The 57,562-nt window shown below is 45.4% G+C and overlaps 2 protein-coding genes across 5 annotated transcripts in view; one reads left to right on the top strand and one right to left on the bottom strand.

Moving 5' to 3' along the window:
• Positions 1-10,336: 10,336 nt before the first annotated feature.
• On the top strand, positions 10,337-39,708 carry LOC122557058 (serine/threonine-protein kinase NIM1-like). Of its 2 annotated transcripts, none has more exons than XM_043704321.1 (4): positions 10,337-10,424; positions 26,524-28,233; positions 31,286-31,554; positions 37,081-39,708. In XM_043704321.1, exons 2-4 carry the CDS (start codon positions 27,945-27,947, stop codon positions 37,822-37,824), a joined length of 1,302 nt encoding a protein of 433 aa, XP_043560256.1. In that variant the 5' UTR covers positions 10,337-10,424; positions 26,524-27,944; the 3' UTR covers positions 37,825-39,708. The 2 variants fall into 2 exon arrangements, with proteins under 2 accessions (XP_043560256.1, XP_043560249.1); XM_043704314.1 differs by lacking the exon at positions 10,337-10,424 and adding an exon at positions 21,249-21,601.
• Positions 39,709-42,972: 3,264 nt separating this feature from the next.
• hmgcs1 (3-hydroxy-3-methylglutaryl-CoA synthase 1 (soluble)) overlaps positions 42,973-57,562 on the bottom strand; it is a 23,615-nt gene continuing 9,025 nt past the window's right edge. The window contains exons 1-9 of one of the 3 annotated variants that reach the window (XM_043704345.1): positions 57,117-57,197; positions 54,889-55,346; positions 53,985-54,110; positions 50,649-50,813; positions 48,586-48,754; positions 48,126-48,296; positions 47,782-48,014; positions 45,229-45,395; positions 42,973-43,682 (exon numbers count right to left, since the gene is read on the bottom strand). In XM_043704345.1, coding sequence (XP_043560280.1) covers positions 43,593-43,682; positions 45,229-45,395; positions 47,782-48,014; positions 48,126-48,296; positions 48,586-48,754; positions 50,649-50,813; positions 53,985-54,110; positions 54,889-55,336 — 1,569 coding nt within the window. In that variant the 5' untranslated portion in view covers positions 55,337-55,346; positions 57,117-57,197 and the 3' untranslated portion in view covers positions 42,973-43,592. Of the gene's footprint in view, positions 43,683-45,228; positions 45,396-47,781; positions 48,015-48,125; positions 48,297-48,585; positions 48,755-50,648; positions 50,814-53,984; positions 54,111-54,888; positions 55,347-57,116; positions 57,198-57,562 lie in introns of those variants that run through there. The other 2 variants (XM_043704353.1, XM_043704336.1) reach the window with 2 other exon arrangements.

The following is a 57,562-nucleotide window of genomic DNA, read 5'->3' on the forward strand; positions in this document are numbered from 1 at the left end:
TCTGAACAGGATGAGATGTTGGAGCAGGAGTAGGCCTTTGACCCTTCAAGCCAGGCCATCGGGTTGTGTAAGATCGTGACTGAACTGATTATGGACTCCAGTTCACTTTATTCCATCTATCCCCTCCACAAGCCCCGACTACCTCATCAATCAAAAATGTGTCTAACTTAGTCTTGAATACATTCAAAGCCCCGTCCTGTACTATTCTGTATGGAAGAGAACTCTCAAAACTAACAACCCTCTGAGAGATAACAGTGGTTAGCACTGCTGCCTCCCAGCACCAGGGTCTCAGGTTCAATTCCAGCCTCGGGTGACTGTCTGTGTGGAGTTTGCACATTCTCCCCGTGTCTGCGTGGATTTGCCCCGGTTTCCTCCCACAGTCCAAAGATGTGCAGGTCAGGTGAATTGGCCATGCTAAATTGCCCATAGTGTTAGGTGCATTAGTCAGAGGGAAACGGATCTGGGTGGGTTACTCTTCGGAGAGTCAGTGTGGACTTGTTGGGCCGAAGGGCCTTGTTTCCGCACTGTAGGGAATTTAATCTAAATGGGAGCCCCCTTTGATTTTAAACCATGCTCCCTAGTTCTCATCTCCTCCTTGAGGTGAAACATTGTCATAACCTCTGCTCTGTCGAGCCTCCTGAGGAGCTTAATGGTTTCAGTAAGATCACCTCTCATTCTCCAGACCTCCAGTGGTAAAGTCCAATCTGCTCACCCTAGCCCCAGAAGACAACTGTTTTATCCCAAGACTCAAGTCGAGCGAACCTTCACGCAGATTCCAAAGTGTTATGGCTCTGAAGGAGAGGAAAGTGAGGACCAAGCTCATTCCTGATGAAGGGCTTATGCCCGAAACATCGGTTCTCCTGCTCCTCGGATGCTGCCTGACCTGCTGTGCTTTTCCAGCACCACACTCTCTTGCTCTGAAGGAGGCCATTCGGCCTATCAACTAGAAGTTGGTAAACGAAAAGCTGAATACATTAATGCCATTTTCCAGCTTTATGTTTGTTTATTGCTTCATGGGATGTGGGCACCTCTGGCATTTATTGCCGTCCCTAGTTGCCCCCTTGAGAGGGTGATGGTGAGCTGCTTACTTGAACCACTGCAGTCCGTGTGCTGTAGGTAGAACCACAAGGAGACCAGTTAGAGAGGGAATTCCAGGATTTTGACGTTGAAGGAATGGTGACATATTTCGAAGTCAGGATGGTGAGTGACTTGGAGGCGAACTGGCAGGGTGTGATGTTCCCATGTATCTGCTGCCCTTGTCCTTCTAGATGTAAGTGGTTGTGGGTTTGGAAGGTGCTGTCATAGAGTCATAGAGTTGTACAGCGTGGAAACAGACCCTTCGGTTCAACATGTCCATGCCGACCAGATATCCCAACCCAATCTAGTCCCACCAGCCAGCACCCAGCCCATATCCCTCCAAACCCTTCCCATTCATATATCCATCCAGATGCCTTTTGAATGTTGCAATTGTACCAGCCTCCACCACTTCCTCTGGCAGCTCATTCCATACACATGGACTGGTGGGACCCTGGACAGTGCTGAAGGTCAGAGGGACCTTGGTCTTCACATCCACGGATGGGGCAGCACGGTGGCTCAGTGGTTAGCACTGCTGCCTCACAGCAAAAGGGACCCGGGTTCAATTCCTGCCTCAGATGAATATCTGTGTGAAGTTTGCACATTCTCCCCGTGTCTGCGTGGGTTTCCTCCGGGTGCTCTGGTTGCCTCCCACAGTCCAAAGATGTGCAGGTTAGGTGAATTGGCCATGTTAAATTGCCCATAGTGTTAGGGCTCTGCGTGAAAAAGTTGCCCCTTAGGTCCCTTTGATATCTTTCCCCTCGCACCCTAAACCTATGCCCTCTAGTTCTGAACTCCACCCCTCCACCACCCCCAGAAAAAGGATCTATGGTGAACTGCTGCAGTCCATCTTGTAGATAGTACAGACTGCTGCTACTGAGCATCGGTGGTGGAGGGAATGGATGCTTGTGGATGTGGTGCCAATCAAGCGGTCTGCTTTGTCCTGGACAGTGTCAAACCTCTTGAATGTCGTTGGATCTGCACCCAAGTGGGAAGTATTCCATCAGATCCCTGACCTGTGCCTTGTAGATGGTGGACAGGCTCTGGGGAGTCAGATGAGTTACTTGCTGCAGTGTTCCTAGCCTCTGATCTGCTCTTGTCACCACTGAATTTATGTGGTGAATCCAGTTCAGTTTCTGGTCACTGATAGTATCACACTCCAGGATGTGATACTGGGGGATCCAGTGATGGTGATGCCATTGAATGTCAAGGAGTGGTGATTAGATTATCTCATATTAGTGATAGACATTGTCTGGCATTTGTGTGGCGCACAATCTGGATATTATCCAGATCTTGTTGCATTTGAACATGGACTGTTCCAGTGTCTGAGAGCCAACAGTGGTACTGAACATTGTGCAATCATCGGTGAACATCCCCACTTCAGACCTTATGATGGAGGGAAGGTCACTGATGAAGCAGCTGAAGATACTTGGACATAGGACACCACCCTGAGGAACTCCTGCAGTGATGTCCTGGAGCTGAGATTACTGACCTAAAGTGACCATAACCATCTTCCTATGCCTCCTTGATACCAATTGATTTCAGTTTTGCCAGGGCTCCTTGATTCCACACTCGGTTGAATGTGGCCTTGATGTCAAAGGCTCTTCCCTCCCCTCTAGAATTCAGCTCTTTTGTCCAGGTTTGAACCAAGGCTGTAATGAGGTCAGGAGCTGAGTGGCCCTGGTGGAACTCAAACTGGGCATCACTGAGCAGGTTATTACTGAGCAGGTGCTGCTTGACAGCACTGTTGGTGACACCTTCCAGCACTTTACTAATGATTGAGAGTAGACTGATGGGACAGGAATTGGCGGGGCTGGATTTGTCTTGCATTTTGTGTATAGGATGTACCTGGGTAATTTTCCACATTGTCGGATAGATGTCAGTGTTGTCGCATCAAGATCCCTTATAATCTTATCCATGCCTATCAGGTCCCCTCTGAACGTTCACTGCTCCAAGGAAAGCGTTCTCAGCCTATCCAAGCCTTGCTCCGATGTCAGACAGTCAGCCCAGGCAGCATCCTGGTAAATTACCCTGCAACCTCCCTAACCTGAACTCTATCTCAGCCAGGACCCTCCAGCACTGCACACAATACTTACGTCATGGCCTAACCAGCATTTTGTACAGTTCCAGCAGAACCTGTCTCTTGGATAACCTGCTCTTGTATTCTATAGCAGTTTAGCTTAGCTCAGTTGGCTGGATTGTTGGCTTACGGAGCAGTGTGATACCAACAGCGTGGGTTCAATTCACATCACTGGTTTGAGGTTACCATGAAGGACTCTCCTTCTCAACCTCTTCCTTCACCCGAGGTCGTGTGGCCTCCCCAGGTTAAATCACCACCAGTCCCTTCTCTCTAATGAGAGAGCAGCCCCTGTGGTCTGGTGAGACTATGGCGATACAAAAACAACCTCAAGCTAACAATGACAAGTATCCCATATGCTTTCTTAAGCACAGTATTGAACTGCCCTGCTCCCTTCAGGGATTAGATTAGATTTGATTCCCTCCAGTATGGAAACAGACCCTTTGGCCCAACAAGTCCACACTGACCCTCCGAACAGTAACCCACCCAGACCCATTCCCTTACATTTATCCCTGACTAATGCACCTAACACTATGGGCAATTTAACATGGCCAATTCACCTAACCTGCACATCTTTGGACTGTGGGAGGCAACCAGAGCACCCGGAGGAAACCCACGCAGACACGGGGAGAATGTGCAAACTTCACACAGATATTCATCTGAGGCAGGAATTGAACCCGGGTCCCTTTTGCTGTGAGGCAGCAGTGCTAACCACTGAGCCACCGTGCTGCCCCATCCGTGGATGTGAAGACCAAGGTCCCTCTGACCTTCAGCACTGTCCAGGGTCCCACCAGTCACAGTGTTATCCCTTCCCTTGTTAACTCTCCCCAAGTGCATTCCCTCACACTTTTCCATTTGTCCCTGCTCAGCCCAGTGGACCAGCCCATTGCCATCCTCCTGCAGTTTACAGCTATCCTCCTCACTGTTCACCATCCTACCAAGTTTCGCACCATCCGTGTATTCCTGATTGTACCCCCTACATTTAAATCCGAATCATTAACCACCGCAAACAGCAAGGGCCCCAGCACTGAGCCCTGTGGACCCCGTCCCCACCTCACAAACAGACTGCCCCTGAGGAGAGGCAGTGGCCAGGTTGGTATTATCACTGAGCTGTTAATCCAGAGACCCAGTGGGTGGTGCTGGAAAAGCTCAGCAGGCCGAGGAGCAGGAGAATCGACGTTCCGGTCATGATCCCTTCATCAGGAATCCAGAGACCCTGGTAATGTTCGGGGGACCCGGATTCACATCTTGCCATGGCAGATGGTGGAATTTGAATTCAATATAAAAACAAATTCTGGAGTTAAGGGTCTAATAATGACCATCAATCCTCTTGGTTCACTAATGTCCTTTTGGGAAGGAAGCTGCCATCCTTACCTGTTCTGGTCTACATGTGACTCCAGGCCCACAGCAATGTGGTTGACTAGTAACTGCCCGCTGGGCAATTAAGGATGGATAATAAATGCTGCCTTGCCAGCGACACACATCCAGCCCAAATCCTATGAATGAATTTTTTTAAAAATCCTGTATTCATAGAATATGGAAGACTATATTCCTAGATTCCGTACAGTGTGGAAATAGGCCCTTCAGCCCAACAAGTCCACACCAACCCTCTGAAGAGTATCCCACCCACACCCATTCCCTATTACTCTACATCTACCCCTGACTAATGCACCTAACCTACACATTCCTGAACACTATGGGCAAGTTAGCATGGCCAATTCACCTAACCTGCATCTTTGGAGTGTGGGAGGAAACTGGAGCACCCAGATGAAACCCATGCAGATAACGGGAAAAGGTGCAAACTCCACACAGGCTGGAATTGATCTGGGGTCCCTGACGCTGTGAGGCAGCAGTGCTAACCACTGAGCCACCGTGGACCATCACTCTCCGTATTTCAGACAATTTTGGATGCAAAATGTCTATTTACCCTGGATCTCATGAGCTCATACTATCGTGGTCAGTCTGCCACGGGGGATCTTATCAAAATAATCCCAGTGCCCTTCCTCACCCCCACCCCACTGCACTGGGGGCTTGAATGTGCTCCGTATTCCCTGGTACCAATCACTTGTTGTTTCCTGTCTCTGGGTTTGTAGAGTTTGTGTTGTTCTATTTTCAGCTGATCAGCAGCTGAAATCAATCATTTTTGCATTTGTGACCTCTCATTTGAAGGCACTCCAGAGATGACGTCTTCAGTGAACACAGTGAGGTTACTCTGAAGAGGGATTGTGTGTGCAGTTGAGATGCTGCTCCAGACAATACATTACTACAGCTGGCTGTCCAGTTTAAATTGATCAATCTAATCAGGAAAGCATCTTCGATTAGGTCTTTAAATGCTTGTCTCTGATGTTTAACTATGTTTCCGTGTAAAAAAAAGAAAGGCTGTTGGCTTTCTCAGTAACGTTGGACTCCATTGTTAGGATTCATGAGGTCCCTCTTTTGATCTTATTCAACTGGCACATCTCTTTTCAAAGGAATTAACAAGAAGAGGGAGAATTTGCATTTGTTTAGTTGTCCCCTTTCACAACCTCGGCACTTCTCAAAGTGATTTTCACTCAGGAGCAAATGACTACATGATGCTGGAAGTTGTACAGAAAACAAAAAGTGCTGGAGATCACAGCTGTTAGAGACAAAAAAATTGCAGATGCTAGAATCGAAAATAGACAGGCCGGATGCTCAGGCACGGTGACTCAGTGGTTAGCACTGCTTCCTCACAGTGCCAGGGACCCAGCTTCAATTCCAGCCTCGGGCGACTGTCTGTGGGGAGTTTGCATATTCTCCCCGTGTCTGTGTGGGTTTCCTCCAGGTGCTCCAGTTCCCCCCCACAATCCAAAGGTGTGCAGCTTAGGTAAATTGGCCATGTTAAATTGCCTGTAGTGTTCAGGGACGTGTAGATTAGGTGCAGTAGTCAGAGGTAAATATAGGATAATAGGATAGGGCAATGGGTCTAGGTGGATTACCCTTCAGCGGGTTGGTTTGGACTTGTTGGGCTGAAGGGCCTGTTTCCACACTGTAGGGATTCTGTGGTTTAAGCCAGGCAACATCAGGAGGTGATGTTGACATTTCGGGTGTAACCGTCCTTCAGGACAGGTCAGGCAGCATCCACGGTGATAGAGCAAGCTAACATTTCGTGCATCTAGACTGGAAATGTTAGCTTGCTCTCTCTCTAGATGCTGCCTGACCCGCTGTGATCTTGAGCATTTTTTTTGATTGACGATCAGTATTTTTTACAGTCGAGTCTTAGCAGCCAATTTGCACACAGCAACATAGTACAAGCACTCAATGTGTATTTCGTTTGAGGGGTAAACATCTTCTTTAAAATGTGCCGTGTAATCTTCAGTTGCAGTTTGAGACAATCTGACACTGCTGCACTCCCTCAGGACTGCACTGAGGTCAGATGATAGATTTTAGTTTGTGACCATTCAATTCAGATGTGAATTTCTGGACCAAGCTTACACATTCAGTCACAATTAGGAATGACAAGCTAGTTGCATTTACATAGTGCCTACAATGCAATAATACAAGGTGCTTCACAGGACCATGGTCATCCAAAAGCAGATGTAAAGTTAAAGAAGAGGAAGTTAGAGTGGGAGGTTAAAAGTTGGTCAAAAATTGAATTTTGAACAGTGCCTAAAAGGAGGCGAGTGAGGTGGAGAGTTTTAAGGAGGAAATTATGGAGTCTGGGGCCTAGGAACATGACCACCAACAACAGAGTGATTAAAGTTGGGGACGGTCAAGAGGCCAGAATTGGAGGAGTACAGAGATCTGAGAAGGTTATTAGGTTGAACGAGGCAAAGAAGGGCAAAAAACAAGGAGGAGAATTTAAAATTCGAGGAGCTGATGGACCAGGAGGCAGTGTAGCTCAGTGAGCTCAGGATTGGTGGGTACCATTTCAAAAATCATTGCCTAACCATTTCCTCTGCCACTGTGACCAAGAATTGTTTAGATGTTTATGTAATTTAAGCTCCAGTGTGAAGGATCCCCAGGAACAGAAGGAACCTCAGGCCTGTAAGGAAGCGTGGAGTGGAACTTGAGCAGTGTTTCTGGCTCTAGAACAGTGATATTATCCACCACATCACATGACCATCCCCAAGAGGAATCAGAGATTGTCAATAAGGATGAAAGCCTTGCTAGTGAAGGAGCCAGATGTTTTGGAAATCAGGAGAAACACCGATATGTCCTAAGGTAGTTACTGAACCATTTGGGAACGATTAATTGTGAACTCCACTCTCTTTTCATTCACTGAGGGGTTACAGGTGTCACTGGCTGGTTGCAAAGTTGAGTAACTTGCTGATCCAGCTCAGAGGGAAGAGTCAACTACATTTCTGTGGTCTGGAGTCACATGTATCATTGAATCCTGACATTGTGGAAGCTGGCTCAGGGACCCTCCGGAGAGCATTACACCCAGACCCAGTCCCTCAACCTATCCCTGTAACCCTGCATTCCTCATGGCCAATCTACCTAACCTGCACATCTTTGGACTGTGGGAGGAAACCGGAGCACCCGGAGGAAACCCACGCAGACACGGGAAGAATATGCAAACTCCACACAGTCACAGTTGCCCGAGGGTGGAATCGAACATGGGGTCCTTGCACTATGAGGCAGAAGTGCTAACCACTGAATCATAGGTCAGACCAATATAAAATTCATATTTTTAAACATTTTTCTGTGTATTTGAAATGGGGAAAGGACTGTTTTATAAACAAGGCTTGTTTAGATTAGATTCCCTACAGTGTGGAAACAGGCTCTTCAGCCCGACAGTCCACACTGACCCTTTAAAGAGTAACCCACCCAGGCCCATTTCCCTCTATCTAATGCACCTAACACTATGGGCAATTCAGCATGGCCAATTCACCTGACCTGCACATCTTTTGGATTGTGGGAAGAAACCCACGCAGACACTGGGAGAATGTGCAAACTCCACACAGACAGTTGCCTGAGGCTGGAATTGAACCTGGGTCCCTGGTGCTGTGAGGCAGCAGTGAGCCACCATGTCACCCCAAACTTTTTGAAATTAAGTTATCTGACCCTGATTATAGGTACTGTTTACGTTGCTGCTCATTTAAGCAGTGGAGGAGGTTACTGGAGACAAGCTGGGGCCAATGGGAGTTGGTAAATGAAGGGAGATTTGACCAGCGACAAGTAGCTGATTGACCTGTGAAATGGTGACCAATTGTCAGTGACAGAGACCTTCTGCTTGTCAACAATGAAGTGATTGGCTCGCAGGGAGCTGAACTGCTTGTGGATGTGCAATTTTGGTCAGAAAAGCCTCCCAAAGCCCTGGAAAGGAATGTGTTGTCCTTTCCTCTGCAGGAAAAGAAACACATGCCTCGAGCCTGAAGAATGCCCCCATTCATCAATGTAAGCTTATGGCTTTCATCCAATAAGTCGGAGCTTGATAAGTTGTGAAGCAATTGCCACGTGCTTCCTGTAAGTGAGAGGTACCTGGAGAAGGAAGATGGAGGAGTAGCAAGTCCTGACAAGCTAAAAGGATCATCAACAGAGCACCCTGTGGACAGAGTCCAATTCCCATCTTTCCCTCTGCCCATAACACCAAATTTTTTTTTTCTGTGTCTGTCTTCAGACATGCTTAATGTGTGGCAACACTCTTTGGGAAATCCTGAGATCAAGAAAGCACCAAAGAAACGTTCACTCATGTTGGCACCCCAAATCTAGTACCTTCATTCCAACGCCTTCACCTCCTTCTCTTCTTCCCAACTCCCTTCCTCCCAAAAAACCAAAACAAACCTGAGAAATATAAAGGAATATGAAGGTAGACAACCAAGAGCTTCATCACAAAGGATGTCTTAAAGGTAGAGAGAGAGGTGGAGAGGTTTAGGGAGGGAATTCCAGAGCTTGGGGCCCAGCAACTGAACATGCAGCCAGCAGTGAAACTTGACAGAGGCCAAATTGAGAGGTAGACAGAGATCTCAGAGGGTGGTGGGGCTGGAATAAGTTACAGAGATAGAAAGCGTTGGTTGAGTACATGAAGGGATTTGAAAATGAAGATGAAATTTTTAAACTAGCCCTGACTTTTTTGGGAGCCAGTGTGGGTTAGTGAGCATGGGTTGGTGAATGGGACTTGCTCTGATTTAGGATGAGGGGACCAGTTGTACGGATTAGCCTAGGCTTTGTTTCCCTTTGAGGCCCAGCAACTGCTAAAACAATCTCAGTTCAGTTTATTTGCTTCTCTCAACCAACCCACTAAATCCTTCTGCCTCATTATATCTCTCTCGTTTTCTTGGCTCTCTCACCGTATCTCATTCACCTTCGCGCTGTCTCTCTGTCCCTTGCTCTCGGTCACTCTCACTCTTTCATTTTCTCTTTCTAGGTATCTCTTTCTCATTCTCTATCAAGGGCATGGATAGGGTAAATAGACAAGGGGGGAGTGCAAAACTAGTGGGCATAGGTTTAGGGTGAGAGGGGAAAGATTCAAAAGGGACCTAAGCAGCAACTATTTCACGCAGAGGATGGTACATGTATGGAATGAGCTGCCAGAGGAACTGGTGGAGGCTGGTACAGTTACATCATTTAAAAAGCATCTGAATGGTTTATGAATAGGAAGGGTTTAAGAGGGATATGGGCCAAGTGCTAGCAAATGGGACTAGATTTATCTAGGATATCTGGTCAGCACGGATGATTTGGACCAAAGTTTCTGCTTTTACGCTGTACATTTGTACGACTGTATCTCTCATTCTCTCTCTCGCTATCTCCTTTGCTTGTGGTCTCTCATGTCTCTCTCTCTCACTCTCTTTCTCTCTAGCTATTGCTCTCTTGTTCTTGCTCATTTTCTCTGTCTCGTTTTCTCTCTTTCTCTTCTCACCCCCGCTCCCTCTCTCTCATTTTCTCTCTGTCTCGTTTTCGCTGTCTCATTTTTCTCTCTCATATTCTCTATCTTTCATTCTCTCTCTAGTGCTCTCTCTCATTTTCTCTCTCATTCTATCTGTCTGTCTCTCTCTGTCTCATGCATTCTCTACCTATATACCTCTTGCTCTCTCTTGTTCTGTCCCTGACTCAGTCTTATTTTGTTTCTTTCTCATCTCTATCACTCTGATATTTCTTTCTCACACACTTATTCTTTCTCTCTCTCTGCTCGTTTTTATTGTGTGCTGTGTTTTGGTGTCAGGCACAACATGGTTGGAGCGGATTAATAGCGACACTTCCTGATGGTTGTCTAGGTGACGATGATTCTTGTGCTGTGTGCAGTGTGCGCATTAATCCACTGCAGTTTAATCTGTGTAGAGAGCAGATTAGTAAGAGGAATCGGTCAACAAAGGTAAATATTAAGCTTAATTTCTTAAACAAAATCTTTCTAATCCTTTCAATCTCCTCATTCGGTGTGTAAAATGTGAGGGTATTGAGAGTGTTATGTGTTTGTTGACTGAATTTTGGTGCAGGGTGGGAGAATGCATTTCTGTTCATGGTAACCATGTCCCCATCAAATACTCCCATGGCAGGGACAGCACGGGGTTAGATACAGAGTAAAGCTGCCTCTACACTGTTCCCCATCAAACACTCCCAGGACAGGGACAGCACGGGGTTAGACACAGAGTAAAGCTGCCTCTACACTGTTCCCCATCAAACACTCCCAGGACAGGGACAGCACGGGGTTAGATACAGAATAAAGCTCCCTCTACACTATCCCCATCAAACACTCATAGGGACAGGGGAGGAAAGGGGTTAGATACAGAGTAAGGCACTCTCTACACTGTCCCCATCAAAGACTCAGAGACAGGGACAGAATGGGGTTAGATACAGAGTAAAGCTCCCTCTGCACTGTCCCCATTAAACACTCATAGGACAGGGATAGAATAGGGTTAGATACAGAGTAAAGCTCCCTCTACACTGTCTCCATCAAACATTTAACCAGTTTCCTGAGGAAGTAATGATGTAGCAGCATATTCCAAAGGCTGGAGATTATATTCTGGGAAGACTGATTCAAACCTCACCAGAGCTGCTGGTGGTATTTCTGTCCAGTTAATACTACATCAGGAATTGGGGCTCATCTCCATAATGGTGCGATGAAACTTAGAAACTAGGAGCAGAATCAGCCATTTGACCCTTCAAATCTGTCCTGTTTTCATGGCTGATCCTCGATCTCAATAACACATTCCCACTTTCCCTTGATGCCTTTAAAATCTAAAAACATATCTATCTCTTTTTTGAATATATTCAGTGTCTTGGCCTCCACAGTCTTCTGTGGTAAATAATTCCACAGATTCACCAATCCTTTCAGTGAAGAAATCTTTACTAATCTCTGTCCAAAATGGTCTGTCCCATAACATGAGCCTATATTCTCTACATCTAGTCTGTTCAGCTCTGTTTGGATTTTGTATGCTTCAATCAGATTCCCTTTCATCCTTCTAAACTCTAATGAATGCAGACCCAGGTGAACTATCTCTCCTCACACAACAGTCCTGCCATCCCTGGTAATTAGCCGAGCAAACCTCCCCTACACTCCTTCAACGGTAAGTATATCCTTTCTTAGGTAGAAAGAGCAAAACTATACACAATTCTCCAGCTGTGGTCTCACCCATTCCCTGTATTCATGATGAAGGGCTTATGCCCGAAACGTCGATTCTCCTGCTCCTCGGATGCTGCCTGACCTGCTGTGCTTTTCCAGCACCACACTCTCGACTCTGATCTCCAGCATCTGCAGTCCTCATTTTCTCCTCCCTGTATAAATGCAGTAAGACATCCCTGTTTTTGAACTCAAACCCTCTTGCAATAAAGACCAATGTACTATTTGCCTTCCTAATTGCTTGTTGCATCTGCCTGTTTGCTATCATTGACTGGTGTACAACGACACCCAAATCCCTTAATATGAAGTGTATAACTTCACATTTAGCCATGTACTGTATCTCTCGGGAGTTGGTTAGCTCAACTAGCTAGATGGCTGGTGTGTGATGCAGAGTGATACTAACAGCATGGGTTTAATTCTTGCATAGAGGTTACCATAGAGGATTCTTCTTCTCAAAGTGGTGACTCTCAGGTTAACCCACCACCAGATCATCTCTTTCCAATGAGAGCATCCCCATGGCATGATAAGAATATGGTGACTTTACCTTTACTTCTACTGCATCTGTCATATGTTTGCTCACTCACTCAACTTGTCTAGTTTACCTTGAAGCCTTCTTGCATCCACTTTACAATACACAATCCCACCCCAGTTTAGCCTCATCAGTAAACTTAGAAATATTACATTTGGTTCCCTTATCCAGGTCATTCATTATATATTATGAATAGCTGGGGTCCAAGCACTGATTCCTGTAGTACCCTAGTTGGAAAAAGATCCATTTATTCTTTCTGTCAACCAGTTCTCAATCCATGCCAATGTATTGCCCCCTACCCAAGTCCTTCAACTTTGCCCACTAACCTCTTCTGCAGGACCTCATCAAAAGCCTTCTGAAAATTCAAATACACCACATCAGCTGGCTCTCCCTCCTCTATTCTACTAGTTACAGCCTCAAAAACTCCCATTAAGCATGGTTTGCCTTTCATAAACCCGTCAAATGCGTTTAATGCTTTCCAAGTGTTGTTATAACATCTTTCATAGTAGACTCTAGCATTTCTGTTTTTCTGGTCTGTAATTCTGTATGTTTTCTGCTTCCTTTTTAAATAATTGGGTTAGATTTGCCACCCTTCGATCTGGAGGAAATGCTCCGGGGCCCACAGAAGCACTTCCTCCAGACTGGAGGGTGGCAAATCTAACCCAATTATTTAAAAAGGAATGTTTCCAGGACTTTTAGTTCTTTAGGATGTAGTTGATCGGGCTCTGGTGACTTGTCAGTCTTTAACCTTATTTTCTTTCTGAAACTAATTTGCTTCAATTCCACACTCTCACTAGACCCTTAGTTCCTTAATTTCTGCAAGTTTATTTGTGCTCACTTTTATGAAGACACAACCAAAGTATGTGTTCAATTCTTCTGCCATTTCTTTGTTCCTCATTATAATTTCTGACTGGAAGAGACTTACATTTCTCGTAACTAATCTTTCTGTCTTCGCACATTTATAGAAGTTACCATTAAAAATGATTACTGGAAAAAAAAATCCATCTGGTTCACTAATGCCCTTCAAGGAGAGAAATCTGCCATCCTTACCGTGTCTGGCCTACACATGACTCCTGACCTAAACCATAGTGGTTGACTTTTAACTGTCCTGTAAATAGCCAAGCAGGGATGTTGGCTTTGCGAGTGAAGTCTATGTTTCATGGAAGAACTATTTTCAACCAGTGACAGTGAAGGACTGGCAATGTATTTCTGAGGAGAAAGTGAGGTCTGCAGATGCTGGAGATCAAAGTTGAAACTTTATTGCTGGAACAGCACAGCAGGTCAGGCAGCATCCAGGGAACAGGAGATTCGACGTTTCGGGCACAGGCCCTTCTTCAGGAAGAAGGGCCTGTGCCCGAAACGTCGAATCTCCTGTTCCCTGGATGCTGCCTGACCTGCTGTGCTGTTCCAGCAATAAAGTTTCAACAATGTATTTCTGAGTCAAGATGGAGGGGAACTTGCAGGGGGTGATGTTCCCATGTATCTGCTGCCCTTGTCCTTCCAGATGGAAATGTTCGTGGATTTGGAATTTATTCGTGGCTGTCTCTCATTCTGGTTTCTCTGATAACAATTCTCAACTTTGTACCCTACTGAACCTTTCCATAACCTTTGAGTTGTCTCTGACTTCATGCCGTGGCTTCCTGTTCTTTAGAATGAAATGATTTAGGCTTTTTTAGTATTTCCTGGGAGAGTTGAAGCTCCAGTCTGAAGTCTGCTGTCCCTCCTAATGTCTAAATATGGAGAGACACTGGGGAGAGTCCATTATTACACTCACTGGTTCTTTAGTCAGCCTGAACAGTGATGCAGCAAGCACAGACTGAACAGTTGGTGACTCAACCCCAACATTGTAATGGCAAAAAGAAATCAACCATAGCCTTAACTATGCCTGGAAACAGACTGTAAATGGCTCTTTGTGAGAGGCATGTACACCTGAAACTGCAGCATGCTAATAATTAATAACTCATCCTGCATTATTTAAAAGGTTGAGGAATGATCCATAAGCTCTGCTCTCACATGGTTTTATCAAAGTTAAAAACCACACAACACCAGGTTATAGTCCAACAGGTTTATTTGGATGCACTAGCTTCCGGAGTGCTGCTCCTTCATCAGGTAGCTGTGGAGTAGGATCATAAGACACAGAATTTACAGCAAAAGATCACAGTGTCATGCAACTGAAACAATATATTGAACACAGCAGTATAGATTGCTGTTGAGTCTTTCATCTTTTAGAATGGGTTGCAGATTTTGGTTCATGAACCTGCAACCGAAACCTGCAACCCATTCTAAAAGATGTAATCTTTTGCTACAAATTCTGTGTCTTATGGTCCTGCTTCACAATCACCTGATGAAGGATCAGCGCTCTGAAAGCTAGTGCTTCCAAATAAACCTGTTGGAACATAACCTGGTGTTGTTTGATTTTTAACTTTGTCCTCCCCAGTCCAACAGCGGCCCCTCCATATCGTGTTTTATCAAACCATACTACACACAATACCATTTGGCCCACGGGCTCTCTGCTGACTTTTTGAAAACTTGCCAATTGACCCTGGTAGCTTTTTGTTTATAAAGGGGACCCAGTTTCAAGTCCCACCTACTCCAGAACTGTACAATAACATCTCTGAACAGAGTGATTTGAAAATATCTGTGAAAGGTTGTTTTCATGGCCGATGGGGAAAGAGCTATTTCCAAGCGCGCATGGAAGCATAATGGACCGAAGCAAAACATTTTCAAATCGACCTGTTCAGACACACAGCCAGGGTGGCTGAGACTTGAACCCAGCTCCTCTCCTTTACAAAACAACAAACAGCCCTTTTTCAAAGATCTGTAGCATATACTTAAATTCCTTTTGAAAGTTACTCATGGATTTGCTTCCATTTATAGTTCAACCTGCAAAATAAAAGGAGCTAATTAGCTTGCTACTTAACTGTGAATGAGAGTAGTGATCTGGTGAAGATATTTAAGATGATCAAAGGATTTCAGTAATAACTATGTGTCGGTCTTCGTGGTTGAAGTAATGAATCATTATCCTGACATTCCTGGGAATAAGTCCCTGGGAAATAATAGTGGTCTTAATGACTGATAAATTCCCAGGATTGGATGGATCCCATCTCGAGGTTTGAAAGGAAGTAAGTTTGAGAATTATATATGATTTAGCCATTATTATGGATCATGAACTTATCATTGAGTGGTGCAAAAAATCCTGTTGGGTCCACTAATACCCTTATTTGGGCTGTTATGGTGCAGTGGTAGTGTCCCTGCCTCTGAGCCAGAAAACCCAGATTCAAGTCCCACCTGCTCCAAGATCTCTGAACAGGTTGATTTGAAAATATCTTTTACTAATGCCCCACGGGGAAGGAAATCCGCTGTGCTTACCTGGTCTGATTGCAGATGACTTGAAATCCATGTTCATGAAATAAGACCATAAGAAATTGGCGCCCTGAGCCTGTTCTATCATTTAATAGGATCATGGCTGATTGAAGTTTTAAAAAATTTAACCTATTTTTTTTTCTAATCAACCAGTTCTGAGGTGATATTACACACTCCTGAAGCACCAAGGCCTTTTGGTTTAGGGGTTAGGGATTCTACCTTTACACCACAAGAGGGTCCCTGATTGACTGTTGACTGCCCTCTGAAAGTGGGCAATAAAGGGTAGTTAGGGAGTGGGATACATCCCATGACTGACTAAAGATCAATAAACACAGTTGTGCAGTTAAATGAAGCTGAGAGATAGAGTTAAAGCAGGAGTTGAGATCGTGGTGCTGGAAAAGCACAGCAGGTCAGGCAGCATCCGAGGAGCAGGAAAACCGATGTTTCAGGCAAAAGCCCTTCATCAGGAATGAGGCTGGGAGCCTCAGGGGTGGAGAGATAAATGAGCTGGGGGTGGGCCTGGGGGGAAGGTAGCTGAGAGCGCAATAGGTGGATGGAGGTGGGGGTAATTGTGATAGGTCGGAGGGGAGGGTGGAGCTGATAGGTGGGAAGGAAAATTGAAGGTGGGACACGTCATGAGGATGGTGCTGAGCTGGAACTGGGATAAGGTGGGGGGAGGGGAAATGAGGAAACTGGTGAAATCCTCATTGATGCCATGGGATTGGACGGTCCCCATGGTGGAAGATGAGGCATTCATCTAGAGTTTTGCCTCGAGTTAAAACAGGAACGGATAGACCCGTTAGCGTGATGCCTGCAGCTCGAACCTGTGATTAAGCTCCAGCTGACTGAACACTTGAGAAATTTGAGCTCATTAGTGAGAACAACATGGATTTGTAAAGGGTTGGGACAATACTTACTTCCTCTGGCAGTAAATCAGATTAGTTAGCTGAAGCACCAGACACAGAAAATGGCTTTAATTGATTGATCACTGATTGAAATAATTTAATTGATGCGGGCTTTTGGAGGGAATTCAGTAAAGTTTCACATGCAGAATGTAGACCTTGTGGAAAAGTAGTGGTGTGGATTGTAGGTTTGCCAGGCCTTGTAATTATAGGGAAATGATGTGGAGGAGCTGGTTTTGAACGACGATGGACAAAGTTATTGGGAAAGGTGGGATGAGGATATCCTTGATAGCCTACAAGGGGCTGTGTGAGGCTGTCAACTATACATCAGCTAGATAGAGGACTGCATAACAAAACGTACTGATAGCACTAAGGTTGTGTGGTTGAAAGAGCATTGTTGTAGATTGGACCATAAAATGACAAAGAGACATAGATAGATTAAACTGGAGGGGAAAACTTTGGCTGTTTCATTCTAATGCATGTATGTGTGAGGTCATGTGTTTTGCAGTAAGAATGGTTCAATACATGTATATTTTCAAAAAGTTAAACAGCAGGGTTTGAAGAGACTCAGCCAGTCAATGTAAACTGATCATTAAAATGTGGGTGCCAGGTACGAAAAGAATCACCAAGACTAACAGAATGTGAAGATTCATATTGCTGGAAGACGAAGGGGAGGGGAATTGACAGCAACTAGACCAGGCTCTGGTTAAAACATTATGAACAGTCTCCTCCAAGATGATAGATCGGCCTCGAACAGGGTCTCATTCGATTAACAGCATATTCCAGGGCCGTCAATGTTAGATTCTGAGAATAGATTATATAGACCAGTCTGGTTCTTGACCTAGAATTGTCTCATCGTGTGCTGTCAACATTCAGCCTGGCATGGCTGTACTGACCCTGAATTGCATTCCCTTAGTGTCATTCTCCAGCCTAATTCCTGGAGCCCAGTGCATTCTTACTTTGCGTTCTTACTACAAACTAATACCGATTAGAAAGATTGTGTGCATCTGCCTCCCTCACACTCTCAGACAGTACATTCCAGACCCTAACTACTCGAGTTGAACCTGTCTCCCCCACACTCTCAAACAGTACAGTCCAGACCCTAACTACACGAGTGAACCTGTCTCCCCCACACTCTCAGACAGTACATTCCTGACCCTAACTACTCGAGTTGAACCTGTCTCCCCCACACTCTCAAACAGTACAGTCCAGACCCTAACTACTCGAGTTGAACCTGTCTCCCCCACACTCTCAGACAGTACATTCCAGACCCTAACTACTCGAGTGAACCTGTCTCCCCCACACTCTCAAACAGTACAGTCCAGACCCTAACTACTCCCTGCTTGAAAAGGTTTCCCCTTATGTTTCTGTTGCCTCCTTTACCAACAGTACCTTTTGGTTCTCAATCCATCCACAATGGGAACAATCTCTCTTTATCAACAACAAAAGCAGAAATTGCTGGAGAAACTTAGCAAGTCAACTTACCACAATGTGAAATCCTGTCCACCACCATCATCCCGCTGCCAAAGAAAAATCATGCAATAAGCCTCAATGACTCCTGCCCGGTGGCTCTGACCTTCCCGAATTACGGAGTGATTACTCACTCATGCAACAGACCATGAATGGACAGACACAGTACAACAAACCATAGATATTACACAGCGACAAACACAGAAAATGAAAAAACCAGACCTGCATAAAAAACTAGACAAACTTACACAAAATAACAACACTGACAGCACAGAAGCATGGATAAAAAGCTTATCTGACCGACCCTTAACACACACTGAAAAGTTCGTCTTAGTAAGAGGATTAAATTACAACTTCCAGGATGCAGACAAGAAAGATATTTTAGCAACCTTAGAAACAACACTGAAAGACAACCAACTCACAGAAGAAACCCAGCAAGCCATCAGACAGGTAGTTGCACTAACGTTAAGCAGGAAAAAGGAAGGAAACACATTCAATACACAAGAAAGGAAAGTACTAGAAAGACCAAAAAAAAGATAAAAACATTTTTATCCTACCTGCAGACGAGGGATGCTTGACAGTCATTTTAAATCAAAGAGACACCATTGAAAAAGCGAACGCACTACTTACAGATACCAACACTTACCAACAGGTGGCGATAGACCCGACTCCACAACTAGAGAACCGAATCACAGCCCTACTCAAAACACTTCAGAAGTCTGAAGAAATAAATAAGACCGACTTCCAAAAAATGAAACCAGACAGATCCAACACACCATGTTTCTATGGATTACCCAAAATTTACAAACCAGGAGCCCCCCTCAGATCCATAGTCTCGCTACCTGACAGATTAGCCAAGGAGTTACACCAAAGACTAAAATACTTGGTAGAAGACTCACACCACTCCATCCACTTCATCCAAGAATTCCTGAAGACCATCAAAGACACCAAGATAGAAGAGGACAAAATAATGGTCTCCTTTGATGTAATAGGAGAAAGTGAAGACTGCAGATGCTGGAGACAGCAGATGCTGAATGCCCGAAACGTCGATTCTCCTGCTCCTCGGATGTTGCCTGGCCTGCTGTGTTTTTCCAGCACCACACTTCTCAACTCGTTTGATGTAATAGCCCTGTTCACATCAATCAACATCAACCTAGCCAAGAAACACTAACTACACTATTGGAAGAGCCAAAGACATATATACCAAACACCACTAACTTCATCACTAAGGACAGTATTGTCAAGCTAGTGGACGTATGCCTTACCACCCACTTCCCCTTCAACAACAAAACCTACAGACGAACCAACAGAACACCCAGGGAATCTCCGATATCAGGATTCTTAACAGAGGCAGTAATGCAGAGACTCAAACAAACAGCTCTGCCAACCATCCAACCCCCAAACTCTAGGTCTGCTACCTGGATGACACCTTTATCATCAATGAAACAAATTAGAGGAAGCCTTCAAGACCATCAATAATACCCTTATTGGCATAAAATTCACTAAAGAGGAGGAAAACAACAATAAACTGCCGTTCCTAGATGTCACAGTAGAGTGAACAGCCAATGGAGAACTTCAAACCAGCGTCCACAGGGAAACAACACATACGGTCCAAATATTGAACTACAGAAGCAATCAGCCCAACACCCACAAATGAAGCTGCATCAGAACATCATTGCCACCACACACTGCAGCACAGAGGAACTATGCAGACAGAGGAAAATCATCTATGCAGTGCATTCAAAAAGAATGGGTACCCAATGAATCGAGTCCGCTGACTTCTCAGCAACAAATCCAAACAGGCAGACAAAACACGTCCAGAAACCCTAGCCACTCTCCCCTACATCAAAGGCATCTCAGAAATGACTGCCAGACTACTCAGACCCCTTGGCATAATGGTAGCCCATAAACCCACCAACATACTAAAACAGTAGCTAATGAACTTGAAAGACTCTATACAAACAACAAGCAAAACTAATGTTATATACAAAATACCGTGCAAGGACTGTAACAAACACTACTTTGGACAAAAAAGCAGAAAACTAGCCACCAAGATACATGAACACCAAGTAGCCACAAAAAGACATGATCCTCTCTCACTAGTATCCTTACATATGGATGAGGAAGGACACCACTTTGACTGGGACAACACAACCATCCTAGGACAACCCAAACAGAGACACGCATGAGAATTCCAAGAAGCATGGCATTCCAACCGGAACTCTATCAACAAACACATTGACTGGGACCCCATTTACTACCTCCTGAGAAAAAGAAATCACATCTCCATAGGAAATGACGTCACCACAGGAAATTACATCACCAATCCAAGGAACCCCAAACATATAAATAGAAAGCAGGAATCATCAGTAATGCTTCGTCTGGAGACTCACTGAAGATGTTACCGTGACGAAACATCTGAAAATGAATCTTCCAGCTCAGCGAGCAAACCTACATCCAGAAGCGAGGTTACTCATGGCTCACATCAACTTCAGCTTACCATGTTGCCTTGATCCTTTGCAATTTGCCTTCAGGTCTACAGCAAGTGCCATCTCGTTGGCCCTACACTCATCCCTGGAACATCTGGATAAAAAGGATACCTACATCAGGCTCCTACATATTGATTACAGTTCAACCTTTAATACCATAATTGCAAACAAACCCATCTCTAAATGATCACAGGCGAGGTCTTGCTTCCCCCCGAACTCTGTACCTAGATCCTCGACATCCTGATCCAAAGACCACAATCAGTAAGAATAGGCAACAGAACCTCCCCCATGATAACCCTCAACACCGGTGCCCTATAAGGCTGTGAACTCAGCCCCTTACTGTACTTCTTATACACGCATGACTGTGTGGCCAAATTCTGTCCCCACTCCATTTATAAATTTTGCTGATGACACCACTGTTGTAGATCAGCTCTCAAACAATGACGAGACAGAATACAGGAAAAAGATTGCGTGCTTAGTGGCATGGTGTAAAGACAATAATCTCTCCATCACCGTTAACAAATAAAGGAGCTGGTCAGCCAAGATCGAATCAGCAGATCCACTTCGTGTGTGAACTTCAATACCTCAGCCAGGAGCTCGGGGATCCTATTGACAACTGAAAAGGGCAGCGAGTTGTGTCAGGCAGTGGATCAATGGTGATGTCATTGGTGTCAATGGTGATGCTAGTAATGCAGAACGCCAGGTTAATGTTCTGGTGATGTGTGTTTAAATCCCACTATGGCAGAGGGTGAATTTGAGTTTAGCAACATCTGAAATAAAACTAAAGGTGACTTTGTAACCACATCAGTTCATTATTTTCCTTTAGGGAAGGATATTTGCCATCGTCACTTATACCTACTGTACATGTGACTCCAGACCCACAGCGGGAGTTGCTGAACCAGATGGGATCTTTTAATATCAAAATTAAAACTAAAGTGCTGCAGATGCTGGAAATCTGAAATAAAAATAGGAAGTGCCAAAGAAACAAGCAGCTTTGGCAGAATGTGTCAAGAGAGGAACAAAGTCAATGTTGCAAGTCCAGTATAACTCTTCTTTGGAATTGAAAAGGTTTTATGCTGTAGAAATATTAAGAGAGGTGGAGCAAGTGGAACAGATGGGAAAGGTGCCCAAGAGCAAAAAACAAAGGGAATGCTAATGGTGTTGGAGAAGGTATTAATGGTAAGTGTTAATTGCAGTTTGCTCTACTGGCACAAACAAAACCCATGCAAACCAGATATGTCAGCAAGGGGACTGCCAAGGAGGATATTAACCATTTCATAGTCATCATTCGTGATTTATTTATTAAATTCACATCCTTTGCTCAGATTTAAGATCCTAATTTGTCAATGTCATGTTCAAACTTCATATCATTTATTTTTGTTTGTTAATGGGATGGGGGGCATCACAGGCAAGGCCAGGATTAATTGCCCAGAGGGCAGTTAGGAGTTAACCATGTTGCCGTGGATCTGGAGTCACACACAGACCAGACCAGACGAGGATGGCAGATTTCCTTCCCTAAAGGGCATTAGTGAACCAGATGGGTTTTTACACAACAATCCAGCGATGGTCACTACTCTGCCAACTTTTATTCCAGATTTTTGTTTTAATTCAACTCAAATTTCACTCTCTGCTGGGGTGCGAGTTGAACTCACATCACTGGAACAATAACCCAGGGTTCAGATTTATAAGCCCAGTGACAATATCACTGCACCACAAGCTCCCTGATGGTCAGTAGTACTTTGATGATCGAGGAAAGAGTGGAGGTGGCAGTTTTTAATCATAACTTTAAAAAGGAACGCACACTTGATAAAACAATTGATGAAAAAAGGAGCACAGGGTTACAGCAGAAGTAGTGGGTCCAATCAGGTATCTCTTCCAACGGCACGGTGGCACAGTGGTTAGCACTGCTGCCTCACAGCGCCAGAGATCCGGGTTCAATTCCCGCCTCAGGCGACTGACTGTGTGGAGTTTGCACATTCTCCCAGTGTCTGCGTGGGTTTCCTCCGGGTGCTCCGGTTTCCTCCCACAGTCCAAAAATGTGCAGGTTAGGTGAATTGGCCATGCTAAATTGCCTGTAGTGTTAGGTGAAGGGGTAAATGTAGGGGAATGGGTCTGGGTGGGTTGCACTTCGGCGAGTTGGTATGGACTTGTTGGGCTGAAGGGCCTGTTTCCACACTTTAAGTAATCTAAGAATCAGTAGAAGAACAATGGGCCTCTCCTAGGCTGTAGCTTTCCAGCATTGTGTGTGCTTACCATGTGTTTAACAGCTGAGCACTATCTGCTAGAGTGGGATCTGAACCCATGTCCACCAGAGTTTGAATCTCGAGTTGACCAGTGCAGTGATGATACCCTTGGCTTCCATCTCTGCAAGTTTATTGAAGGGTAGGTGTTCTGAGACTGAACAGTGTCACACTAACAACATATAGGGGAGCTACGATTTCAAAAAAGCCAAGTCAGAAAAACACTGAAAGGCAATGATGTTAGCTCTACATTCTCCTTCACTGAAACTATCCTGTGGTTGACCAGTTGTGATAGCTGAGGATTGGTTCGATGAAATGTGAGATTAAGATGACAATAAAAGTGAACAATAAGAGAACAGGATTACTAATTTAGCACCTGAAATTTTTCCTACCCCAACCCCACACATACACACACACAGGCACAGACACAAACAAACATAGATACGCAAAAATAAAACCCAAATTTTGAGCAGAGAGAAAAAATAAACAGCAATACAGCTCTGTCGAAAATCCCAAAATTGGAAGGATTCCCCTTGCCCATTCTTTGATACCTCGTTGCTATTCACACAATGATGATCAGTCCTCAGAACGTCTGACTCAAAACGTTAACTCTGATTTTTCTCCACAGATGCTGCCAGACCTGCTGAGCTTTTCCAGCAATTTCTGTTTTAGTTTCTGATTTACAGCATCCGCGGTTCATAGAGTCATAGAGAAGTACAGCACGGAAACAGACCCTTCGGTCCAAACCATCCATGTTGACCAGATATCCCAACCCAATCTTGATCCACCTGCCAGCACTAGGCCCATATCCCTCCAAACCCTTCCTATTCATATACCCATCCACATGTGGCATGGCGGCTCAGTAGTCAGCACTGCCGCCTCACAGCACCAAGGTCACAGGTTTGATCCCAGCCTCGAGCGACTGTCTGTGTGGAGTTTGCACATTCTCCCCATGTCTGCGTGGGTTTTGTCTGGTGACTCCGGTTTCCTCCCACAATCCAAAGATGTGCAGGTCAGGTGAATTGGCCGTGCTAAATTATCATAGTTGTTAGGTACATTAGTCAGAGGAGGGGTGGGTTAGTCTTTGGAGGGTTGGTGTGAACTTGTTGAGCTGAAGGGCCTGTTTCCACACTGTAGGGAATCTAATCTATGCCTTTTAAATGTTACAATTGTACCAGCCTCCACCACTTACTCTGACAGCTCATTCCATCCACGCACCACCCTCTGCATGAAAACATTGTCCCTTAGGTCTCTTTTATATCTTTCCCCTCTCACCCTAAACCTATGCCCTCTAGTTCTGGACTCCCAGATCCCAGTGAAAAGACTTTGTCTATTTATCCTATCCATGCCCCTCATAATTTTGTAAACCTCTATAAGGTCACCCCTCAGCCTCCGACACTCCAGGGAATACAGCCCCAGCCTGTTCAGCCTCTCTCTACAACTAAAATCCTCCAACCTTGGCAACATCCTTGTAAATCTTTTCTGAACCCTTTCAAGTTTCACAATATCTTTCCGATAAGAAGGAGACCAGAACTGCACACAATATTCCCATCAGTCTTTAGTTCATTGGTTGCTTGGTTGGACCCCCAGGGTCTTCCTTTCCTGATGAAATCCATTCATGAAGGCAATGGCCTAGTTAGCATTATTATTAGACTCTTGATCCAGAGACTTAGGTAATGGACTGTGATGGAATCTGAGCAATTATAATGGACAATAAATGCTGGCCTAGCCAGTGACGCCCTCGTCCACTAAATGAATTTTTAAAATCACATTGTTTCAGATGCAGCAATTCATTTCACTTCTTCTGCCAAATCATCAAACAGTGTTTTCTGTTCTTTTTAATGCATTTCTCACATTTTCAGTCTGTAGATCAAAATAAGATGATGTGGTGTGGTGTCGTACACTCTACTGTATATGTGCTGGTGCACTCTGTCAGGGACTCGCAGGAGTGAACTTTTCAATAGGGCAGCCCCTGATAATCTGAAGCTGCATTTGAGTGGGAGGTAAAAGACATGTGAAAATAGAGTCGTTGCTTCCCTTTCATTCTGAGCCAGCACCTTGTAGTCAGTGCCTGTGTCGTGCTGCTCATTAAACAAGTGTTTGTATGGCCTACTTCATTCACCACTTCTTATTGATGAATTCTAAACTCTTGGTGCCCTCATTTCCTAGCTCATTATAATTTCCTCTCACCCCCCCCCTCCCCTCCCCCTCCCCTCCCAACCCTCCAAAACCTTGCATTCCTCTAATTCTGGTCTATTGAGCTTCCTTGGTTTAAATCCCTTTGCTACTCTCTCGCACGCACACACACACAGTTCACAAAGCTCCTAAAATCAACTCCTCAATGCAACACTCTGCTTCTCCGCCCAATCCCTCTATACCTGATGTGGTTCAGTGTTAAATAATCTCTGATAACACTCCTGTGAGGGACACCTTTACCACATTAAAGATGCTGAGCACAAGGATGGTTATTTTCTTAGAAACAGATTAGGAGCAGGGTAGGCCATTCAGCCCTTGATCATGGAATGCTCTGCCTGGAAATGTGGTGGAGGCAGGTTCATTTGGGCATTCAAGAGGGACATTGGATGGTTATTTGGATAGAAATGGTGTGCAGGGATATGGGGAAAAGGAAAGAGATTGGAACTAGGGGCTACTACTGGTGCAGGCATGATGGGCTGAATGACCTCCTTCTGTAATGTAACCATTCTGTGATCTGAGCATGCTCCAACATTCAATAAAGTCACATCTGATCTGATTGTAACCTCGCCTCCACCACTTCCTCTGGTAGCCCTATTGAGTCCAAAACCAGAGGACAGAGGTTTACGGTGAGAGGGGAAAGATTCTAAAAGGACCTCAGGGGTAACTTCTTCATGCAGAGTGTGGTGTGTGTATGTAATGAGCTGCCAGAGGAAGTGATGGAGACTGGTACAATTGAAACATTTCAAAAGCATCTGGATGGGTATATGAACAGAAAGGGTTTCGAGGGATATGGGCAAAATGCTGGCAAATGGAACTAGGTCAGATTTAGATGTCTGGTCGGCACAGATAAGTTGGACTGAAGGACGTGTGTCCATGCTGAATGACTTTATAAAAGGTTATTGTGATGCAGTAGTCATGTCCTTACCTCTTTTGGAAGTATTGTCACTGCCATTAGGGAGGAAATGTGACAGACAATTTTTCCAGCACAAGATTCCACAAAAAAAAACAAACATCTTTCTGTCTTTATGCAAAGGACTGTTCACATTCCATGTACCTTTCTGTGAAAGTGGTTCCTGATTTCAGCCCCTGAATGACCTCACCCTGATTTTGATTAGATTAGCTTAGTTACAGTGTGGACACAGGCCCTTCGGCCCAACAAGTCCACACTGACCCTCTGAAGAACAACCCACCCAGACCCATTCCCCTACATTTACCCTTTCACCTAACACTACAGGCAATTTAGCATGGCCAATTCACCTAACCTGCACATTTTTGGACTGTGGGAGGAAACCCACGCAGACACGGGGAGAATGTGCAAACTCTACACAGACAGTTGCCCGAGGCAGGAATTGAACCATGTCTCTGGCGCTGTGAGGCAGCAGTGCTAACCACTGTGCCACCGTGCCACCCGCAGAGCAATTAGTGAGAGTCCACAGTGAGATTGCACCTGATCTGTGACCAAAGGAAATTCCAATGTCATTTTAAACAGGCCAATTAAATCACCACCAACCTTTCGAGCTCACGGAAATACTATGTTTATGCAGTCGGTGCTCAGAGTTTGAGCCTTGCCGCATCTGCTATTATTCTTTCAAATCGTTTATTCTGAAAGTCATAGTCCTGTGAAAAACTTTGGTAACTCAAGATTTGTCTGACTTATTCCTGCAGGGTGAATTGTCACGATCAAACCCTCTCAGATTGGAGCAGTTACTGAGGCAATGTCTGTACAAAGATGATGGAGACAGAGCGAGACAGCTGACAGAGAATTAGAGGTTTGACCTCCTGGGACATTTTACCTTTGACCTGGCTACTCCCGCCACTGTCAGCACGGAAAAGGCCAGTGAAAAGAAACTGATTTGCAAAACAGATATCAAATCGAGCGAGGAAAGGCATACTTTCCTTTTCCACATTCCTCCAGTTTCTCTACCAGCTCAGATACTACCAATCATTACCCAGCAAAGAGGCAGTAAGTCGCCTGTCAATGCCCCTGGGGTTTGCGAGGCAGCTTCTAAACAACACCAGAAAAATGAAGCTGAGCTGACAGTGCAAAAAGAGGTGTGCACAGCGGCTCAGACAAACGGAAGGATTATAATCAACTGACTTTTGAAGCTCAGAGAGTGAGAGAGGCTTTTCTCCACTGGACCGACTGCCAATAATGAAGGTGTGCTAAGCCAATACGTACCTGCACCATCTCTGCACCTGACCTGCTATATCTCCCTCCCATGAGTGAAGTCTCCTGGGTACATTAGTTCCTGCTCACCTGTTTCCTGAGGGATGTTGGAACATGAGGCAGCTTTCAGTAAATATAAAGGAAGGGCTGAAGGATGTATGTTTTGAGTGACAGGCTTGCCCCCTTGCTGGTGAATCTCCAATGAAGTCTCCACCAACAGACAAGAGGAAGCTGCGCCCAGTCTGTGCTCAGAGAAAAATAACTACTCTGTCAAACTATCCATAGACCTTCCTTCTCATTCTGTGGTTTGTCCATTCTAGCCCGTTTAACGCTCTTACCTGGAAGGCAGTGAAGGGCCTCATGGGAAACAGGAGGCCCCTGAAGGCCAAGTTATTCCATGGCCTGGACCTTGAACGCCAGCTGAGAAAGAGTTGCATTTATATAGTGACTTGCACGACTTCAGGACATCCTGGACCACTTGATTAGCCAATGAATTACTTTTGAAGTGTCATCACTGTTGTAATATTTGGAAACCTGGCAGCTGATTTGCATACAGCAAGATTCCACAAACAGCAATACAATATTAACCAGATAACCTGTTTTTTTCTAAGTGGTATCAGCTGAGGGCCCTGCTCTACAAAGTCGTGACCATGGAACTTCTCACACCCATGTGAGAGAGTCTGATTTGTGGATCCTTCATTTACAAAATCTGCGCCTCCCTTTGACAGTGTGCTAGGATTGTCAGCTTTGATTTTTCTCTGTTGTACCCAAGACCGGGAGTGGGATTTGAACCCAGAACCTTTTCATTCATCTCCGCAGTCAGAGTATTACCCACCAGGGCACGGGCCAAGATCCAGGTGGGATGTAGGCTTAGAAAGGAGAGCCCATTCTGAACGCGGAGAAGTGCCCATTCCAGACTATGACCACAGTCTATGCCAATGGTGGCACCATGGTGAACCAGCACTATCCCCAGTGGAGTCGGGACAACAGCTCGGAGGACAGCACTCGGCCGGAGATCTTTGAGGAGGAGGCTGGGCAGCCACGTAGACTGACCCCTCTGGAGAAACTGTCACAGGAGATGGCGCACGATGAGCGGGCGGTCAAGGAGCTGACGCTGGGGAAGCGGATCGGGTTCTACCGCGTGCGAGGCGAGATCGGCAGTGGAAACTTCTCACAGGTCAAACTCGGCGTCCACTTGCTCACCAGAGGTAACGAGAGCCCCCAAGAACCAGGGGCTGCTCTGTTGTGACGGTGTGCCCGGCCGCTCACTGCTGACTGATGCTCAGCAAAGTAACGACAGCAGCCTGTGTCCAGCGTCTTCAATACGGTCACAATCATCCTGAGGCATTTCAGCCCAACACTATCAAATAGCAAAACCAAATACACAACGGCCAGAAACCCGAGACAAAACAGCAAGTGCTGGAGAAACTCAGCAGGTCTGGCAGCATCTGTGGAGAGGGAAACAGCGTTAATGTTTCTGATGATTATATTAGATTAGATTAGATTACATTACATTACAGTGTGGAAACAGGCCCTTCGGCCCAACAAGTCCACACCGACCCGCCGAAGCGCAACCCACCCATATCCCTACATTTACCCCTTACCTAACACTATGGGCAATTTAGCATGGCCAATTCACCTGACCTGCACATCTTTGGACTGTGGGAGGAAACCGGAGCACCCGGAGGAAACCCACGCAGACACGGGGAGAACGTGCAAACTCCACACAGTCAGTCGCCTGAGGCGGGAATTGAACCCGGGTCTCTGGCGCTGTGAGGCAGCAGTGCTAACCACTGTGCCACCGTGCCGCCCATAAAGTTTTGAGTCCATTGACCCTTCTTTGGAACTGTTCTGGGGTTCTGGTTCACTGCCGAAACATTAACGCTGTTTCTCTCTCCACAATGCAGCCATACCTGCTGAGTTTCTCCAGCATTTTCTGTTTGTCGTCTCAAACAGCAATTTGACAGTGAGACCGTCAGGGCAATGTTAACACAGAAGGAAGGTCAAAGTGGAAAGATGTGATGGGCATCGTAAAGCAGGAGAGAGAGAGACCGAGAAAGAGACGGAGAGTTTAGGAAGCAAATTCCAGGGTTTCAGGCCCAGGCAGGTGGTGGAGCAATTAAAATCGGGAATGGTCAAGAGTTATAGAGTCATAGAGATGTACTGCACGAAAACAGACCCTTAGGTCCAACTCATCCATGCCGACCAGATATCCTAACCTAATCTCGTCCCACTTACCAGCACTTGGCCCATATCCCTCTAAACCCTTCCTATTCAGTTACCCATCCAGATGCCTTTTAAATGCTGTAAATGTATCAGCCTCCACCCCTTCCTCTGGCAGCTGGAGTTAGTGAAGGGCAGAGATCTCGGAGAGGCTGACACAGACACAGAGGGAAAAAACCATGGACCTGGCATCAAGGGTGAAGTTTGAAAATCCCCGTGGGTGAACGGAAGTGAAATTAGATGTGGAGTAGAGATGTGAAGGAGCTGAGATGTACAGAGGGTAGGACCTGGGAGGTTCACTCAGCCAGGAGAGGGCTGCAATTTTGATAACTGAGTCTAGCAGAAGCACAGTATTTGATTATCCCTCAAATAGGTCAAAAGGAACAGGATACAATACTGGGAGTCCAGAATAGGATTTGAGACCACACTGCTAAATGAGCCCACAAGCTGTGTATAGTTAGTGAAGAGGCAAGACCGATCAATTAGGAGCAACGGTTCAATACAGCAGACAGAGGGAAGAGAAAGAATACCACCCACCCCCAGGTTCATGGTGGGGTTGTCACCATTGCTTCCTGATTGTACCACACACACAGAACAGAAAATATGTTATTGAAATTCTTTCATCAAACACTCCCAAGATAGAGACAGCATGGGGTTAGATACAAAGCATTGCAGTGTATCCCTCTTTGCTGTTTTTAAGAAATGAACTGATTGGACCTACCTGCTGTTTTCTATAAGTCCTGAGAGAGAGAGAGAGAGGAATGCAGGAGCAAACTGGTGCAGATGTTGGAATCTGTACTTAAAACTGAGCAGCTCTGATAGAGTCATCTCGACCGGAAATGTTAGCTTGCTCTCTCTCCATGGATGCTGCCTGACCTGCTGTGAGCTCCAGCATTTGCTGTTTTCAGTTCGAGAGAGAGAGAGCAGTCCTTGAACCTAATCAGTCTAGTCAGGATATAAACCTGTGGAAAGTGAGTGTAAAGAGCCCATTCTCCCTTATTGTTCATGAGCATTTGGGTAGATCCAGTTCCATGTTAATGAACTGGATCGAACACTCAGTTGCTGGGTGTTAATTGGTCATTGCATCTCAGGCTGGAATTTACATTAGTCTGTATTCACTGACAGGAGTGCCAGAGAGGGAGGAGGTGGACGACCAAGCATGGATGGGGGAATATGACTTGATAATTGGGAGGCTGGAAGAGGGGGAGCCTTTGTCTCCCCAATACAGCTTGTTGGCAATCCTTCATCCTCACTGCCCAGCCCCCGTTCCATGTCCTCACTTCCTTCCATCTCTCATTCTTACTGACTATGTTCTCACCAGCCCCATCCTCACTGACCCCAACCAGTCCTCACTCCCCTCCATCCTCATACTCCCTATCTTCACTCTCACATTCTCATTCTTCCCCATCATCACACTCCCATCCTCACCCATAGCCATTCTCACTTCCCTCCATCCACAACTCCCCTACATCCTCACATCCCCCTTCCTCCATCCCCATCCTTCGCCCATCCCCACTCCACTCCCTATCCTCTTGCCCCACATCCTCTCCCACCCCCACCCCCATCTTTGCTGCCTCAATCCTCACTCCCACCACGCATGTGGGCGTGCACACTATATCATTGAACTTTGACGTTGTGGCACTGCTGGAATCGTACACGCGTGAAGTCTGAGGGTATTGGCAGACACTGCTTTTCATTCAGCACTTGGGTCGGGGAGTGATAATGCTCCTGCACCACTCTCTCACTAAATTATTTTGTGTTACCAGGAAGTAACCCTTTAAAGAGGATCTGTAACAAAAGAAAACCCGAAAAATGACATTTACACAAAATTGGGATAGAAATGTAGTTTTGGGGAGTTGCTCGAACCCGGTGCAGCAATCCCTTTTAAGAAGTACTCGAGGTATTTCATTAAGCAAGCCCATGGCCCTTTGTATCTTAACAATATCATTGACATGCCATTGGTATCAATCTGTGTTTGTACCTGAGTCTCCTTGCAGAGGGAGAGGTGGTGTGACCTCGTTTCTTTCTCACATTTAGAGAAAGTCGCCATCAAGATATTGGACAAGGCAAAACTGGGACAGAAGACCCAACAGCTGCTGTCTCGGGAGATCTCCAGCATGGAGCGCCTACACCACCCCAACATCATCAGGCTCTACGAAGTGATCGAGACTTTGTCCAAACTTCACTTGGTCATGGAGTATGCTGGTGGGGGCGAACTGTTCACCAAAATCAGCACCGAGGGCAGGCTCTCCGAGGAGGACAGCAAGGTGGTCTTTGCACAGATTGTCTCAGCTGTTAAACACATGGTAAGCACACACAATGCTGGAAAGCTACAGTCTAGGAGAGGCCCATTGTTCTTCTACTGGTTCTTAGATTACTTAGATTACTTACAGTGTAGAAACAGGCCCTTCGGCCCAACAAGTCCACACCAACTCGCCAAAGTGCAACCCACCCAGACCCATTCCCCTACATTTACCCCTTCACCTAACACTACAGGCAATTTAGCATGGCCAATTCACCTAACCTGCACATTTTTTGGACTGTGGGAGGAAACCGGAGCACCCGGAGGAAACCCACGGAGTTGAATTAAAACAAAAATCTGGAATAAAAGTTGTCAGAGTAGTGACCATCGCTGGATTGTTGTGTAAAAACCCACCTGGTTCACTAATGCCCTTTAGGGAAGGAAATCTGCCATCCTCGTCTGGTCTGGTCTGTGTGTGACTCCAGATCCACGGCAACATGGTTAACTCCTAACTGCCCTCTGGGCAATTAATCCTGGCCTTGCCTGTGATGCCCCCCATCCCATTAACAAACAAAAATAAATGATATGAAGTTTGAACATGACATTGACAAATTAGGATCTTAAATCTGAGCAAAGGAAGCTAAGGGGGTATGAGCAGTAAGGTGGATTGGGAGATTATGCTAAAATATTGATCAGTTGACAAACATTGGCTGATATTAAGAAATACTACAAGGTCTACAACAGACATACATTCCTTTAGGGCACAGACACCCAAATTAACATAAAAATATTAAAGATCGCATTAGATGAAGCAAAGTGGCTGGTAAGATTGTGGAATATAGCCTGAGGATTGGGAACAAGTGAAGCCCCAGCAAAGGAAGTCCAAGAAACTGATGAGGAAGAAAGAGGAGAATATAAATGTAAGCAGGTGCGCAATATAAGAGTGGACTGTGAAAGCTTCTATTGTTGTGGCAAAGAGAAAGGTTTAGTAAAGATGAATGTAGGCCTGGTTTAGAGGGGGAGCCAGAAAATCTACTGTGGAAAGAAGAGATATGCAGGAGAAACTTTGCAGTAAGAGGACAAAATAAAACTGCAGATGTTGGAATCCAAAGTAGCCTGGCGGCTGGAAGAACACAGCAGGCCAGGCAGAATCAGGAGGCTGGAAGGACACAGCAAGCAAACAGCATCAGGAGGTGGAGGGGTCAATATTTTGGGTTTAACCCTTCAGAAGAGTTACTCCCAAAACGTCGACTCCTTCACCTCCTGATGCTGCCTGGCCTTCTGTGTTCTTCCAGCCTCCTGCTGATTTAGTTCCAGTAAGAGGAAGCAGACAATCTGCTAGAAATTCTAGCTCACCAACGGACGGTGAAACTGAAGATCTAAAAGATGTCAGTATTAGTAAAGAGATAGTACTCGGGTTGATATATCTCCTGGACCAGCTGAGCTTCATCCTCAAGTGTTGAAAGAAGTCGGAATTGGGAAAATGGATGCATTAGTGGTTATTTTTTGTAATTCTACAGAATTTAGAAAGGATCCTACAGACTGGAAGGTGGGAAACATAACTCCACAATTCAAGAAGGGAGGAGGAGGGAGAGTAGAGAATTACAAACCTATTAACTTGATGTCAGTGTTAGCCAGTATTAGGAAAAAGTATTAGAATCCATTATAAATGCTAGTCAGGCCTCAGCTGTGTGCAGTTCTGGTCACCACATTAAGGGAAGGATATGATTTGAGTAGAGAAATTGGAGGGGAGATTTACCAGAGTGTTGCCTGGGCTGGAGGGGCTGAGCTATGAGGAAAGATTGAATAGACTGAGTTGGCTTTCCTTGCAGCAGTAAAGGCTGAGAGGGACCCGAATAGTGGTGGAAAAGGATAGGTGGGGCATAGATAGGTTGGATGGGAAAGGCTTTTCCCATTTGTGGTGGAATCAATAGCTGTGGGCTGTAAATTTAAGGTAAGAGGTAGAAGTTTAAGAGGAGAGTTGAGGGTGATGAGAGTCTGGAGCTCACTGCCTGAAAAGGTGGTTGGGTCAGAAATTTAAGCAGCTTTTTGATATGCACTTGCATCACCAGTGCCTCCAATGCTTTGGGCCAAATGCTGGAAAATGGGATTGGTGTAATCAGACCAACACGGACACAATGGGTGGAATGGTCTCCTTCTGTACTGTACATGTCTGTCGGTCTAATAACATGATAATTGGGCATTTAGACATGAATGGCAACATTGTGCCGAGTCAGTGTGGGCTTATGAAAAGGAAATCCTGTTTGATAAACTTGGAGTTTTTTGAGGATGTTACTTGTAACATATTTATTTCATTTTCACTCAGCTTTTGATAAAGCCCTCCATAAGAGGTTAGAAAATAAAATTAAAGCTGTTTGGATGTGACGGAGAATAGGGCTTTTGCCAGAAATGTCGATTTTCCTGCTCCTCGGATGCTGCCTGACCTGCTGTGCTTTTTCAGCACCACTCGATTCTAAACTCTGGTTTCCAGCATCTGCAGTCCTAGACCCAACCATCTTCAGCTGCTTCATCAGTGACCTCCCCTCCATCATAAGGTCAGAAGTGGGGATGTTTGCCAATGATTGCACAAGGTTTAACATCATTCGTAGCTCCTCAGACACTGAAGTAGTCCATGTCCAAATGCAGCAAGAACTGGACAATATCTAGGCTTGGGCTGTAGAGTGGCAGGTAACATTCAGGCCACACAGATGCTTTGCAATAACCTTTTCCAATAAGAGACAATGCAACCAACACTTCTTGACATTCAATGGTGTTACCATCATGGAATCCCCCACTATCAACATCCTGGGGGTCACCATTGACCAGAAACACTTTATGTAAAATAATCATCATCCAATATGAGGCTTGTGGGCAGAACCTGACCCTCTAGAGATAGCAGGGCAGGTAAGGGGTTGGCAATAGAGGGATGCCCACCTTTTCCTTGCCACCTCGAAAATTGAGTTCTGGGTGGGATGGCCCATGGATGGCCTTCCCATCCCATCACCAGTATCTGGTCTGTATGGGTGATCTTCCTGTACACACTGGTCTGGAGTTCACCGGTAGGTGTGTTCCACTAATATGTCCAGGAAGGGAGTCTGCTGTGAACTTTATTGCGGTGAGGATCTTATTGATGTGGTGGTGGATTTCTTCCAGATTGTACGTTTAATGATGGCAAAGTCATCTACATACCAGAGCCAGAGTTTGGGCTGGATGGTGGGGACAGCTGTCCATTCCAAGCATTGCATTACTGCTTCTGCTATCAGTCCTGATATCGGGGACCCCATTGGTGTGCCGTTAGCTTGTCTGTACACTTGTCCATTGACTGTAAAGTGAGTTTTGAGGCATAGGTGTAGTAGTACTGGCATGCTGTTCTGTTTGATGCTGCTGGTGTCTTTGGTGTCCCAGTAACCACTTTGTCCATTAATGTGGCATTGGTATCCTTGGCTAGGTCACTGTCTACAGATGTCAAGAGCGCTGTTACATCAAATGAAATCATTATTTCATCCTCCTCTATTGTGGTATTTCTGATGATGTTGAGGAACACTTGGGAGGAGTGAATGGAGTGGTTGGAGAATTCTGTTAGGTGTTTTAGTCTTGTTAGTCCTTGGCTCACCCGGAGGTAGGTGTCCCTGGGAGTGAGAGAATAGCTCTGAGAGGTGCTCCTGCTTTGTGAACCTTGGGTAGTCTGTAGAATCAGGTTGGGTTGGATCCGTTGGGTTTCTTCTTTTGCAGGTTTGTTTTGCTGATGTCTCCTGCGCTGTGTACAGAAGTTGCTTTGGTTTCATGGTAATCCTATTCTTGAGTTATGGGGTTGTGTCTATCGCCATCTGTTGGTAAGTAGCAGTATCATGGAGTGGTTTGTTTGCTTTCTCCATGTACTGATCCCTGTTTCGTATTACTGTCATCCTTCCTTTGTCCGCTGGTAGTATTACTATGTTCTCATCCCTTTTGAGTTTCCCCAGTGCTTTCCTTTCTTCTGTGGTGAGTGTGATCCAGTTTCCTGTTCTGCTTAGAGTGGGAGCTATCATCTGTCTGATAGTCTATTGTGTTTCTTCATCCAGTCCGTGGATTTTCAGTGTGGCCTATCATGCTGAAGGAAGTTGGTTTTTCTAGCACTTTTGTCGTTAAGGTTTAGTCCACGTACCAGGATGGATTTTCCTGAGTCTTTGAGTGGTCTGTCTGAGAGGTTCTTTATCCATGTCTCTGTGTTGTCTGTATTGTTGTGGGTGAGTTTTGATCATTTTTCCTGTAGTGCTTGTCTTTTGCTAGGTCTGGTCCTGTGTTGTTGTATGGCCTTGGCTTGTTCTAATGGGTTGTCCATTCTGGGTCGGTGGTATTGGAGGACAGAGTGTTTTGGCGCGCAATTTCTCATTTATATTTGTGGAGACGGTTGTGGATATCTGTGATCATAACCCTTAGCATTTTGCAGCCATTCTGTCCTGCTGTTTTTCTTGCCTGCTGGCTGTTGACAGGCGTTTTGTATTTTAAATTTGTTGGCAGTACCTGTTTCCTAAGACATTCATGTAGAAAGTACAGTTCTTCATACATGGCTTTCAGGCAGGTGGTGTTGGTCTCCCATCGTTGGGTTAGTTTGAGGGTGTCACGCCCATAGGTATTTCGAGTTTTTGAAAAGATTTGTAACTCAGGTTGTGGATGAGTAGATTTGTTAGCCGAGTCGGTGTGGTTTTCTGCAGACATTTTGTTGCCTTGCTAGGTGACATCATCAGTGCATCTTCGATAAAGTGTTGGTGGTCTGTCCCACCTGGTATTTACGTGGCTTTTTTGGGTACTTCCGGTTCTGTGTCTGAGTGATTTGTATATGCGGTCCAGTTCAATGTGTTTATTGATTGATTTCCGGTTGAAGTGCCAGGCTTGAAGGAATCCTCTGGCGTGTCTCTGTTTCACCTGTACTGGGATGGTTATATCATCCCAGTTGCATTTGTATCCTTTGTTGTCTGTGTGGTTTGAAGTGAGACACTACTGCTGCATCTGGCAGTGGCGAGCTAATGTTTGTGCACTCGTTCAATCAGTTTTCTTCCTGTTTGTCCTATGTAGTGTTTTTCACAGTCATAGAGATGTACATGGAAACAGACCCTTTGGTCCAACCCAGCTGGTGAAAGGTGTTCACTGGTTTATGGGCCACTAAGTTTCCCTGCGTTCTGAGTAGTCAGGTAGTCATTTCTAATATGTCTTTGATATATAATGTGGTCACTATTTTGTCTGGTAATGTAGTGTTTTCTTCTTTTAGATTTGTTAAGTAAGTATTGGAGGATAGTGCTCTTGGGGCACCTATTTTGTTTAAATGCCTTGAATAGGTGTTCCTGTTCTGTCTTCTGGAGATCTGGGTTGCTGTAGTATGTCATTGCTTATCTGAATAATGTTCCAACACAGCTCCGTTTGTAGGTGCTGGGGTGGTTGCTGTTCTAGTTCACTAGCTGGTCCTGTTCCCCACACCTCAGCTGCTGCCAGGGCTGCTGACACTTCTCCAGCAGTTTCCATGTCAGATTGCCAGTGCCCGCGGTGGTTTGATTTTATTTGACCGGTTGTGATTCCTGTCTCCTTCCCCCCTCCCCCACCCTCACTCTCGCAGCACGAGAACAACACGATTCACCGGGACCTGAAGGCGGAGAACGTTTTCTACGTGACCAATAGCTGTGTGAAGGTGGGCGACTTTGGTTTCAGCACCACGTGCCGCAGGGACCAGCTGCTCAGCACCTTCTGCGGCTCACCCCCCTACGCCGCGCCCGAGCTTTTCCGCGACGAGAATTACGTGGGGATCTTCGTGGACATCTGGGCTTTGGGGGTGCTGCTGTACTTTATGGTGGTGGGCACCATGCCCTTCCGGGCAGACACTGTGGCCAAGCTGAAGAAGTGCATCCTGGAGGGCAGCTACCAATTGCCACAGCATCTGACTGAGCCGTGCCAGAGGCTGATCCGTGGTATCCTGAGACCGGCACCTACCGAGCGGCACACCGTGACTCAGATCGCCCGCAGTGAGTGGATGGGAGGCGTCCGGCTCCCGAAGGGCCACGAGCCCTTCCGGCTGGACCCCTCACACCTGGCCGGCTGTGCCGAGGCTCTGAGGGGGGACCAGGCCGAGGTGAAGCGGGCGCTGACCCGCCTGGGGGTGACAGACACCCACATCCTGGACAACAGCGGCAAGGACTCACGCAGCCCCATCACGGGCATGTACCGCATTGTGCTGCACCGGGTGCAGAGGAGGAGAGCCCCTGACACCGTCCCGGCACTCTCCCGGCAACTGGCTGGAGCCAAGGAGCCGAGGAAAGAGCGCGGGATGGCGCGGCAGACCTCCAAGCTGTGTTTGATTTTGTAAGATGAACCAGAGGGGCAGGTCTCACCAGCTTCCCGAGAAGGAAGAACGATTTTCTATTTTGTAACAAGCTGTAACTGTCACTTGCCAATAGATTGGTGCCCAGTGGGCATGTGTTTTTGTGTTAAATATACCAGAGGTGCCCAGAGGGAAACCAATAGCTTGGACTGCAAGGTTGGATTTGGATCTAAGCACTTCAATACCACAACAAACCACCAGCAAAATTGTCCTCCTTGTTGTTTGACCAAAGCTTCCATTTTTAAAATTCTTATCCTCGGATTCAGATTCCTCCATGACCATTCTGTGTTTCCACCCTCAGTCTGACAACCCTTCAAAATCTCAGGGTTCCCTTTGCGCCAGTTCCTTGTATATCTTCTAATCCTTCCTCCCCAGAGCTCAGGCAATGGACAGTCACACCCTCACTGAACGACAAATAGCTTGCAAGCATTGTTTGCCTCCTTGTCCTGGTCCTGTGATCCTTGTGGGTGGATGTGCTATTCTGGCACTGAGCTCAACAATTCCCCCTCCAAACGTCTCTCTCTCCCTTTTGGCTCCTTCACTTCCCGTTTGAGCATCTGCTCAAGAAAGAAGAGACCTCCCATAGAGGGAGTGCAGCAAAGGTACACTGAACTAATACTGCCAGTATTGTCCCATACTTTACCTGGGCCTGTATTCATTATAGTTTAGAAGGGTGACAGGGGATTTGATTAAAACGTATACAATTCTAACAGGGCATGACCGACTAGATGCAGGGAGGATGTTTCCCCCAGATGGGGAGTCTAGATCCAGGGGATAGAGTAGACCAGGATACAGAGTAGACCACTGCAGATTAAGATGATGAAATATGTTTCCATTCAAAGTGATCTTGTGGAATTGTCTATCACAAAAGGCTGTGGAGGCCAAATCACTAGATATATTCAAGAAAGAGACAGATATACTTTTAGATTTTGAGGCACCAAAGGGTATTGGAAGAAAGCGGGATTATATCATTGAGTTAGAGGATCAACCACGATCATATTGAATTTTGGAGCAGGTTTGAAGGGCCAAATGGTCTACTCCTGCTCCTAGTTTCTATGTATGTTGCAATAACTAAACTCATCTCTACATCAGTTGTCCTAAGATTTCCCCTTGTGTTCTGTTTGTCGGGGCCAGCACAACATCAAGGGCTGAAGGGCCTATTCTGTGCTGTACTGTTCTACGTTCTCAGTTTGGACTTGGGGGAAGTCCCATAGGTTGTTTTTCTCTTTGGAAGCTCACGTATTGAGGATGGGGAGGGGGTTAGTTAATGTTAAATGTCAAACAAACACAGTATTGGTTTAAACTCTGAACCTTTGTCTCTGGGGTCTGGTTTGACAATTCGGGGACAGCTCAACCGGAGGAAACCCTCAATGATAGTGCGGCATGAGTTGAGTTTGTTGTGGGGTTGGGCCGGGGCGGAATTGAATTCCTTGTTGTCAGGGAGCCACAACACAAAACTCGGAAGGTCACCGTGGTGTAGCAGAATGGGAATGGGGCTAAGGCTCAAGATGGGAGCTGTGGAAAGGAAGCTAACCTGTTCCACCACAAGAGGTAGATCATGACCAATCTGAAATCAACTCCGTTATCCCTTCATACTCTCACCCAGAAAAAACCTTTCAGTCTTTAATCTCCAATTGGTCCACAGCACCAAAGCAGAGACAGAGTTCCAGGTTTCCACTGGACTTGGTGCAAGTACTTCCTGACATCACCGTTCATCGGCTTCTGCTCCTAATTCATGTGTTCTTTCTCTTCTCTCTACTTAAAGGACAATGATGGCCTGGTGCTCTACTGTTAAACCAGGTAATATTCTGGGATCCAGCTTCAGATCTCATCATGGCAGATGGTGGAATCTGAATTCAATAAAAAAAATCTGGAATTAAGAGTCTAATGATGACCATGAAACCATTGTCAGTTGTTGGAAAATAATTCCATCTGGTTCACTGATATTCTTTAGGGAAGGAAACTGACGTCCATATCTGGTCTGGCCAACATGTGATTCCAAACCCTCTGGGCAATTAGGGATGGGCAATAAATGTTGATTCAGCCAGTAACACCACATCCTATGAGTGAATGATGATACAAAAATGCAGAGATGCTATTACATACCTCTGAACTTCCTTTTTAAACTAGCACCAAATCAATCATACTACTAAGGTATTATCGAGTATTACTCACCAGGAGCAGTAAATGAACCAACTTTAATTTTAAGATTATGCCCCATTGTCTTCGACTCTGCCACAAGAGTAAAGTGATCCTAACTACTCCATCACTCCCTTTAAGGATCTTCCAAAATTGCGTCAGAGACGCATTGCATCCTTTCTCAGGTGGCAGAATTGGATTGTGTCTCCCGTCTGTTGCGTTATGTAGACACACGGTGTCTGAATGAGAAACTTGTCCCATTCCCTGGCAATAACATTCCTCACTTTGACGTGCACAGAATTCACAGGTTGGAATGAGTTAACAAACAGTGACATTGCCCTCAATACCCTTACCTCAACCTGACTATGGATGCCCCAGAACTTTGCTCAGCTTATCAACAGATAAATGTTACAATGTTCACAAAGTACAACAGAACAGGCTGCACAAACTATTTACTTTGACTGTGACCCACTTACTCAAAGCTCTCAGCCTGATGAAATGTAGGTGAAAGGGCTAGCTAGATAGCTTTTGTTTTTAAATATTCATTCTCAGGACAGGAATGTTACTGACAAGACCAACATTTATTGAACATCACCTGTCTTGAGAATGGTTGATACAACCGTGTTGTTCATAGAGCTATTTCAGATGACAATTAGGCATTTCAGGACAGTTACGGGATATAGGACAAGGGTCCCAGGTCAGCCCAATGGTGACAAGTTTCCTCCTCTGGAGGGCTGTTAAAAATTCATTTACAGGGTATGGGTGACGCTGGCTGGGCCAGAATTTATTACCCATTCCTAGTTGCCTTTGAGAAGTAGTGTTGAGCTCCATTCCTGAACTGCTCCAGTCCATGTGTTTCAGGTTGACCCACAATATGTTGCTAGGGAGGGAATTGCAGGATTTTGACCCAGCCACAGTGAAGGAATGGCAATATATTTCCAAGTCAGGATGGTCAGTGAGTTAGAGAGGAACTTGCAGGTGGTGGTGTTCCCATGTATGTGCTGTCCTTGTCCTTCTAGATAGGAGTGGTCGTGAGTTTGGAAGGTGCTGTAGAATGCACCTGAGACTTTAATCATAGGAAAAATTAACAATCTTCAGCTTTCAACGGTTTTTATGGTATTTTAATTGAAAAATGTTGCTCAAAATGAACTCTCCAGATGTGGGAGTCTCTGGGCATGACAGGCATCTATTTCCCACATCCTTGTTGCTCTTGGCTGTCTTACAGTCACAATCTGACTGCACTGAAAGAGGACATTCAGCCTGCTCTGAGAGAGCTCTCCAATTTTTATCTCAACCCTGCAGATCAATCCTCAAGTACCGACTTAATTGCCTTTTGAAGGTGCCAATGGAATCCAATTTTGTCGTTCTTTCAGGTAACATATTGCAGACCTTACCCAGTCTTGACATGAAAAGTCTTCTCATTTCTTCTCCTGTGAAATGATGTAAACCTGTGATTCTTTGTTACCACCTTGTATTTCTGCCTTTTCTATCAAAACTTCATATTTTGGAACACCTCTAGTAACTCAAATCTTAATTTTACATCTTAAAAAGAGATGAATATAGCCTCTCCCATCTCTTCACAATATTTGAGACTCTCATCCCTGGTATTACTCACCAAGGCCCCAGCATTCCTCTTAAAATGCAGAGCCCAGAATTCTCCAGCTGAGACTGTATTCGTCCTGGTTTACAAAACCGTGTGCCCCACAGAATGGTCACAATGCACAAGGCCGTTTGGCCCATTGTGTCTATGCTGATCGAGTATTTCACCTTGTTCCACACTCTCACCTTCTCTCCATAACCCTGCACATTCTAGAGTCAGACATCCAGTTCAGATAATGATCCTATTCCCACTTGAAGGCATTGATTGAACCAGCCTCCGCTACACTGTCAGCCAATGCACTCCAAACCCTAAACACTTGCTACATGAAAATATTCAGCCTCATGCTCCATTGCTTCTTTTTCCAAATACCTTAAATCTGATCCCACTTGCTCGCAATCCTTGTCCCAAAGGGAACAGTCTCTCCCTCCATGCCCAGATCCTTCATGGTTTTGAACATCTTGATCAAATCTACTCAGCCTTCATCAAGGGAAACAGTCCCAAAATCTCCAATCCATTTTCATAAAATGAAATTTCTTAATGCTGAAACCATTCTTGTAAATCCTTTCTGCACTCTCCTCAATGTCTTCTCAGTCTTCCTAAGGTACAGGGCCTGAACCTAGACACAATATTCCAGCTGAGGATGAACTAGTGCTTCACACAAATACAGCACACCCTCCTTCTCTCGTACTCTATATCCCCTAACCATTATAGTAACAAGACCTGTGACCTCGAGGTTTGTGAATTGGTTGGGTTACTCTGCTCTGATACTAGTTTGAAATATTACCACTAGATTAGACTGTCTCTCCTTGTCATCTCTCGCAAACTGCAGCATATCTCACACATCCCTATTATACTTCACCTGCTAGGTTTCTCTATGTCTTTCGGAAGTTGGCTGTTGTCAGAGTCACATTTTTGTTGCCAGGTTTTTTAATCACCCGCAATTTCAAATTGTGCTCCAAGTACTTGCGTCATTTTGAGGTGATGGTTGTATTACAGACCTCAAAGAGGAACCCACAATATTTTTCATTCCAATCAGAGAAACATTATTCACCACAGCTCCGGCTGCCTTTGCTGGGAAGGAAGCTTGACTTTACATAGTCTGGTCGGTGTGACTCCAGACTCTCAATGGTTGACTCTGAATTGCCCTCTGGGCAATTAAATGGATGATAAATGCTGGCCCAGCCAGTAATGCCCACATACCATAAAGAAATTTGAAACATAATTGATTTAGAAAATACTTTTGAAGTGAGCTGGAGGCTCCTATGAAGTGGTGGCAGTGTTCATTATCCAGGTTCAAGTCCCATTTGTCACGGAGACGTTTCATAACACATCCAAACAGGTTGACATTTATACGACTTTCAAAATGAAAATTGAACCCAAAGATACCCGTATCGTGAGTTTGTATTTTTTTTTAATTTAAAAAGAACTTTACAACAGATCCTACATTTTATAACTCACTTCAGAACATGTGCAGGTTCAGGATTTTCTTTTTCACTGGATAAAATTAGATTTCAACACGATCAGAAACAGCTACTGGGAGTGGTGAGAAGATGATGCATCAATGAACAACTGAGGTTTGTCTGTACTTCATCGGCTTGGGCACCAACTCACTGCACAGACATAAATATCACATTAAACAGAAAGGAAGCAAACAGCTAAATTACAAAGCAGTAAAGGGAGCGCACGGGAGCGCACAGATCAAATGCAACGTACAAGCATTCAAAGCTCACCCACCCGTTCCACGCACAGTAAACAGAATTTTAAAATAATTACAATGTTCGAATGCAAACAAAGTTTGAAAAAAAAAAGATGTGTGCTGCAGACTGACTGTACATCAGGTGGCTGGTCTGGGACACCTTCTTGCAGAAGACCCAAGAATTCATTTTCAGATACTTATCCAGCGTTCCTGTAGAAGTCAGGAATCCCACCCACATGGATCAGACTTGCTGGGGCTGGGGGAGATTGTTCATTTTCTCTCTCGTCCTCTTTTCTCCCCCACATTCTCGACGTCAGCTCAGTGCTCTCCGTTGCTGAGGTTGGCAGTACCAGCTTGTGCAGCTGTTCCTGGAATCCTGGGCATTTTCTTGGCAGGGCTTGGCGCACACTGTGAATAACATGGGCATCTTCAGCACATCCATAAGATATAGAAGCAGTTAGGCCATTTGGCCCATCAAATCTGCTCCAACATGCAATCATGACTGATATGCTTCTCAACCCCATTCTCCTGCCTTCTCCTTGTAACTTCAATCCCCTTACCAATCAAGAACCTCCATCCTTGAAACAGTCAACCCACCTTCACACAGCAGCCCTGCACCATCTCCCTTAACACAATGTCCCGCAACCCAACGTCATCCCATTACTGCCTCAAATGCACCAGCCCACCCGATCCCATCACCCCACTAGATCCTGTAATCCCATCAGACCTGTTGTCGGATCCCATAACCCCACCAACCCACCAGTTCCTGGGATTCCATAATCCCATCAGATCCCACAATTCCACCAACCATTCAGATCCTACAGCCCCAAATGTCGAGATCCCCCAACCTCACCAGATCCTATAATCGTGTCAGTCCCATGACCCAGCGCCCAAAACGATCTCTCAATCTAGTCTCTCTCCAGGAACACACTGGATTATTTTCTAATCTATTCATATTGCCCAGCTTTTTATCTAAAACCCTGGCTTCCTCTTTTCTCACCGAAGATTCTGCTCACAACTTCCCTTCTCATTTCCGACCACTTCACCTTACTCTCTGCCTACTTCCCTGTTCCTCAGAGAACAACTGGCCGATACCAAATGATTATTTTGAACTGACAATGTTTGGTAATGTGGAGATTGAGAAAGTTTTGCATCTTGTATTCATCCAAGCAAGAAAACAAATTCAAGGAGAAGACCAACATTTACATTGCCTGAGGACAGCGCACTGATTGATAGAAGTGTTGTCGTGGAGAATGCATTAATTAATGATGATAACAGTAAACTGCAGGCTGTGTTTACATTTTAAAGTCAGGCAAGGAGGCCCCGATTGTTCAGGGCAACTGCCCAGACAAATGAACCAGCGAATGTCAAGCATTTTATCCAGTTGAATCAGATAAAATGTGTGTAAGTGCTTTCTATCTAAAAAGAAATTAATGCATGTAGCTTCTAGAACACACAAGCTTGCCACCCTGCAAGCCAAGTGATAATGCCAAGTTGGTGGTCAGTGGAATTCTTCACATGTCTCAGGATTATCCAGTAAATGCTGTCCAATTGCAGATTCACATTTAGTGTCAAACAGTGTGTCAGGGATTTTGTCAGCATGGATTACTTGGTTATAGTCTACACCTTGCTTGTCATGAACAGCTAAAAGGCTAAATAGTTAGATAGGATCCCCATCGGTCTTTGGAAACACAGGCCACACACACTGGCAACACCCTGACGCTGAAATTCAAATACCACATGACCCAAGTTCACATCTGAAATGGAACATTCAAATGAGCTCCCTTTCTTCAATGTCTCGGTTCTGTCTAACTTACACTCCCCTTCACTAGACATTATACATGTTTCAAATGAAATGAAATGCTTCAACAAATGTCAGTTCCCTTCAATCATCATTTAAAATCTCTGAGGAATACCGGGATTTACTGATAATGGTATTTAGGGTCCCACATACCTCAGCTGCGGTGGTTTTGCTCTGGAGAACACCTGACCCAGCCTCAAAGCTGCTGTTCTCCAGGACTGGCCTCCGAGCATAGTCACGACGATGTTTGTCATCCACTCGGGTGAGATACCATGTGCCAGGGAACAGGTCCTCTACTGCACTCTGTGGCTGGTGGTTTGCTGTGGGGAAAACAAACCAAGACAAATTAAATGAGAGTGGGAGAGGAGACCCACTGTGACGGTGTAACAAAGGATAAAGAAAGCTGAGACTCGAAGCAACACTAATAGGAAAGAACGAACTCCACAAACTCTCAGTACATGCAGTGAAACACGCCTATTCTGGAGGGCTTCAAAACCGGATCGAAGTGACACAATCAATAATCTTGTGCAAAGTCAAGACTTTAGACATTCAGACTGGACGGAAATGTAAAATCCAGAACCATGCTTTATCCATGCATCGCTGTAACTGGAACACTGCTGAGCTTGGCCTCGTGGCTCTGGGAAGAGACCCTCACTGGGCTGGGCTGGGCCAGGCCAGGCCAGGCCAGACTGCAGCTGGAGAGAGTCAGGCGAAGCAACAGTGGTACAAGTGCAGTGAAGGAGTGGTGGCCGAGGTTACCCACAGCCCGGTGGCATCGACAGTGCTTACTGACACAGGGCCTGTCGTGAACAGCTGGTATCCCCCAGGAGTAATCACTCTGATTTTGAGGTTTATGCCCCTGTTCACCTAACCCCAATGTTTTCCTAATTTCCTTTCTGGTTCATGTGTTGATATTGTTTCCCCTTAAATACATTTATACAGTCACCTCAACTACTCCCTGCGATTGTAAACTCCATATTCTCCTGATGTGGAGGTGCCAGTGTTGGACTGGGGTGGACATCAGGTAGTTGTAGGAGGAGCAGTGCTCCGAAAGCTAGTGCTTCCAATTAAACCTGTTGGACTATAACCTGGTGTTATGTGATTTTTAACTCCATATTCTCACACTCCCTGGATAGATGGCAGCACGGTGGCTCAGTGGTTAGCACTGCTGCCTCACAGCACCACGGTCCCAGGTTTGATTCCAGCCTCAGGTGACTGTCTGTGTGAAGTTTGCACATTCTCCTCGCGTCTGCGTGGGTTTCTATCCACAGTCCATAGATGTGTGGGTCAGGTGAATTGGCCATGCTAAATTGCCCATAGTGTTAGGTGCATTAGTCACAGGGAAATGGGTCTGGCTGAGTTACTCTTCAGAGGGTTGGTGTGGACTTGTTGGGCTGAAGGGCCAGTTTACACACTGTAGGGAATCTAATCTAATCACGTGCAAATTAGGAGCAGGGGCAGGCCGTTTGCCTCTTTCAGGCCTGCTCCATCACTCAGGACCATCATGGTTGATCGCCTTTGTGTTTTGAATTCAATGTTCCCAAAAACCCTCGGACTCCTTGCTCCCATAAATTTCCCCATAACTCCCCATTCTTGCTATCGGTTTTCACATTTCCAGCAAGTTTCCTCTCAAACTCTTGCTTAACCTTTCAATCTTCCTCTGTCATCTTTGTATTTTAACCAATCATCTGACTTGCTACTCATCTTATAGTCCCATCCTCTCTCCCCGATTATTTAATTAACCGTGGTGCGAGCCCTCACTTGAGAAACTTGCTTTACATTTTAGATGTAGGTTTGCACACAGAGCTGGAAGGTTCATTCCCAGATGTTTCGTTACCCTACTAGGTAACATCTTCAGTGGGCCTCAGGCGAAGCAATACTGAAAATTCCTGCTATTTATATGTTTGGGTTTCTTTGGGTTGGTGATGTTATTCCCTGTGATGAACTCTTGACAGAGTTCCGGTTGGAATGCCATGCTTTCCTAGAAGCTTGGCATTCCAACTGGAATTCTATCAACAGACACATCGAGTTAGACCCCATCTACCACCTCCTGAGAAAAGGAACAGGAAGTGACTTCACCACAGGAAATGACATCACCACAGGAAATGACATTACCGACCAAAAGATATAAATAGAAAGCAGGAATTTTCAGCATTGTTCGCCCACTAAAGATATTACCTAGTAGGGTAACGAAGCGTCTGGGAATGAACCTTCCAGCTCAGCGAGCAAACCTACATCCAAAACCTCAACCTGAGCTATAAATCTTCTCAAAACTCGCTACTTTCTTTATATCCCCTTAAATGTCAGCCTCTGCATCTCTATTGATCAAACCTCCAGCCTAGCATTCCATTTCACTCCAGCTAACTCAGCTTTTGTGCCCACATTGTTGTCCTTATTTAAGTGTAAACATTAGTCTTAGAGCTACTCTTCTCCCTTTCAAACCAGAAGTAAAACTCAATCGCCTTGTGATTGCTGCTACCTAGGGATGCCTTTCACCTAAGGTTGTTAATTAAACCTGTCATATTACACAACACCAAGCCTAATATAGCCAACTCTCTGCTTTGTCTAGTAGAGTAGAAATATCTCAACAGCATTCTTTGAACCCCCCTCTCAGACTGTTACTGACACATTCGGATTGCTCCAAGTTGCACGTTTATTTCTATCTCCACCAAAAGCAGCAAATATTCCTCCCACCAATGACCTTACCCAAATGATGGGTTTCCTCCCTCAGCTTCATGCTAGTGGCGAATACTTCCGGTGACACCTTCTTGCGCGAGTCCAGCCTGGCCTGCAGGTCTGACAAACTGGACACCAGCTTGTCCAGCGCAGATCCGGGTGTCGCGTCCTGGGTGATGCGGAGCGAGTACAGGGTAGCAGCAAATCCCGAGCCGTAGGAGAACAGGCCAATCCTCTGGCCGGCCAACTGCTGGGCAGAGCGCCTGTGGGTTGAGAAATCCACTGTTATTGCTGAAAGCAAAGGCACGTGGCATGGAGGGGATGAGGGACCAGCAGCACAGGGAGGTGGGAGAAAGGCCACGAGAGGGACTTACTGGCTTAACACGGCGGACAGGCAGCCGTAGACAGAGGGCGTGTACATGTTCCCATTCTGGTTGGAAAGCATCAGTGATGGATGCGTCTTCTGCTTAAAAATATCGCTGCTTGCCTTCAGGAAAGCTTTCTCCACATCCCGATCGAAGTAAGTGTCCTCAAGTTTCATATCTCTGTGAACAAATCAGGGAACATGTTAATCCCGGTAATGCAAACCCCCAGACCCCACCACTGACAGCGTGAGTGGTAGCATCTGTCGAGAGAGCGGAATAGGAATTAATGTTTCAAGTTCAATACATCTCCTCTTCGTCAACACTCTTTTCCCCATCTTCACAGAAGCAGCAAAACCTGCCTGAGTTTCTCCAGCATTTCCTGGTTTTAAATCAGAACCCCAGCATCCTCAGTATTTGGCTTTTATTGTCTGGGAAGCAGGCCCCATGACGAGTCACAAAATCCGCTCACCTGAAGGCCTCCAGGCCGCTGAAGATACCACTCTCTGTGTTGGGGTTGGAGTCATGTAAGAAATCGTTGAGAAGCAGCCGGGCCACAGATTTCTGGACCAGCTTGCAGTAAGGGGTGTGGAATACCATGTAGTCAAAATCCTGAAGAGTAAAGCGAGCATCGCTGCCCTCTGAAACAGAATATTCACCAGATTACTGCTGCGTGACGGAGATTAAATTCATGTAACCCCACTGTCAGTGACAAGTGCTCTCAAATGGGTGTACAATCAAGACACACTCCATGGTAAATAGCACACAGGTAAGAAGCAGCTGGACAAGTTAATCTGACCTATATGTATAGCTGGGATTCTCTCACATTTAACTAAAGGCATTAAAGCTAATGACAAAACTTAATGCAATTTCAACCTTTATAAAAAGAGAGCTATATTACAAATCTAAGGATGTTATGCTCTTAGATGAATTTAATTAGTTTCTACCTGAAGCACTGTGTTCAGTTCTAGCACAACTAGAGATGGGCAATAAATGTTGGTCCAGCCAGTGACACCCATGTTCCACAAGTGAATGAAGAAAAGGGCATTTGGGGCCATTTAATAAATGCCAGCCAGCAATAGAAACATGTTATGAACAAATAATTTAAAAAATGACGTGACCTCCACTCTACTGTCTTGTCCACTCCCTTGTCAATCAAAAGTCTATTAACTAAGCCCTGAATATATTCAGGACTCAGCCTCCACTGCCCCCAGGGGAAAAAGTAGGTTTACTAAAGGGGAAGAAATTACTCTGTGATCTTCTTCATGTCAATCTGAACTACTTCAGGTTCTTAACATCTAGTGGCTTCTGGCTAGGATACTTAACAAGGGATTAGTGAGTGAGCATTTGACTATGCATGCATAAAATTCTATGACTATGTGGGGAAGTACAATAATCAGTATTGTTGGAGATTTGTGATGTTAGAATAAGACTCTGACCAGAAGAGCATATTCCTGGACTCTGTCTAACACACCAACCATGAAGTTATGACATAACACCTATACCCCTGAAGAGCTAGTCCAGCCTTTCCAATAGGTATAACTTAATGCTGTTATGGCTCCCAGAATTGATGAAAATTAGACATTGAAAATATTTTCAAAAGTACAAGAATGCACAATACTTCATTGCAGCATTACATAAAACCCATTCAAAGTCCTGTGCTTTGAATCTCTGTAGATAGTCTTCATCAAAGAATTGATGCACAATGTGCAGAGTACTCCTTTAAAGATGGTTTGAGACATTGTATACACACGAACAGAAGCTATACATTCTCAATAGCCCAGCACTTTTAGCTTGGAAACTTTAACAGGGCAAAGCATTTTCCATGGATGTCTGCGACCCAGATCATGTGGAAAATTAGGACAATGGCTAACATGAGTACACCATTGTTAGTTACCCTGTATCTAATCCTGCCCTTTCCTTGCCCTGGGAGTGTTTGATGGGGACAGTGTAAAAAGAACTTCAGTTTCAAAGAGTAGAGGGAAATTTACTTTTAGTTTACTTTGTTTAAAAGAGTAGAGGGAGTTTGAATTTTTACCTAACTCCATGCTGTACCCATCCTGGGAGTATTTGATGAGGACAGTGCAGAGTTTTACTCTGTATCTAACCCTATGCTGTCCATATCCTGGAGGTTTTTGGTAGGACAATGTCGATAGAGTTTTACTTTCACTTTAAAAGAGTAGAAGGGACTTTATTCTGTACTTATGCCTATGTCGTACCTGTCTTAAAAATAAATGAGAGAACTTCAAATGCTAAATGATTAATTTTCCAAGTCTGATAACCCACTGTCAATTTTAGGTGGATAAATTCTGGATTTTGACGACATTCAACAAGTAAAGACACTAACAATATTGTCAACAGTTATTGGTTTTGATAATCTGGGGAACAGCTTTGTGAAGAAATAAAGTGTAAGGTGCCAATGGGATAAAATAGGAAGGGGCTGCGACACTTGTTAAAGAGGGCATATGCAAAACAGTAAAGCAAATGGAAGTCATTTCTATTAGGGTCTTGCCAATTCGCAACACACCAGCCTACCTTTTTGTTTCTGTGCCTGATACTTGTTGCAGTAAACTTTGTAGCAGTGATCTAATGCGCTGAGGTAACACTGTATCGAAAGCTTCCCATCTACCACTGGGTACTCTGACACCATGTCCGGCTTGTAGAAATCGTATGCGTGCTGCATGTGTGTTCCCCGGAGTCCTATAAATTAGTGACAATCAGCCGTTACATGCACAACCCTAAGACATTAAAGACAGCAAACCTTCCTGCAGCCTTTGGGCAGGAAATGTTATACATTCACATCCAACTGCAAGATATGCTGACAGTGACTAACGTTGAGTTGTAAAAACCAGCCTCAGTCACAGCCCAATGGGTCACACTCTCATCGGAGTAAAACTCAAGGCTGCCAGCCCCAATCCAAAGATGTAAGCTCATAATCCAGGGTAACGCTCCAGTGCAGCACGGATAGAGGGGGCACCTTTTAGCTGGGACATTAACCCAAAGTCCTGGATACCCTCTCAGGTGGAAGCTAAATATCCCAATAAAAGAAGAATATAAAGAGCAAAAGAAAAATTCAATCAAAAATTAATTATATGTGAATTAATGCAAAGTAAACAAATGAAACAGTCAGTTGTTTGAAGGGATGCAATGGAACATCGCCACCTGCTGACAGAGAAACAGGACTGCAAAATAAGAATTGCAGCTCTAACAACTAACTCTGGCCTCAAAAGGCAGGGAAGATTCAGTGCTTCATTTGATCATACAAGACATCTCTTGGGAAAAGTGAAAGACTTTGTTGCTGGTTTTTAATTTCATCTCTAACTGGATTTATTACGAGATCTCTTCACCAATACGGAGTGCTCCAGACTGGCAGTTTGTTGAGTGCTGCATGATCCTGATCCTGACAACTACACGAGAGGTTACTCACAACGCCAGCTCCTCCCAGACCAAGGATTGAATTCTGCTTTCCACCAAACCAAAAGCACAAGGCTGGGAGCTTGGGATAAGGATCGGAATGGGAATGCCAAGCATGAGCCCAGATCCCTTGACTTTGTGCAAAGGTGCAAACAGCAACTCATTTTCCAAAGCCCAGACTAAAATCGGGGGATGTGGGCTCGAATCCCAACACGTTAGATGGTGAAATCTAAATTCAACTAAAAACAAGGGAGTCTGAAAGGTAAATCTACTCTACTAGTGACCATGTAACCACTGACAACTGTTGGAGAAAACCCACCTGGTTCACTAATTTCCTTCAAGGAAGGAAGTCTGCCTGTCCTTACTGTCTGGCTTACACGTGACTCCAGACCCACAGCAGTGTGGTGGACCGTGGGCTGATTGCTCAAATGGCCACATGAGCTGGTCAAGGGAAATTAGGGATGGACAACAAAAATGCTGGCCTTGCTAGTGACCCCCACATCCCAGAAAGCATAAAGAATAAAAAAAACACATCACCTGATGCAATGCTCCCTCTAAACTGAGGTGCCACCCACACATCAATTGGTGTTTGAGGAATTGGCTTCCACTTCTGGAAGCTGCTGCCATACACAGTCCTTCAGAGGCCATTGCAGCTGGCACAATTAAAGGGAAAGTGGTGTCTCACAAACTTGATTGAGTTTTTTGAGTAAGTGACAATGATGATTGAGGAGGGGGTGGAAGCATGTTTTCTGATTGGAGGTCTGTGATGAGTGGTGTTCCACAGGGATCAGTGCTCAGAACTCTGTTTATAGGATAAATAAATAATATGGAGGAAAGTGAAGGCGTCTAATGTATGTACTTAAGTTTGTGGATGACAAAGATTGGCAGAGTTACAGGTAGTGAGGAAGAATGCCAGAAGATACAGCAGGATATAGACAGGCTAGAGACTTGGGCGGAGAAATGGCATATGGAGTTTAATCTGACAAATGAAGGGTGATGCCTTTGGGAGATCTCATGGAGAAGGGCACTATACAGTAAATGGCAGCACACTTAGTAGCATCAACACACAAAAGGATCTAGGCTTCCAGGTCCTCTGTTTAAGCAGCAACATATGTGGACAAGGTAGTCAATAAGGCAGATCGTATGCTTGCCTTCGTTGGTAGAGGCGAAGAGTACAAAAATTGGGCAAGTCATGTCACAGCAGGGTAGAACTTTAATTAGGTTACATTTGGAATATTGAACCAGAAGGATGTGGAGGCTTTGGCGAGATTACAGAAGCAGCTAACCAGGACATTGCTTGTTTTTGGAGGGAATTAGCTATGAGGAGAGATTGGACAAACTTAGTTTATTTTCAACTGAATATCAGAGGATAAGAGAGGAACCCTGATAGAAGTTTATAAAATTATGGGAGGCATGGATAGAATGGACAGCTGGAGACTTTTCTCAGGGTAGAAACTTCAGTTAATAGGGAACATGGGTTTAAAAGAGACTAATATTAAAGGAGATGTGAGGGGCAAGTTTTTTTTTTACACATAAGGTGGCAAATGCCGAGAATGCGTTGCCAGAGGTGGTGGTGGAGGCAGACAGAATAGGAATGTTTAAGAGATGAGAACTGCACAGAGGCAGAGTGTCTTTAGTTTAGAAAGGCATCACATGTCAGTACAGTCTTGGGTGGGCCAAAAGGCCTGTTTCAGTGCTGTATTGTTCTTCGTTCTTTTGAAGATTGATCAGAAGCACAGCTCCTCACCTGCACGTTCCAAAATGGCAGGTGGGGAGGTTGGGAATCTCTCTTCCTGGCAATGACAAAACAGAGACTGATGAAATTTGCTGGGAAAGACTATCCAGGGACATGAAATCAGGGTAGGGGCAAATGGACTGTGATCTAACTGAATGCAGATGGGCTGAATAGCCAACTCATATTCCTATGTTCCGAGGTGCTGAGCTATGGGTAAGAGTAGGAATGCTTCTTTCTACTGGTTTTAGAGGGAATGGGGCTGTTGAGTATACTGAGGTAAGGCATCTACAGGAGTGAGTATGATGGTGGGAGTGTATGGCAGGGACAAGTGTGAGTGAGAGAGGAAGTGGGGGGGGGGGGCTAAACCAGCCAGGAGGAGAGCAAGTGGGAGATTGAGACAGTGTCTGAGTGAATTTAGAATGAGTGAGTTAACCGAAAGCGAGCAACTGAGTGGGGGAGCGACCAAGGGATGTCAGTGACATCTTGCCACTGCTGTTTCGGGACTTTGGTGTGCCCAGTCTACCCACTCTGATTCCAACATTATCGGGGTGAGTGTGTTTCAAAACTGCTTTGTGGCCTTCAGAGGTTATAAACAGCACCACACAAATGCAAGTCTGTCCTTCTAATAGCAACTAGTCTGCATATGAATGGTGCTGACAGCCTCGGTGGGATGTATTAGATCCTGTTTCACAACACTCACGGGGCTGTCCATGTCTACGTACCTCGCTCAAATCCCAGCGGAGCATTTGGACCGACCAACATGGCAATGGCGCCGGCACCACCGGTGGGACGGGCACTCCCTGTGGCATAGACGGCAATATCACCAGCAACAACTAGTGCGTAGCGCCCTGTAAGCCAAAGACAACACAAAACACGGTCAAAATTACACAAACTTGGTTTATTTCCACTTGAATATCAGAGCATGAAGGAGCAACCTGATAAAAGTTTATAAAATTATGGGAGGAATGGATAGAATGGACAGTCGGAGACTTTTTCCCAGCGCAAAAATGTCAATTAATAGGGACCATAGGTTTAAAAGAGACTAACATCAAAGGAGATGTGAGAGGCAAGTATTTTTTGACATGTCAGGTGGTAAGTGCCAGAGGGGTGGTGGAAGCAGACAGAATAGGAACGTTTAGGAGATGAGGACTGCACAGAGGCAGAAACCTGTCTATTGAAATTCCATCATCACAGCGACAGACGACACCTTCCCAAAGCCACACTCACCCGCAGGTCTTTAACACAGCTCAGAAATCAGCCAGCTAGACAAGTCCTCCCAATAAAATACAAAGAGCTATCTGCAGACACCATCTATGCCTCATAGCTGACACACACAGTGATACATACATTACCTGTGAGAGGTACAGTGTCAATATGATTAGAGATCACCACGTCTATATTAGCTATGAGGATATGCCACCTCTAATGTGAGACACATTACAACAATGACTTATCCTGAAAAATATTTAATTGGCTGCAATGCTTTGCCATGTCCTGAGGATGTGAAAGGCGCTTTGTAAATACACGGCCTTTCCCTGCAGTGTTCATCAAAACTAGATAGAGATGAGAAAGTTCCTAGTCTGGGTGGGATGGGGAGAAACAGGTATCTGGACAGCACAGACTCACCATCCCAGGAACTGGACTCCACCCAGTTGACAGAGTTGAAGAGTGCAGCGGTTCCACCATAGCAGGCATTAGTGGTGTCAATGCCTTCGATGTCCGTGTTCCCAGACTCCTCAAACAGCTGCATCAGAACGGTCTTCACTGACTTGGACTTATCGATGATAGTCTCTGTGCCCACCTCCAGTCGCCCGATGCTCTCGCAAGGGAGGTTGTTCCTCTCCAGCAGCCGGTGAACAGCGGTCAGGCACAGGGAGTTGATGTCCTCACGGTCAGAACAGAAGCCCATTCTGGACTGGCCCAGGCCCACCGTGTACTTGCCTGCGTCCACCCCATCGAACTTCTCCAGTTCTGTCTGCTCCACAAACTGAGATGGGAAGTAGATCTCCATGGCAATGATTCCCACATCCTTGGGCCAGCTGGCCTCAGCGTTGGCAGGAAGTGATCCGGGCATTGTGGAAAGACTGTGGAGAAGCAGACAGGAGTGAAAAATCAATGCAGCACTTAGTCTAATCACCTGGCACAAAAATCACCAGATCCCAAGAATTAAAATCTAATCAGAAATTACATACACTGGGCTTCTACTTCCGGGAATGTGCAAGTTCAGTGACAGTCAGCGCCTCCAGGAACTGTCCCCCCCAGTGACAGTCAGCGCCTCCAGGAACTGTCCCCCCCAGTGACAGTCAGCGCCTCCAGGAACTGTCCCCCCCAGTGACAGTCAGCGCCTCCAGGAACTGTCCCCCCCAGGGAATATCCTCCCCCCCCCAGTGACAGTGCCTCCAGGAACTGTTCCCCCAGTGAGAATCAGCACCTCCAGGAACTTATCCCCCAGTGAAAGGCAGGACCTTTTGGAAGTGTCCCCCTGTGAGAGTTAGTTCTTTTGGGAGTATATCTAATTATCTGCACAATTAGAAACTGTCAGATTCAAGCAAGACTGTACATGAATCACAGGAAATTGATTCATTTAATACATTGTTCACTCGGCTCCAGAAGCAACTGCTTAATGATGGGGAATAAGTCTCAAAGCATCCTTGGTCATGTAATTCTGAATGTCCTTCTACATTGGAGAAAAGGATGAAATACGGTTGTGAACACAGGTTCCTCAGCCTTCAGCAGAGGAAGGGCCATCGCCCTTGCCTGTGTGGCTGCTGCATCGCAATTTGACCACTAGGGGCATCACAGCCAAGCATTATCTTGAACTATATTCTTTCCGCACAGAGGTCTTGTTGGACCGTGAGTACTCCCAGGAGATTTCTCTTCTCCTTAAAGCTTGGATAGGGAATGGGCAGATTTTCTGATCTCCAACATCCTTCAGGTAATTCAGCACAGTTCAAACCTAGCAACTGGTCGTTAAAGCTCATGCACTGACCGCAGTGGATCAGCTAAACGCAGCCAAGAACATTTTTATCTCTGTCGTATCTTACTCCCAGCATCATGTGTGGCTCAGTTTGTCGGAGTGTACATAGTCCATCCAGGCCCAGTTAAAACAGACATAACCCCTGTCCAGTGCTCACCAACTTGGGACCGCACTGATCCATTGCCATGCACCAAAGACCTAGGCATGAGTTGGCACGTTGAACATCAGCATCTTCAGAAAGTGGCAGGAAGATGTGATTAAACACAGAATTCACCACAAGGTGAGGGAGCTATCGGGGAAAACAGTTACAAAACCTGACCGAGACAGATACACAAACTAAAATCCAGACGCTATAAAAAAAGAGAAACCCAAACCAGAATCACACCCTCTTGTAAGAGCACGCCAGGTCCACAGAGATAACGAGATCCCAAATGCTGCTGACAATACAGCATGTGGACAGTATACCTGCACATATATACAAAGACCCTGTGTGACCAGATTCCAGATCCTGCTTATCAATGCATCACAATCACTACCCCATTTAAAACTTAATTCCCTTTCACGCACTTGCCAATCCCAACTTCAATTTCTCCTCTGAGATACACTGCAGATATTGGTGCAAACAATTCCTTTCACACACACACACACTGGTAAAGAATGGCGGTCTCATGGCAACAACCTGATAACAATTCTCCCAACAATTTTGAACAGAATGATTCAAACCAGCTTCAAATGTTAAACAAACCCCTATGTAGTCACTCGTCTGCTCACAGTTTACCAGAGATGTCTTCCTGCATCATATAGCAATGCAGAAACAAGAATACTTCAGCACACAGTGCCCCGAGTGCTGCCTCTTACAGATATGCCTGTACTCTACCTGCCTGGTGCCAGTAGTGTGCTGCACTCCACTCACATCAATGCGCAAAGCAGCAACCACCAAGGCACAGAGCTACACACTTCAGCTCCACCCTCGCCAGCTGATCAGAACAGTGTTCTGACTGAGCTTCAGCCAATCAGCCCGTGCTCCTGATATGATGCAGCAGCAGCAGCAGTGACAGCTCATTATTGGAAGGAGACTGTTGGCTCTCTCTGCAACTCCACACTGGAGGGGGGAGGGAACAGGGAAAGAGAGGAGAGGAGGGGCTCAGAGAAAGAGGAGATGAAAGAGAAGGTGAAAGAAGTAAGAGAGAGAAAGAGAAAAAGGAGGGAGACACACACAAAGAAAGAGTGAAAGAGACAAAGAGGAAAAAGAGAAACAAGAGAGAAAGATGAAAGAAGTTTGAGAGAGAGGAAGAAAGGAGAGTAAGAAAGGGAAAAAGGAGA

This window comes from Chiloscyllium plagiosum, chromosome 2, assembly GCF_004010195.1.
Source record: "Chiloscyllium plagiosum isolate BGI_BamShark_2017 chromosome 2, ASM401019v2, whole genome shotgun sequence".
Classification (NCBI taxonomy): Eukaryota; Metazoa; Chordata; class Chondrichthyes; order Orectolobiformes; family Hemiscylliidae; genus Chiloscyllium; species Chiloscyllium plagiosum.

Coding starts and splice junctions, on each gene's coding strand:
- LOC122557058 (XM_043704321.1), top strand. CDS start 27,945: ATGACCACAGTCTATGCCAATGGTGGCACCATGGTGAACCAGCACTAT. Junction 28,234..31,285: donor CGTCCACTTGCTCACCAGAG/GTAACGAGAGCC, acceptor TCTCACATTTAG/AGAAAGTCGCCATCAAGATA. Junction 31,555..37,080: donor TCTCAGCTGTTAAACACATG/GTAAGCACACAC, acceptor TCACTCTCGCAG/CACGAGAACAACACGATTCA.